At 36.4% G+C, this 72,089-nt stretch overlaps 1 protein-coding gene across 1 annotated transcript; it reads left to right on the plus strand.

Annotated features, from left to right (window-relative positions):
• Window positions 1–15,001: 15,001 nt before the first annotated feature.
• Window positions 15,002–23,715, plus strand: LOC127199004 (arylacetamide deacetylase-like 2). Its single transcript, XM_051156904.1, has 4 exons — window positions 15,002–15,050; window positions 17,270–17,339; window positions 18,942–19,113; window positions 23,113–23,715. Exons 1-4 carry the CDS (start codon window positions 15,002–15,004, stop codon window positions 23,713–23,715), a joined length of 894 nt encoding a protein of 297 aa, XP_051012861.1.
• The last annotated feature ends 48,374 nt before the right edge of the window (window positions 23,716–72,089 follow it).

The following is a 72,089-nucleotide window of genomic DNA, read 5'->3' on the forward strand; positions in this document are numbered from 1 at the left end:
CTGTAATCCATTTTTAATTGAGTAATTTGGCTTGGTGATGTTTAATTTTATTGTGTTCTTTATATATTTTAAATAGTAGCCTTTTGTAGAATGTAGAATTGGTGAAGATATTCTTCCAGTATTTAGGCTATTGTTTTGTTCTGTTGACAGTATTCTTTGCTTTGCAGAAGGTTTTCTGTTTCATGAGGTCCCATTTATTAATTGTTGATCTTAGAGCCTGAGCTATTAGTGTTCTGTTCAGGAAGTTGTCTCCTGTGCCAATCAGTTCAAGGCTCTTCTCTCTCTCTTTTTTTTTTCTAACAGATTTAGTGTGTCTTGTTTTATGTTGAGGTCTTTTACCCACTTGGACATTAGGGTTCTTTGAATGGTAATTTGCATTTTTCTACATGTAGACATTAAGATATTCCAGCACCATTTGCTGAAAATGCTGTCTTTTTTTTTCATTGTGTGGTTTTGGCTCCTTTGTCAAAAATCAAGTGTCCATGAATGTGTGGGGTTCTTTTCTGGGTCTTCAATTTGATTCCATTGATCAACCAACCTATTTCTATGCCAGTACCATGCAATTACCATTACTATTGCTCTATCATACAGCTTGAGATCAAGGATGGAGATTCCTCTAGAAGATATTTTATTGTACAGGATTGTTTTAGCTATTCTGGTTTTCTGTTTTTCCATATAAAGTTGAGAATTGATTTTTCAAAGCCTGTAAAGAATTGTGTAGGAATTTTGCTAGGGCTTGTATTGAATCTGAAAATTGTTTTCAGGAAGATGACCATTCATAATATGTTAATCATCCTGATCTATGAGCATAGAGATGTTTCCATCTTCTGATATCTTCTTCAAATTCTTTCTTAAGAGACATAAAGTTTTTTCATACAAGTCTTTCACTTGCTTGTTTAGGGTTAAACCAAGATACTTTATATTATTTGTGGCTGTTGTGAAGGGTGTAGTTTTCCTAATTTCTTTCACAGTCCATTTGTCATTAATAAACAGTGGGCTACTGATATTTTTGAATTAACCTTGTATCCAGACACTTTGCTGAAGGTGTTTATCATCTGTTGGATTTCTCTGGTGGAATTTTGATGGTCACTTATGTACACTATCATATCATCTGCAACAGAAATGCTTTGACTTCCTTTTTTCTGATGTGGACTCCCCTGATCTCATTTTGTTTCCTATTTCTTTAGATAGAACATCAAGTACTATATTGAAGAGATATAAAGAGAGTGGGCAGCCTTGTCTAGTCTCTGATTTTAGTGGAATTTCTTTGAGATTCTCGCCATTTAATTTGATGTTGGCTGTTAGATTGCTGTATATAGCCTTCATTAGGTTTAGGTATGTGCCCTATATCCCTGATTGCTCCATGATTTTAAACATAAATGAGTGTTGGATTTGGTCAAATATTTTTCTGGCATCTAAGGCTATGATCATGTGATATTTTTCTTTCAGTCTGTTTAAATGATGGGATGACATTGATGGGTTTCAGGATATTGAACCAGCCCTGCATTCCTGGGATAAGGACGACTCGGGCATGGTGAATGGTATTTTGAATGTGTTCTTAGATTCAGTTTTTGTGTATTTTTACATCAATATTTATAGGAGAAATTGGTCTGAAATTTTCTTTCTTTGTTGAGTCCTTGTGTGATTTAGGTATCAATGTGTCTGTGGCCTCGTAGAATGAGTTTAGCAATGTTCCTTCCATTTCTATTTTGTGGACTATTTCAGAGAATCGGTATTGCCTCTTCTTTGAATGTTTGGTAGAATTCTGCACTAAAACTATTCAGCCCTGTTCTTTTTATTGGCTGGGAGACTTTTGATCACTGCTTCTATTTTGCAGGAGATATAGTACTATTTTATTTGCTTATCTTGATTCAACTTTGGTAAGTATAATTATGAAGAAAATTGTCTATTTCATTTAGTTTTCAAATTTTGTGATATATTTTTAAGTAAGACCTAATGATTATTTGGATCTCCTCAGTGTCTGATGTTATGTCTCCCATTTCATTTCTGATTTTGTTGATTTGGATAGTGTCTCTCCACCTTTTAGTTAAATAGGCTAAGGGTGTGTCTACCTGGTTGATTTTCTAAAAGAACCGGCTCCTGCTTTCATTGATTCTTTGAATTGTTCTATTTGTTTCTAATTTATTGATTTCAGCCCTGAGATTGAATATTTTCAATCATCTACTCCCCTTGGGTATGTCTGCTACTTTTTGTTTTAGAGCTTCCAGATGTGCTGTTATGTTGCTTGTATGAGATGTTTGCAAACTCTTTATGAAGGCACTTAGTGTTATGAACTTCCCTCTTAGCAGTGCTTTCATTGTATCCCATGAATTTGGGTATGTTGTACCTTCATTTTCATTGAATTTTATGGAGTCTCATTTCTTTTTTCATTTCTTCTTTGATCCAATTATCCTTGAGTAGAGAGTTGCTCAGTTTCCATGTATGTGTAGGCTTTTTGTTATTTTTTTTTATTGAAGTCCAGCTTGAGTCCATGGTGGTCTGATAGAATACAACATGTTATTTCAATCTTTCTTGTATCTGCTGAGGCTTGCTTTGTGACTTACTATAGGATCAATGTTGGAGAAGGTTTCCTGCCATGCTGAGAAGAAAGCATACTCTTTTGTGTTTGTATGAAATATTCTGTATATATCTGTTAGACCCATGATTTCTGACATCTGTTAGTTTCATTACTTCTCCATTTAGTTTCTGCCTTGATGATCTATTGGTGAGAGTGTGGTGTTGAAGTCTCCCACTATTAATGTTTGGGGTTCAATGTGTGATTTAAGATGTAGTAATGCTTCTTTTACGAATGTGGGTGTTCTTGTATTCGGGGCATAGATTTTCCAGATTTGAGACACTCTCTTGGTGTATTTTTCCTTTGGTGAGTATAAAATGTCCTTTACCATCTTTTTTGATTAGTTTTGGGTGAAAGTCTGCTTTATTAAATACTAGAATGGCTACTCCAGCTTGTTTCTTGGGTCATTTTGTTTGGAGTACCATTTTCCAGCACTTTACTCTAAGATATTTTTTTATCTTTATTGCTGAAGTGTGTTTCTTGTATTCAGCAGAAAGATGAGTCTTTTTTCTCCATCCCATTCTGTTAACTTATGTCTCTTTATTGGGGAGTTGATACAATTGATGTTGTGAGATATTAAGGACCAGTGCTTATTACCTCCTATTTATTTGTAGGTAGAAGGTGTGTGTGCGTGCGTGTGTGTGTGTGTGTGTGTGTGTGTGTGTGTGTGTGTGTGTGTGTGTGTGTGTGAGCTTCCTTTCTCTGGTTTTGCAGATGTGAGGTTATATATTTCCCTTGTTTTCCTGAGCAACGGTACCCTCCTTGAGTTGGAGTTTTCTTTTTCTAGTATCTTCTGTAGGGCTGTGTTTTCTTTGCCTGTTATATTGATTTCCTCAGTCATATTTTCTACTCCTGAGATTATGTTTTCCATCTCTTCTACTTTGTTGGCAAGGTTTGTGTCTGTAGCTCCTTTCCTCTTCCCTATGTTTTACATTTCCAGTATTGTCTCATATTGTGTTTTCTTCATTGCTGTCTCCGCTTAAAGTCTTGAATCTTTGTATTCATTTCCTTCTGTTTGATAGTAGTTTCCCATCTTTCGCAAATTTCTTTAAGCAATTTGTTGAATTCTTTCATTTCTTTCTTTGTGTATTCCTGTTCTAGTTTAAGGTATTTATTTTCCTCCTCTAAGACCTTTATCATTTTTGTAACCTCAGATTTGAAATCCTTCTCCTGTGTATTGGGTATACTAGTGTCTCCAGGGCTTTTTGTAGTGGTGGGACTGATGGTTTGTCATGGTATAAAATGGTCCTGGGAATTGTTGCTTGTGGTCTTATACTGATCTCTTCCCACTGTGATGTCTCCTGTGTTAGAAGGGTTTGGTGGTCTCTGATGGTCAGAGGGCTTGGGCATAGGTATAGATGATGCACCTTTCTACTTTTAATATTTTTCTTTGTCCTGTGCATCTAGTGTTTTGATTGTAATGTGGTGGTGGATTTTCTTCTCTAGTCTACTCTATTTGATGTTCTATAGGCTTTTTGTATATTTATAGCCATCTCTTTCTTTAAAGTAGGTAAAATTATTCTATTATTTCATTGAAAATAGTTTTTGGGCAATGGAACCAGGCAACTTCTCTTACCTCAATTTATGTCATCCTTAGTTTCCATCTTTTCATGGTGTCCTTGATTTCTTGGACATTTTATGTCAGGAATTTTCTAGAACTAACATTTTTTTTTGATGGTTGCATCACATTCTTCCATTGTATCTTCTATACTTGACACTCTTTCCTTCATCTCTTTCATTCTGTTGGCAATGCTTACCTCTATAGTTGCTCTGTTTTTTGCTAAGTTCTGTCTTTCTAGGCTTTCCTTAATTTGTGCCTTTACTATTGCTTCCATTTTCATCTTCAGATCTTGAACAATTTTATTGATATACTTGACCCAGTGATTTGCATTTTCCTGAATTCCTTCCACTGACTTCTTCATTTCCTCTCTATAGGCTTCTGTCATGGCCTCTTTAAGGGCCTCAGTCTGTTTGGCTATATTTTCCTGTGTTCATTTATGGACTTTATTTGTTTCCTCCATTCTCATCTTCATAAGCAAATATTTGATATCATTTTCTTGTGTTTCAGTTGCGTTTGAATTTCCAGAGCTGACTGCTTTGGGATAACTGGGTTATGGAGATCCTATATTATTTTTTATTTTGCTGTTTGTATTTTCATTCTGGCCTTTAGCCATCTCGTTTTCTCTGGCATTTAGTGGTAGTTTCTTGTGTCCTTCATTGCTGTTGTGAGCAGCTTGTAGATGAGTGGGTACATGTTGAGACCCCTCACCTACATGGTCAGGGAACTCTTCAGATGGATCAGTTGGGTGCCATAAGGTCAGACCTGGCATATCTCCATGGACCAACTGAGTGAATCTGAGGTCAGACCTACCTGTGTTCCATACCTTGGTGTCTCCTCTCACTCTCAACAATGAGAACCAGAAACTTCTGTTTCTAGCCCACAGTTCCTTTTGCGACACAGAGTACAAGGCACTTCATACCTTTCCAGGCTGTAGATAGACATCAGAACCCATGCATGGGTGGACATGGGAACTTTCCATGGGTTGGCCAGGTGACATGAAGTTGGAATCACTTGTATTCCAGAACATGGAGTGTCCTCCGGGCTAGAAAACATAGAAACTATATATTTCCATATTATAGAGAGTTTTGGGTGACTATTCAGGTAGGAAACTGTCTCTGTCATCTTCTCATTTGGAAAGACACTAATCTGCACTCCCAGTACATTCAGGTAATAAATTTTATTCTTTCTTAAGTTTCTGATGGGTTTGAAGATCAGATAGTTTAGTTTTGCAATTAATCTTAGTTGTTTAGGGGTTAAAATTTTTTAGGTCTAGATAGATGTTTTAAGTTGGTAATGATGAGATATGATAGCTATCAATTTACATTCTGAATTTTAGATGCACCAAGATAGGAAAGATGTTTTCCTCAAGGCTGTCAAATACAAATAGCCAAAACACTAAGAATGTAACATATATCTAATTTCTGATTGTGTGATGGTTCTTCTTGCTATAGGTAGCTAATATATATATATGTATATATATGTATATATATGTGTGTGTGTGTGTAATAATGTTTAATAAAAACCCTAGATACTGGTGTTTTTTAGTCTCCTGTTCAGTCTGCACCAAAGTGTAGGTGCTGTGTTCATGCAGACAAGTGGGTAGACTTTGGAGACTTTGCACATGCCTGCAGGGACCTAGGAACTTTTCTCTGGTGGCTCAAGGCCAAACTGTCCTATGCTTCACACAATGTATACCCCTCTCACATGTGAATCACCATCACTGGTAGTTCTCAGACTGATCCTTAGTTTGCTGTGCAATCACTGCTGTCCTGTTGACCAGATAGGCTGTGTGGTGCCACCATCTTGGATCCCTTATATGTTCATCTTAACAGGGATACATTGGAATGTATGGGTCATAGATCAAGCATACACACATGCACATACACATATATATGTACATTTATACTCATACATACATATGTACATATACATACATATATATGTACACACATGTGTATATATATACACATATATGTACATACATATATGTGTGTATATACACACACACATACACAATTTGATAAGTAAAACAATCAAGTAGAAATAAGATGGTTATATTAGAAAAATATATAATTTTAAATAAACATATTGATATCCCAAACTTTAAAGCCCAAACAATAAACTTGCAATTAGGTTAAAATAATGTAATCACATGGATTAAATACACATAGAGGTAGACCATGTGTTTTAATTATTAGCTCCAAAATAGTATAATTGCTGCCATACAACATGTTTAATTTGTAGATTGTCATATAACAATATTATTCAGGCTTAGAATTCAAAGCATAACTTTCTTTTAAAAATGATGAAATTTAAGTAAAGAGTCATCAATTCTTGCCTGGAAATGAGTATAGTAGCTAAAACAAGAAGACAAAAAGACAAATAGAAGCACACACACACACACACACACACACACACACACACACACACACACACCACTTTAGATGTTTAACGACTTACAGATTTAATACATAGAAAAGGTTTGGGATATTGCAATGAGTACTTAGCAGATGTAACAGCTAATAGAACTCTTTTCCTCATTGAACCTGTAGCGCAATTATAATATTCATTATTTTGTCCTCATAGTGTGTGAATGTTTCAAGTTAAACACAAATGTTGCTGTATAAAGCTGGGCAGCCAACTGAGAAAGCGCTTTTCAGGTAGGTATTTCAGATCCTTCTGCAGAGTAAGCACCTTAAAGAGAAGTATCTTCATCATGTTTTAGTGGAGAAGAAACGTTTTCCAAATGTTTCCCACCATTAGAAAGGGGAGGAACACAGGCCTGTGATCAGACACCAGGGCACTAAGACTGCTGAGCACTCATCCATGCTTTCAGTGTTGCTGGAATATCCCACCTCTCAAAAGCAGTTAGTCCATCTGTTTTCCTTCAAAGCCATTTCTAAATTTTCATCCTGTTTCCAACCTTACCTGCTCCCTCTAGGACATAAATCCATATGTTTGACATCTCCCCGTCTACTTCTCTCCTTAACCACCTATACTGTCTGAAAGTTACTGGTTTCTTTCTTTTTATTTATTTATTTACTTATTTATTTATTCTATATATTTAACATAACTCCCTCCCTCCTCACCTCCCAGGCCCATCCTCTTCTTCTTTCTTCCTTCCCACATCCTCTATTCCTCAGAAAAAGGAAGGCACCTCCACAGCACATCAAGTCAAATTACAACTAAGTGATTCCTCTTCTCCTGTGGCCTGACAAAGGAGCCCTGTCAGGGGTAAGTGGTCAAAAATCAGGCAACAGAGTTCATATGAAGGACAGCTCCACATTCTCCTTACTATGGGAGCCTCACTAAGCCTGAGCTGCCCATTGGCTACATCTGCGTAGAGACCACGGTCCATTCCATGAATGATCATTGTTTCGTCTTTCAATCTCCACAAGTCCTTCAGGCCCTAGTTAGTTATCTCTGAAGAATCACTAAGACTGTCCAATGTTTGGCTGTCAGTTTCAGCAACCGTTTCAAACTGCTACTGGGTGTACCCCCTCAGAGGACAGCTATGCTAGGGTCTTGTCTGCAAGCAAAACAGAATATTATTCATGTCAGGGGTTGGCTCATTTCCATGGGGTGGGTTTAGCGTTGGGCCAGGCAATGGTTATATATTCCCTCAATCTCTGCTCTATCTTTATTCATGCAAATCTTGTAGGCAGGGTAAGTTTTGGGTCAGAGTTTTTGTGGGTGAGATGTTCTTCTTCTCCCTCCAGAAGAATTCCTGTCTAGTTAAATAGTGTTCTTTTCAATCTCCATGACCTTTGCTACTAGGAGTGTTAGCTAGAGTCAGGTACGTATCCTCCAAGAAGCCTACCCTGACTCACTCTCCAGCTTGTCTCAGAGATGCCCCTTTCCACAGTTTCTCTTTTCTCTGCATGCCTCCTATCCTTCTACTGCTCTCCTCCATAGATCTGAACTCCACTTTCATACTCTTTTTGCTCCTTTTCCTATCTAGTTTCCTTTCTTTAACACTTCCTCTGTCTACTGTATTTCTTGTTCTGACTGAGATTTGAGCATCCTACTTTGAGTCCTCCTTGTTATATAACTTCTTCCAGTCTGTAAATTGTAGCATGTTTATCTTCTATCATGTGGCTAATATCTGCATATAAGTGAGTATATATCATGCATGTCTTTCTGGGTCTGGGTTTCCTTGCACAGGATGATCTTTTCTGGGTCAATTCATTTACCTGAAAATTTTATAATTTCCTTGATTTGAATAGCTGAGTAGTGTTCCCTTGTGTAAATGTACCACAGTTTGTTTATTAATTCTTCAGTTGAGGGACATCTAGTTTGTTTTCTGTTGAACATAGTTGCTACAAATATAGTTGAGCAACTATCCTTGTTGTATAATAAAACATCTTTTGATTATATACCCAGGGGTTGCATAGCTAGGTCCTGATGTAGAGCTATTGCCAATTTTCTAAGAAAGTGCCAGATCAATTTCCAAAATAGCTGTATTAGTTTGCACTCCCAAACTTGTTCTCCTTTCTCCACAATCTCACCAGCATGTGCTGTCAGTTATATTTTTGGTCTTAGACATTTTGCCAGGAAACAAGATGGAATCTCAGAGTAATTTTGATTTGAATTTCTCTGAAGATTAGGGACTTTAAACATTTTTTTTAAGTGCTTCTCAGCCATTTGAGATTCTTTTGTTGAGATCTCTCTGTTTAGCTCTGTACCCCTTTTTAATTGGATTAAATAATTTGTTGGTGTTTAATTTCTTTTTTCTTAACAATTATATTTTATTATGAACTTATTAACTGAGAGTACCTCACTTATAACCCGACTAACCTAAACAATAGGAAAAGAAGGTTAAAGAATACAGTAATGAAATTGTAAGGATATCAGTTCCAAGGAACGATTCTCCTGGCATAATCAGCAGGATTTCTTCTGCTGGAACCTGGAGCAACCAGAACCCAGAACCTCAGCAGGAGCCGGGAGCCCTGAAGCCTTCCCTCCAGCAGCTCTCTCTAGGAGTGTCTTGAACTAGAGCAATGAACAGCCAAAACTATCCCAAGTTTCCAAAGACCCCGCCTCTTGTTTTTGGCTCACATTTATATCTCTTTTCAGAATTTGTTCAAGGATGGTTTTCAGCTGGTTAACAACCAATCTCCCCCACATGGTGAGTTATTTATATATTTTGGATATTAGCACCAGATATAGACCTGGTAGAGAACATTTTCCAATCCATAGACTGACATTTTGTTCTATGGACAGTGTCTTTTGCCTTACAGAAGCCTTTCAGTTTAAAGCAATCCAATTTATTCATTGTTGATATTAGTGCTGAGATGTTGGTGTTCTGTTCAGGAAGTTGTCATTGTGCCGATGAATCCAGGCTAAACTCTACCTTTTCTTCTAATTGTCTTAGTGTACCCAGTTTTATGCTGAGGGTTTTAATCTACTTTGATATGAGTTTTGAGCAGGGTGATAAATATGGATCTATTAGAATTTTCTATATGTAAACATGCTGTTATACTAGTACCATTTTTAGAAGATGCTTTCATTTTTCTATTGTATGGCTTTGGCTCCTTTGGTGTTTGTAGTTGTGTGGGTTTATTTCTGGGTTTTCAATTAAATTTCATTATTAACTGGTCTATTTCTATGCTATTACCATGCATATTATTTACTATTGTTCTGTAGAATAGTTTGAAATAAGGGATGGAGATACCTCCAGAAGTTGTTTTATTGTATAAGATTGTTTTTAGATATTCTTGGTTTTTAATTTTTCATATGAAATTTAAAATTGTTTTTCCCATGTCTATAAAGAATTATTTTGGTATTTTGATCGGAATAGCATAGAATCTGTAGATTGATTTTGGTAAGATGCTCATTTTTACTATATTTATCCTACTGACCCATTAACACGGGAGATCTTTCCATTTTTTGGTATCTTCTTCAAATTCCTTCTTTAGAGACTTGATGTTCTTGTCATACACAGATCCTTGACTTGTTTGGTTATGTTTATACCAAGATACTCTATATTATTTGTGGCTATTGTGAAGGGTGAATTTTTCCTAATTTCTCTTTCAGCCAGTTTGTCATCTGTATACAGGAGGTTTACTGATTTATTTTAATTTCTTTTGTATCAATCCACTTTGCTGATGGTGTTTACCAACTGTAGGAGTTTTCTGGTAGAAATTTTGGAATCACTTGTGTATACTACCATATCATCTGTGAATAGTGGTACTTTTATTTTTTCCTTTTTATTTTGTAGTCCCTAGATGTCCTTTGTCTTATTGCTCTGGTTAGGACTTCAAGTACTATATTAAAGAGCTACAGTGATAGTGGCTAGCCTTGTCTTGTTCCTGATTTCAGATTGCCTTAAATTTCTCTCCATTTAATTTCATGTTGGCTATTGGCTTGCTGTATATTTCCCTCATTGTGTTTAGATACGTATCTTATATCCTTGATAGTTCCAAAAATGTTAACAAGAAAATGAATTGGATTATGTTGAACGCTTTTTCGCCATGAGATGATTGTGTGTTTTGTTTGTTTGTTTGGTTTGGTAATTTTGTTTCTTTAATTTGTTTATTTTGTGGGTTACATCGTGGATTTTTACATGTTAAAACCACTTCGTCATGCCTGGGATGAATTCTACTCGGTAATGCTGGATGATATTTTTTAATGTATTCTTGGATTCAATTTACAAAGACTTTGTTAGATATTTTTGCATCAATGTTCATAAGGAAAATTGGTCTGAAATTTTCTGTCTTAATTGAGCCTTTGTTGGGTTTAGGAATCACACAGTGACTGTGGCTTCATAGAATGAGCTTGGCAAAGTTTCTTCCCTTTATATTTTGTGGAATAGTTTGAGAAGTACTGGTATTAGCTTTTCTTTGAAAGTCTGGTAGAATTCTATTCTGAAAAAATCTGGCACTGTACAATTTTGATTAGGGGACTGCTTCTCTTTCTTTGTGGGTTATAGCACAATTTAAAATTTTTATGTGATCTTGATTTAACTTTAGTATGTGGAAGCTGGAAATGGGAGGGTGGGAGGAATGGGAAGATACAGGGATGAATAACAATTGAGATGTAATATAAATAAATTGATAAAATATATTTTAAAAAAGAAGAAAAAAGAAAACCATCCCTTTCCTTTAGGTTTTTCCAACTAATTGAATACCAGATATTGAAGTAAGACCTAAAGATTCTTCGTATTTCCTTATAGCCTTTTGTTGTATCTCCCTTTTCATTTCTTATTATATTGATTTAGATATTGTCTCTTTCACTTTTAGTTAGTTTGGCTAATGGTTTTTCTATCTTCTTTTCTCATAGTCAGCTCTTGGTTTCGTTATTTTATTGTGTTCTTCAGTTCATTTCTAATTTTTGGATTTTAGCCCTTGTTTGATTATTTCCTGCTGTCTACTCCTCTTAGGTATGTTTGATATTTTTTCCTAAGGCTTTAAGGTGACCTGTCAAGTTCCTAGTATGAGACCTCTTCAGTTTCTTCATGAAGGCACTTATTGCTATCAACATTCCTCTTAGCACTGTTTACATTGTGTCCCATATCTTTGGTTATGATGTGCCTTCATTTTAATTAAACTGTTAGAAGTCTTTATTTCTTTCTTCATTTTTTATGTGAATCACTGGTTATTGAGTTGGCATTTGTTCAGTTTCCAAGAGTATAGGCTTTTTCATATTTCTGTTGTTGAAGTCCAGCTTTAATCCATAGTGATCTGATAAAGTACAATGGGTTCATTCAATTTGTTTGTGTTGGTCGACGTTTGATTTGTGACTGACTATATTTTTAGTTTTATTAAGTCTGTTAGATTAATAGCATCTGTTAGTTGCATTATTTCCCTAAATAGTTTCTGTCTTGATGATCTGTCCATTTGTGAGAGTAGGGTGTTGAAGTCTTCCACTAATAATGTATAGGGATTGATGTGTGATATAATTTTAGTATTGCTTCATTAATAAATGTAGGTGTCCTCATATTTGGCACATAGATGTTCAGGATTGAAATGTAGTTTTGGTATACTGTTTATTGATGAGTATGATGTGGCCTTCCCCATCTCTTTTGATTATATTTGGTTGAAAGTTTATTTTATTAATGCTTAGTATGGTTACTGTAGATTGTTTCCTAGGCATGTTTGCTTGTAAAATTTTTTACACTATTTGCTCTGAGGTCATGTCTATCTTTGTTTCTGAGGTGTGTTTCTTGTATACAGCAGAATGTTAGGTCCTTTTTATGCATCCATTCTGTTAGTCTGTGTCTTTTTATTGGAGAGTTGTGTCCATTGATATTGAGAGATATTAATGACCAATTACCATTTATTCCTATCAGTATGATGTTGGTATTGGTAGTGTGTTTGTGTGCTTGTCTCTTTTTGTTTTGCTATAGTGAAGTTATTTATATACTTTTTGGGGGGGTGTAATTAACCTCTTTGGGTTGGAGTTGTCCTCCTAATGCCTTCTGTAGCACTAAATTTGTACACAGATGTTTAAATTTGGTTTGGTTATGGAATATCTTGCTTTCTCTATCTATGGTGATTGAAATATTTGCTGGCTATAGTAATCTGGGCTGATATTTGTGGTCATTTGGGCACTAAAAGACATCCTCCCAGACCCTTCTGGCTTTTACATTCTCTGTTGAGAGGCAGTTGTGATTCTTGTAGGTCTGCTTCTATGTTTTACTTCACCCTTTCCCCCTGCTGCTTTTAATATTTTTTCTGTACATTCAGAGTTTTGATTATTATGTCACAGGACAACATTCTTTTTGGTCTACTCTATTTGGCATCTGTAAGCCTCTTTATGTTTATTGGCATCTCTTTCTTTAGGTTGGGGAAGATTTCTTCTATTTTCTACTATATTTTCTTGTTTTTAGAGCCAGGCACATTCTCTTTTATCCATTATTATTATTATCCTGAAATTCTGTCTTTTCAAGGTGCCTTTGATTTCTTGGATGTTTTGTGTCAGGAAATTTTTTTAATTTAATTTTTTTGTCAGATGTATTGATTTCTTCACTTATGTCTTCTATGGATGAGATTCTCTCCTCCATCTTTTGTATTCTGTTAGTGATGCTTACCTCTCTGGTTCCTTTTCTCTTTCCTAGGTTTTCTATTTCTATATTTCCTCAGTTAATGCTTTCTTTATTGAGTCTATTTTTAGGTTTTTAACCATTTTTTTAATTTATTTCACCTGTTTGATTGCATTTTCTTGTATTTCTTTAAATGATTTGTTCAGTTTCCCTTTAAATACCTCTATTTGTTTGATTGTTTTTTCCCCATATTTCATTGAGGGATTTATTTGTTTCTTTTTTACAGGCCTTTACCCTGTCCATAGCATAGATTTAAAGTTGTTTTTCTGTCTATCTAGTGCTATCTCAGAAAAATGGGAATAGGGCTTCCTCAAGAACCAGCTATTCCACTCCTTGGAATATACCCAGAAGATGCTCCTGCACACAACAAGAAAATTTGCTCAACCGTGTTCATAGCAGCCTTATTCATAATAGCCAGAACATGGAAACAGCCTAAGTGTCCATCAGTAGAAGAATGGATAAAGAAACTGTGGTACATATACACTATGGAATACTACTCAGCTATTAAAAACAAAGAATTCCCGAAATTTGTGGATAAATGGATTGAGCTAGAAATGATTATAATGAGTGAGTTAACCCAGAAGCAGAAAGAATCAAATGGTATATACTCACTTATATCTGCATACTAGCCCAAGGGGCATGTCCCACGAAAGCCTTCACTTACCAGGAAACTGGGACAGAGGGGAGGACATCCTATTGGGACTCTAGATGAGAGAAGCTTGGGAGAATAGCAAAGTAGAAGGACCCAGAGGGTCCTAGAAACCTACAAGTAGAACATAATGAAAGGCAGATTTGGGCCCAGGGGTCCTGCTCAAACTAAGGCATCAGCCAAGGACAATATAGGCGGTAAACCTTAAACCCCTACCCAGATCTAGCCAATGGTCAGAACATTCTCCACAGTTGAGTGGAGAGTGGGATATGACTTTCTCACATACTCTGGTGCCTCACATTTGACCATGTCCCCTGGAGGGGGAGACCTATTGGCACTCAGAGGAAGGACAGCGGGTTACCAAGAAGAGACTTGATACCCTATGAGCATATACAGGGGGAGGTAATCCCCCTCAGGAACAGTCATAGGGGAGGGAATTAAGGGGAAAATGGGAGGGAGGGAAGAATGGGAGGATACAAGGGATGGGATAACCATTGAGATGTCACAAGAATAAATTAATAAAAAAAAGTTGTTTTTCTGTGTTCAGTTGTGTTAGGATCTCCAGAGCTTGTTGTATTAGAATATTTTGTTTCTAGCATTGCCATAATGTCCTGGTTTTTATTGATTTTGTTTTTATACTGACCTTTAGCCATTTTGTTGACGCTGACATTGCCTGGTTGCTCTTGTGGCCTCCTGGACTTCTTAGGCATGTCTGGGGGTGGAGGAAGCCATTGGTCTAAGGCTAGGGGCTGGTTATCTTCAAACAGCCTATAGATCTTCTCTGCTGATTGTGTCCCATTTGGACTGATAGGTAGGGAATTAGGGTGTGGATGTCTAAAATGTGTGACCCTGTGGTCCTGTAGCTCTCTTCAGGATGACTAGTAGAGACAAAAATCTTAGGCTGGATCTGCCCATCTCTGGAATCCTCAGGATGACAGGAGAAGCTGGGATGTCTGAGTGTGATATCATGTATGTATTGCATCCCAGATCCTCTCCTCTCTCTGAGGAAAAAAACAACATATTGGCATTTCCAAGTCAGCAGGTTAGTAGCTTGCTAGCTCCACAGTCACTGTGCTTCTGGTACTCCGAATCTGCTATGTATTGCCATTTTGAAATGGGACCTTGTGTACTCCTTACTGTCTACCCAATCTCCACAACAGGATGGGTATAACCATGGACAAGAGGCTGAGATTATATCCTGGATATGTGGGAGCTGTCATCAGTGAGGTGAAGGCAGACAGGTTTCCAGAGTCTGGAGGCCTGCCAGACCCATGCATTTCTGGAACTCTTGAAGGATGAAAGCACCAGGTGCCAGGATCATAGAATACCGTGTGTCTCAGTGGCCTAGAACTATATGCATGTCTAGCTACCAGGATGCCTCTTCTTTTCCAGGAAACAAAGATGTTAGCATTTTTGAAGTTAGCATGCAGGATCCTAGCTTGACCCATAGTCTCTGATCTCAAGCTGATCTCTGATCTCACGTACTATACACTCTGAGTGCTGCCATCTTGTAGTCTCAACTAACTCATGGCTTAATGATCCTTTCTTCACTCCTCTCTACTTACATCCTGGGAAAGGACATGTTTATCTTTTGGTCAAGATGAGTCTTTTCTGTCCTACGAATTATATTTCCTTCCAAATCATCATTTGATTTGTGCTTCTTCTACCTGAAATTGTAGCCCTCTTGTTGACTCCCAAATATGCACTATCTTTTCTGCCTTGTCCTTTGTTGGACATGGATGTTCTTTGTAATTATTACCTTTTCATGCTTTCTTTTCTGAAACATGCCTCCATATACTGTAGGGTCTACCTCTTTCTCTCCTACCGATTCTCTTTGAAACTGTGTAATCTGAAACTGAGCACTGACCTTTGTTATACTATTAGTTTTTATGACAGAAATTTATTTGCATTTCCTTTTTTTCCTTAATCCTATCCTCTCACTTGCACTGCAACTTTAAAACAAAAGAAAAGCTAAAGCCATGCTGAAACAAGCTATTGTGTATACTTTATAAATAGTACCCAGATTTTAGTATTTAATTGTTTAGTTGTTGGTTACACATTTTCCTCTAATTTATTCTTCACTTGTTTCCACTCTAGCATCCATATCTATTGATGTGGACTTTGTTTCTCATCAGTTGTTGCTGAACTTCATTTCAATAACTCAACTGTGGACTGGGCTGCCTAGCTTGTCATTAGTGTAGCATATGAATTCCCTAACAGATACCATCATATTATTTTCTTAAAAGTAAAAGGGAAAATAAATAAAACTCTTAAAACACAAGGAAGACAAATGTTTCCCAGTAGCAACCACCATGCTCTTTGCTGTCTTTTATCTCCTACACTTTACAAGATGTTCTGGATACAAATTTGGAGCATCCTCTTGTTTCTGTCTACACTATGTAGATTATCATCTGAACTGCTTTCTATTCCTTCATCCCTGAGTGCTCCCTACAATTTCATCATTTCCATTACTGTATTTTTTAACCTTCCATGATATGAAAATACAATTTATCATTTATAAACATTTTAGAAATAATATTCATTTGTTAACAAATCATTTGTTGAACATTGAAGTATAGATGCCTACACTCCCCTTTGGTTATCTTGTCCACATTCTGCCCCTTCTCTCTCTAACTTTATATTTCAATCATATTTAAATATACATATTTCTCAAGCTGTGAATTCTTAGTAAATTATTGTACATTTTTACTAAAATAACATTTCATTTTTCTCTTATTAAGTTTCTGGCAATTATTTTTATTTTTAATATGATGAATGCCATTTTATCCTTTGTGCATGAATTACTATATGTTGCTAATTAAAGAAAATTATTGACAAATTTTCTGCTAAAATTTTTAAGAAAGTATTCTCCCTTTCTAATTCTTTTAAGTTCATTAACTATTTTGCATACAATTACCTCTGATAAGGAATTACAAATGCAAGCACACACTTATTTGATTTTAATGAAAATTAAATTTGTCACCTACATATAGAAAGGTAACCAAAGATTACTTGTCAATTTATTATACATGCATTCTGAAGAAATAAAAACTTGTCTGTTTTAATTACACTAAACAGTATACCTCTCTGTAAGCAAGTTGATGTGCTTCATTGAGAAATTCCTTAAATAAATAATAACTATGGTGAATCTCTGTATTTTTGAAATGTATAATGCTGATTACAGTGTTATCTTCAACTGAATTCCAGATTTTATAGTACTTCTAGCAAGAGTTTAATGGAGTATGGTGCTAATGAGTCATTGCTAATCTTTTTCCTGAGCTCTGACAGAGTGTTGCTCTATGTGACGAAATAAGTGGTTACTGAGTTTCCATCAACTAATCAACCAAAATTCACATTTCTATCACACTTGTGATTGTTTCTGGGTTTCTATTGTTTTCTATTTACCAGTGTACCATTTAATATTTATTCCTTTCTTTTCAGAGATATCAGCCTACGATGACCTGAACAGAGGGACAGCAAAGAAGCTTGGTGCTGTTGTTGTGGGAATAGAGTAAGAGAGTGATGATACTTCTTACCACAGCTCTTGTGCTGACATCATAGGCTTGGCTTTTCCAGAGTTTGTCATCTAGCCGTGAAAGACCCACAGCCTATGCATTTTTGCTATCTTAATTTTCTTATACTTTTAGTGTCAATGTGTTCTCTAGGACATCAGTATTTACGTTGATTTTTGCCATTTTAGATGTAAGCGTGAGGCCAGAGGAATAAGCATCTTTGTTAGTAATGTTATGTTGTCTCTGAGAACATGAATTACAGGATTCTCAAGCACATAATTTTATCTGTCAGTAACATGTCTTCAAAGTATACTCATTATATGCTTGAGACATTGGATTTTATTTGACCTGTTTATAAACAGTTCGGGATAGAGTGGTTCTTGGTTCTAGATCTATTAGGTGAAAATATTTGAATAATTTGAACATATCAAGACATTATCTAAATGATAAATTTTAATATTCACAACATGATTTTGGCAACATTTATAAAATACCAATATTATGTTAATAATATACCAAAATTATAAGCGAGTGCTTATTATTTTAGGTCCTTGTGTGTGTCCTCCATACTACTGTAATTATCAGCAGTAGTATGAAAAATGCTTAATAGCATATAAATTCCATAGTGCATATGTAGACTTACAGAATTGCACACCTCAGATAAAGTCACCATAAGGAATTTCATGGTTGAGTGTATAATTGGAGCCAGTAGCATGCACTACAGAGTTCTTGTCTTGTTCTTGAAAATGGAATCAGATAAATTGATTAAAATTTTAGAAATAGCTAAACTTTGACAATAATTATGCAGTGACTTTACTCATATAATTTTAAATGTGTCTAACACAGTACAATTTTAGTTAAGCCTTTTAAACAGTGAAATATGTTGATAGTTTAAGAATTTTATAGGCTACCTTTTAAAGTATTTGGTGATCTTTACCTTGAAAAATATTACTGGGTTTTTGGTACTATTTTGCTCAGATTGTTTTAATTTAAAATATTTTAGGCATAGATTAAAACACAAATATTTACAAGGACATTTGGATAAACATTGTTTCATATAATCATGTGAATAATTCACGAATTCTAATGGATCTGAAGGTGATAGAGTCAAAAAGTGAGATAGCTCGACTGAGATGTGGTTTCATAGAACATGGACACAGGCACAGGAAAGGATAAACAAATGCAAAAATAGTCTTATGAATCAAATAAAAAATTTAGTAAGATTCATTGGAATGCTTCAAAATATTCATATTTCAAATTATTCAAATATACTTATATTTACTCTCATGTTTTCTGCATTTAAATTTTATGAATAGTTCTATCAGAGATGGTGTATTGCTTTTGAGTCACCAAGTGCACCGAGGGCCACTGAAGAGTGCAGACTTAATGGTGTGACACTCCTTACAACCAATACTTGAAACCCCTAACCAGAATGTACTTCCCACTTTAAGAAGAAGTTACCAATGAACTCAAGGTTAATTGGTGAGACTTACAATTCAAACAGGGCCATATATCAGTGCATCTGTTGGCGTGAGGGAGATATTTACTTGCATAATTTTAACATTGGCTTTGTTGTGGTTCTGCTTGATTTACCTCTAAAGCTACAGACTTGCTCCTCAGTATCCATTCCCAGCTGCACTTGAAGATTGTATTCTTGTGGTCAAGTTCTTTCTCCAGGATAAAGTTCTTGCAAAATACAGAGTCGATCCTGCTCGCATCTGCATTATGGGAGACAGTTCCGGAGGTACCTTGGCAGCAACAGTGACTCAACAGGTATGTTGTTTATAATATATATGTTTTATTCCTTGCAAAAGAAGCTGTTTGAAGTATTCTTACCATCCAACTAATAACATGTTTTCCTTCCTAATTCATAATTACTATATGTTGATACAGATACTGACCTTCATTTGTGCTGGGCCTTTAAGAAATTGTCTACATTCCTTATAAAAAATATATTTCTATTTTCAAGAGCTTTTCAGTTTGTTATTTAAAAAATGTTTAACTCATGAAAGCTGTCATGGGTTTTACTTGCCAACATGATTGAAACACATGCCAGGATCTCTGCTCATTGGCACAGTCCATTACTTTATGAGACTGCCATCGCACAACCACAGATAACAGAGAAATGACCAAGACTACAGCAGCTGAACTTGTAACCAAGCCTGAGATCCCTCTGGAAGCTGAACTTGCAACAAGAACTTGGCTGCTCTTGGCTCACATGATATTCTCTAATGTGCAATAAGAAAAAAAAAAGGATGATATTCTAAGCTGTGTGATTGAAACTGATATAATGAGTTAGAGATTAAAGATGGGTCACTTCATTAGGGAGCAGCACTGTGAACCCTAAGTTCAAAAGGATCCACCAAGTCATTTAAAAAGACAGAAAGTATGATGAAGGGGTTAGTGAAATAAAGATAAAATAATAGTTACATATTATGATGCCTCAGAAAGTGTCAGAAGTAAAAAAAAATTAACAAGAAAACCCTAGAATTTTGAAGAAAAAGAGACCACTTTGCAATTAACTGAATAAGATTTTATGTATACAGTGTTTAGCCAGGTGGAAATGGCTCACTACTTTAATCCCAGCACTCAAGAAGCAGAGTCAGGCAGTCTTTGAGTTTAAGATCAGTCTGGTCTATAGAGTCAAGTCTAGGACAGCCAGTGCTACACAGAGAAACCCTGTCTCCAAAAGCTAAATATAAAAATATGGAGAGAAACCCTGTCTCAGAAACAAAATATAAGTAAATATATACACATATATACATTCATACATGTATATGTACATCCTGAATACATACATAGTATATATAATTTGTATAACATTAATATATATATATATATATATATATATATATATATATATATATATATTTGCTGTTTTGAGAGAGGTTTTCTCTGTGTAGGTATATATACACACACACACACATACACACACATGCACACACATAGTGTGTTTAACATGAAGTTAGTAATATCATTGGTCCATTTGGAGTGAGGCAAATTGCTCTTTGAGTTTAGGAAGTTATTTTCCTGAATAGGTATTAAAATATACAAACACAAATGTGTATGATTATGATTAAAAATTAAGCATACAATAAAATACATGGCATAGTTGTTGCCAGAATACTAATCTTGTGGTTACAGCTCATAAAATTCATTAACTTTTGACATTTTAATCCTTCAGCTAATTGACAAGAAGTAAATTTGGTTTATGACTTGGCTAAGATAAATAAGAGCACTGAATGCTAAATTAGGAAAGCATGATGGTAGCTTTAGGGATATTAGATTCAAAATATTTTTAACAAAATAAAGTTATTGAGGCCTTGAAAGTTGGCTCAGCAAGTAAGGTCCTGGACACACATGGAAACACACATACAATAAATATGTAATAAATAACATAGTAAAGTTTTGGAAAAATAAGATTATGAAAGAGACACATCAGCAAAGATGATAAGGAGATTAAGAACATGTACTGCAGGACTGAACAAAGAAACCACTTCATAGAGTTACCTCAAGACTAGTCTCTGTTGTGCTGAGATGCCGAAGCCCACACTGCTCCTACTGGCATCCTACCCTCCTACTTCACTCTGTGCACCCTGTTTCACCAGCCACATGAGGAGCCATTAGCATCCTTTGCTTTAGTGTACTGAAACTGCCTTTACATTTGGTTGATATGGTTATTGACATTCTGTTGGAATACTTGCAAGAAAAATCTAGAACAAAGTCAAAAGATTTCACTCACCACATTTATCATAATTTTTCTAGTTTAGGGATCCACCTTTTAGCAACACTGTTTTTGCTTCCAAAGTTCTGGCATCAGGATGATTGAACAGAAGGTCTCAAATGTACAGATTGTAAAGGTATCTTTTGGTCTTATTTTAAGGATGACACTCTTCTTACACAGTCCAAAATGCTTAAAAGGTGATTACTTAGTGATAAAGACAGATATTCCTACCATGAAGTTTTACTAGCTTTATGATAGTAACATTAGGGGGAAAAGAAAAGACTAAGTCACACAGGACAGCACAGAGTGGTGATATTTCATGCCTGGATACTATCCCTCATGGTTTTTCCCTTTATGCAATGTGCCATGGGTTTTAGTTCAGCTTCTTTTGATTTGAAGATTATAAAGTTTTCAACTACTACTGGGAACTACTGTTATTCATTTTTTCTCTTTAGGTTTCAGAATTTTATTTAGTGTCTTTGTATTGTGGTACACATGTTTCTGTAAGTATACATGTGTGTGTGTGCAAAAGCACATGCATGCTTATGTCTTTGAAAGAAATAGGAAGCCAGAAACTGGGTGTTTTTATCTTTATTTACATTATTTTTGCAGCTGAGTCTCTCATAGAGCCTGGAGAACAGAGTCAGCTAGACAGCAGTCCAGTTAACTTCAGGGATTCCCCTTGTGTCAACATTACCCAAACAATGCTGGGGTAACAGATACATGCTGCTATGCTCAGCTTTCTTTGTTCTGGCCACCTGTACTCAGGTCAGAACATACTTTACTGACTAATCCATCACCTCAGTCTCAGGTTTTACTAATTTCTCATTTTCATCCGTACTTCAGTATAAAATTAAAAAGTGAGTCTAAGGTTTAACCCTATTGTAACTCAAGGACAAGCAAGTGTGGTAACTCACTTGGGGGACAGCATTTCTTCTACACCTGAGTGAGATATCACAGAATTGCCTCACTTCTACAGTGTGCTTACCACTGTCTTTTCTGCTAATCCAAGAGACTATTTATTTGTAAAATTCCTACCAAAAGACATTGTGAAGAATAAAGACAACGGAATGAATCCCTTAGGGAATATTTTCGCCCTGAACTTGTAGAACCTCCCTTCAGATGGTTAGCCTTGTGATGGAGATTTCATGGAATTCTTTCATTTCATGTTAAGTTGTTTGCCTTTATGAGAGCACAAACTTGAGAAGGCTTTGCACAGTTTGGGGTTTCCCAAAGTGTTGCGCAGATCCAGTAACTGATGCAGAACTGTTGTAAAAGCTGGTGTTGTACAGCACTCAGGCTCACAGGTCAAGCCTAGGTCCACTGCTGTGGAGTGGACAAGTAGGGATTGTGGCTACAGACTTACAACATTTCTCATCTCTGACAAGAAACAGGAGCCGCACTGCAACATCCACATCCTTTTCCAATGTTCTGATGTTCGTAAATTATTCTATATATTGTCTATCACTTATACCACACTACTTATATAAACGTTAAGTGTTTTCTTTAGCTTGCCAAGTACCAGCAGCCTTTAGCTTATATATGAGCATTAGCAGTTTTATTCCATTATCTTTGTAGATTTAGCCCACTATATTGCTCAGGTTAAAGTTTCTTTTAGAAAAATGAGATGTGTTAATACATGTTTATTATTAGAGCTCTTGAGAGACTGAGAAGGACACTATGCTGGAGAACACCCTTGAGATGTGCACGAAGACATTATTACAAAAACTCCAAAATTACTAAAAACAAATAAATATGCCAAAGTCCAACATTATAGACAAAAAACTCATCGTCCTCACTAAGAGGGAACTGATTATCTTCTTGTTTGGTTGTCATATGTGAACCAATGTGTGAGCAACAGAATGTGTTTCTGCAGATGACAGTAGAATGACATTCTTGTGTCCCTAAACTAATGATTAATTGTTGTGAGAAAAATCCCTTGATAGAGTTTCAGATTGATAAATTTATTTATCTCTGGGCACTAAAAAGAAATTATAAATTATTTACTTTGAAAGCTATTGATTCGCTAATATTTATTATATTTCTAGCTACAGAATGATCACAATTTCAAAGACAGAATTAAGGCACAAGCATTGATGTACCCTTTCCTACAATGGCTTGATATTTCTCTACCATCTCATAAAGAGTATAAAGATGGTCCAATTCTGTTCAGAGAGATGACAATTAAGTTGGTGTCCCGGTATGTGACTGAAGACAAAGTTCTGACCCAGGCGGCACTGAGAAATGAGCACATGCCAACAGAGTCAAGACACCTGTTCAAGTTTGTTAACTGGAGTTATTTTCTTCCTGAGAAGTATAAAAAGAACCATGTTTACACTGAGCCCATTCTTGGCAAACTAAATGCTTCCTATCCAGCACTTATGGACAGCAGGCTGTCCCCTTTGTTAGCCAGTGACTCCCAGTTACAGAATTTGCCACCTACCTACATCCTCACATGTGAACATGATGCCTTAAGAGATGATGCTCTCATTTACATCTCACGGCTTAGAAATGTTGGGGTTCAAATTACTCATGACCACATAGAAAATGGAGTCCATGGAGCCATGTCGTTCACCAGGGCTCCAGTGTTTTTACATGTGGGATTAAAAATGAGAGATAAGTATATTGCTTGGTTAGAGGAAAATCTATAAATGTAGCTAGGTAGTCAGTAAAGCAATCTGATAGTTATATTTTGAACTATTATATGATGAGTGGGTACCAAATGAAGTGCCTGGTAGATAAAGCTACATGTAAACTGAATGAAGATTTCTGTATCTGTGGGAGGCCTGGTGGCACTCAGAGGAAGGACAGCAGGTTGCCAAGAAGAGACTTGATACCCTATGAGAATATACAGGGGGAGGTAATCCCCCTCAGGAACAGTCATAGTGGAGGGGAATAATGGGAAAATGGGGTAGGGGGAGGAATGGGAGGATACAAGGGATGGGATAAACATTGAGATGTAACAAGAATAAATTAATTTTAAAAAACAATTAAAAAAAAAGAAAGTTCCTTTACCCTTTCAATTTTAAAAATATTGCTAAAATGAGGATACTAACTTCATTATCAATATATATTACCATTTGTTGTGAAAGATTTATGCTGAGTATTCAAAAACGGCAGCAGTGAAAATGTGGGTTTGGATATATGCAAAAAAGTTGAGATTCAAGACAGCAATAAGCCAAATTCAGAATGTATTATATAAAAATATTGTTTTTCAATGAAAAGAAATGGAATCATTAGGACTGGATAGGCAGAGAGACAGTTGTATTTTTGTGATTTCAAACCCAGGATGGTCTATGTAGCTAATTCCAGGCCAGTCATTCTTGTATAGTGGGACACTGTCTCACAACAAAAATAAATAGAAAGAATAGTAAAGAAAGGAAGCCATTAATGAGAAGAAAGTGTGATAAAGTACAATTGTAATGACATTTGAATGGACCGAGCATTATTCTGACCTTCTGCAGTGTTTTTTCCTGCTCTGTCCTGTTCATGGATTGATGTAATCTACTCAATCTTAATTTATTTGTTCTTTTCACTCCCTTCCCACAAAGTTTATATACTGCTTGTCAAAAGAACACTTTGTATACTGAAGAAAAAGATCGAATTCACTGCATGTTGTTCCTAAACTTTAAACATTTGGGCCTTACTTAACTTAAACTTTTGTAAGATCAAACTTGAAGGAAACCTATGTGGATTGTATCTATTGCTAGACGATGCCTTTTAATATGTAATGGTACCTAGACAACTATTGATTGCAGTTAGAATTATTTATAGTTTTCCTTTTAATTTTATAGTGAAGAATTGTACACACAGAAACTGCATATCAAGGCTGTTATCTGAGCTGATGATATCCAGACATGCTTGCTCCCCTGTGATGATAGGACCCATACTCTTATCAGCACAAATTAACTCATAAATATCAATATTTCCACTAGGAAACGTTAAAAATCAATGTTTAATTTTCTGTTGTACTTGTGAGTCTCCTATCAGTGTATTGTTAATTTTCTGTTGTCCTGGTGATTCTCCTGTTAGTGTATCATTGCTTGACCTGTTTTGTCTTCTAGCTTTATGCTGAATAAACTTTGTGAAATGGACTTAAGTGTGTGTTGTGAATTTAGTTGGTAATCTACCCTGATCTCCAAACATATTTTCATTAGTGTTTTTCTGCAGCTTGAAACTTTTTGTTCATCTCAACTATGGATAGCTCATTAGTCTCTTAGACATCATCATGTGAGCCTCTTCTTGACATTCAAACACTAAACTATTGCAAAAACATCAGGAAACATTGTCTAAAATGTTTCTTTGTTATTGTTTGTGGAGCCATAACATCATTCTGTTTCCTTTGTAAAAAAGAAAGAATATTGGCAGTCTTAAACCAGACTGGATGAAATTGCTTCCCTTTGTTAACTATCAATGAGAAATTGAGTCAGAATTCAAAAGACATATGTAGACATGGATTATGAATGTGAGGTGACCACTTCTGCTTCCAGAAGTTATTTGAGGAATATACTTGGGAAAAGACAGGAATTGGGTATTTAAACATAACCGATAGAGGAAAGATGACAACTCAGGCACTCTAGAAAGTACCCAACCCAGAACTTGAATAGCAGACTCCTTGATTATGTTCCCTCCAATCCCAAAGGGAACTTTTTGTAATACATCTGTTATTTCTCTTTCTCTGTGGCTTGGTGTTACGTCATTCTCTGTTTTTCAATCCGTTGTTCTTTCCATGGAGTTAGTTTGTTAATTCCCTAGAAAACCACCTGCAATCCTGTTATAGTACTTGGATTTTCAATAAGAATTTGAGAAGATGTCTACTCTAGGTTGGTATGCCTAACTAAAAACTGCAGGGAAGGAATCAGAAGTGGCCGTCATATCTGGCACTCCCAGTGCTCCTTCTGAGTGAGGGCACCTCACTGACCCCAACCACTAGTACCATGGCCAGATACTCCATCCACACTAGGTGTAAGGAGAGTAGGAGACAGGAGATGGTCTCCTACAGTTAAGTAAAGATATCTCCTGAGAAATAAGAATTGGTCATGAGCAGATACTCCTCACCCATGTAACACTGGAGACTTGACCCTAAAGAACTGCTTGTCTTCTCAGGGATGAAGGGTGGGTGGGAAAGGAGAAAGATTCTCTACTCAGTATGCAGAGGAAAGGCCCGTTGAGACAGTCAATTCTGTGTTTGATCCCTAGCCTCATGCTTCTCACTTTGGCCTTCATGTTGTGACATATCTAAGTGTAGGCATCACAGAGTAGACTAGATGAGAGAAGTGAGTTTCTAAACTTCCTCAAGGAGTCAAAACCTGAAACAACCTTGATGTTTCCTGATGTGGAGAAATGAAACTCATATCAAACTGGTTTAGAGTTTAAGTAAAGTGCTTACAATTCAAAGTCAGGTGGCCATGAGTAAGACAGGTGGGAAGTTCGGTGTGGAGAAAAGTTCACTGAGGGCTGGCACCACTGGGGGCTTCAAGTGAATATTTGGAACCAAGATGGCTCCTATAATCTTGTCCTTGCGATCCCTACCAGCTCTTAAGAAGAATAGTATTAATGTCCTCCCTTAAAACTTTAACAACAAAGTACTCACACTTGGGAGCCTCCCCTGTTATTTTCTTGTGGACTGTGATGTCTGAGCTTTGAGAGAATGTTCTAGACTGGAAGAAGCAGCATCTCCCCTAGCTGACTCTCTGGCAGAAAATAACTCTCATCTTAAAAATGTCCTTCTATCAACATGTACCAATTCTTTAATCTATGTTTCACCATGTTCCTGTTGTGGGTACAATAATCTCTGCTGGCCTTAAAAAATCCTTCATCCATGGGAAGCACAATGCTGCTAGAGGAGTGTAGAATAAATAACATAAACACTAACTGTAGAACAGGGGTGGGGTATATAGGGAAAGAGCTTGCCTAACATTTAAGAGGCCCTAGGCTCCATGCCCTATTTAAAAAAATAAATCTTAGCTAAGGTTTCCACAGCTGTGAACAGATCCTGGTGTGGCTTGAGAGATAGCTGGACTGTTTTTTTTTGCTCCAGGAAAATTACCAGCCTGTTGCAGGCCTCTGTGTTTACCAAGACTTTGCAACTTCTTCCAAATGTTGTCAATGAAAAAAAAAAAAAAGGCAGTTGCTAGGAGGCCCCTAGATGTACAGAGGAACACATTTATGTGTAGTCAAAACTACCCACGCATGCACAGTTAGAAGAATAAAAGGGGTGTAAAGCACTGGAGCTCTGAGTCAGACAGCCATGGGTCATTTTTGTTTTCACTTCTCCTGGTTCATGCTTTGAATGACTAAGAGGCAGGTGTAGCATCTAGTTTCACTACATGTCTTAGTTTGGATTCTAATTTTCTGATTCAGACATTGCTTCCCTTAGCCTGAGCCTGATCTGTTCACTACTGAGAGAGGGTCTCAGAGGCCTGAGAGTATTGTTATCTTAATGGACAAAAACGTCCTTGCAGGTTTCCACCAGTGTGCCAGGGACCCTTCTATCTATCTGTAACCAGTGCATAGTGAGCTTATTTTAGATGAAGGTAGTGCCCAAAATTTAACCAACCCAACAAAATAAATAATTTGATTTTGAAAAGGAGTAAATTACTCAAATACACTTTTCTCATAGAAGAGGCACAAATGGCACACTGGCATAGGAAGAAATTTGTTGAATATCATAAATCATAGGAGAAATGCAATTGAAAGCATTGCTTCCCCTTATGTGAAAATTTAGATTATTGAAAATACCAAATATCAAAAAGTCCTAGTGAGGTTGTGATGCAAATAGAAACTGTTTCCTCTTTTGATGAGGTGGTGACAGGTAATTATAGAAAAAAATAGTTTGAAAGTAATCCAAAATACTTAGATTATTAGTATTAATTACTATATTATATATTGATGTTATTTCTTTGTCTATTGCTAAAAGACATAAAATCCGTGTGTTGAAGAGTTATTTGTGTTCATGTGCATTTTGTAATGCTGTTCATAATTTTAATGATATGGAATCACACCAAGTGTCTATCTTTGGACAAATGGATAAAGAAAACCTGGTACATATATGCAAAATATTAAAGTTATTTATCCAGAACAAAATTATAAAATCCTGTCATTTTCCAGGATATAGATGACATTGCCTTAACAAAAAGACAAGACTGAAAAAACAAGACATCCTCTTCTGTAAAAGTTTATCTAATAAGGTTCAGAGATGTAACTCAGTGCTGAGCACTTGTTTGCCATGAGCAGGGAAAAAAGTTAACCTCATAGAAAAAAATGATCTAGTAATTACATGAGATACGAGTGGCAGGGAATGTTAATTCAATCTTGGCCAATGGATATTATACTTCTGTAACATTGGAGGAATAACTTCACAGTGAGTTTTATTAATAGTCAAGTGTAATTCAAATATTCATAACAGTATATTTTATATTTTAATAAGCTTGAAATAAACATTAAGTAATGCATACATATTTCAAAACACAATCTTAAAAATCAGATCTATGGACAGTTATTGGGAAATATTAGTATAATAAAGCCATCAAACAAAATGAATGGGAACCTAGTATTTTAATGAGATAAGATAACATCAAATCTGATTAAGGAATTTGTTCTTTCTCAGGCTAGAGGACAGTATGGCACTCAGCTTGAAGTTAGAGGTCACATTTCAGAAAACAAAGATGCCGGTTATGTCATGTTCTTATCAACTAAATTTTAGGAGTCAACAATGATTACCTATTGTTGAATATTTATTAAGCCCTAGAGGGTTTAACAGTTAGCTGCCCCCTCCAATAATTGAGATATATTCCTATAGATTTATTCAAACAAGCTTTATCACAATAACTGGAAGGTATGATTCAAACTAGTTTCTAAGCTAGTCTGACTACCTTCCACCTGCATGCCCCAAGTTACTTGCCAATATGTCATCCTGTCTGGGCTGCATCTGCTCCATCAGTCCTTTCTTTATCTTCTTCCTTCTCTCTCCCTCTCCTTTCTCCTACCTGCTGGTCCTTACCTGAGACCTCTAGGCCCAGAGCTGAAGCTCTGCCTACCTCTATGCTCTAACACGTAAAATGAAATTATGAAACAATCTATCATTAAGACAAAAGTAAGCCCAGGGAGCTTTGGGTTTTCAGTGGGAGTGTGGGACTTTCCATTGGTCTACTTTGTTTGGATACTTCCATTTTCCTGGAATAAGTATCTACAAATTTCTCAGGTTTTTTTTTTTTTTTTTTTTTTTTTTTTAATTAATTTTTTTTTTTTATTAATTTATTCTTGTTACATCTCAATGTTTATCCCATCCCTTGTATCCTCCCATTCCTCCCCCCCCATTTTCCCATTATTCCCCTCCCCTATGACTGTTCCTGAGGGGGATTACGTCCCCCTATATATTCTCATAGGGTATCAAGTCTCTTCTTGGCTACTTGCTGTCCTTCCTCTGAGTGCCACCAGGTCTCCCCCTCCAGGGGACATGGTCAAATGTGAGGCACCAGAGTATGTGAGAAAGTCGTATCACACTCTCCACTCAACTGTGGAGAATATTCTGACCATTGGCTAGATCTGGGAAGGGGTTTAAAGTTTACCTCCTGTATTGTCCTTGGCTGGTGCCTTAGTTTGAGCAGGTTTTTTTTTTTAGCACAAAGAATATACAGACTCTGACTGTGTGATTGTGTAAACCAATGCAATAAATTCTCTTTTAGATTTGTTTTGTTTCCCTAGAAACCCTGATTATGCACACATACCATTCAAAACAAGAATGGTAATCATTTCGTAGTAAATTGTGTTTGTCTGGTTCTCTTGGTTACTTTAATCATTGTTCTCACTCAATAACAAGGCAAATTACACTCACATTGGTGTGCCTAAGCCAACCAAACAGATACTGGCTCAGGGTATGTCAGCAAAGCTTTTCAAAAATTTTGTGACTCTTTCTATATAGCATGTTACAGGTATTCCTCAAGGAAAAGGTATGGTGGAATGAGCTCATTCTACCATAAAAAACTATTTACAAAAAGTAAAGAAGGGAGAACTTTATCCCCAATCACCTAAAAATGCTTTGAGTCATGTTCTCATTATATTAAGTTTTTTTACTACTTGATGCCAAAGGAAATTCTGCAGCTGATCGATTCTGGCACGCTAATACTCAGTCATCCTTCACTAGAGTGAAATGGAAGGATCCTTTAAGTGGACAGTGGAATGGACCTGACCATGTATTAATATGGGATGGAGGCTCTGTTTCTGTTTTCTCACAGGAACGTGATGCTGCATGCTGGCTACCTGAGAGGCTTGTGCATTAAGTAGATGCTCGCATGGATGAGTTTGCTGATGATTCCAAGGTCGGAGGTGAGGCTTCATTGGACACTTATTCCTGATGCTTCTCTTCTTCAACCTTGGGATCCCAACCTTATTCTTGGGATAACATATGTTCAACAACACTCACTGCCTGATTTCCCTGTGTTTGAGGAGGAAAGGAGAACTCAAGAATTCCAGTACCTATAAGGCATCCTCCTTTTGGACCTGACTGAACTTTGGAGATGGTGCTTTACAGAGACTCTTTGAATATTTTCCTTCTGGAAGCTCAGATGTTAAGCTTCATAAGTACTTTTCCACCATAATTGTTAGGGTCAGTTTTATCTGAAGGACTATGGAGAACTGAAAAGGGATTTGTAGTGTGCTGTTGAGTGGTAAAAATCTCTGTTAATATTCTTGTATTTGCTATTGTTTTTGACATTGCTTAACTAATATTGTTTATGCCTTAACTAGAGACTAGTGATTTGAGATGACTGAGCAAGTTACAGTGTCATGCTAGACTTCCCTAGACTCCTTGTGAGTAGGATGCAGCTAGATTCACATTCTATATAATCTCTTTAGAATTGACAGTATTCTACAGCATGGATTATCCTTGGCGGGGATGGCAGGGCTCGAAATCATAGCCTGTGCCTTCCTTCCTTTCCAATATAACTCATGTCTCAGCAATTGCAGCTGATACAAGCACAAGCACATGGCATAGAGCTCAAAGCCACTTCCCTTCTTCATGTCTTGATATGGAGACAAGCCAGAGACCGGTAAGAGTGAGTCTGAGCCTTATCGGAACCAAGACAGGGTATGAATGATGGAAATCATATGCCAAAGAAGAGTAAAGATAAGTGCCTACTTGCTGACCTAAGACAGACTCTCCACAGAAGGGCATATGTGGGAAGCCATGCCAAATTCTGCCATGTCAGAAATCCCATGCTTAGGCTGCATGCTGTGACCTTTGAGTTGCTGACCTTTGCCTCATGAGGTCTTGTGTTGTAGGCTATCATTGGACTATTTACCTTTGAAAGAAGTAGGGAAGTCCCAACTTGGAACCACTCAGAGGATCAAGGAAGTTCTTGGGAACTACTCAGAGAAATAGGAAGTTCTTACAGGGAATTACCCAGAGAACTAGGAAGCTCTACAGGTAGTGATTTAGGCTATTGTATTATTGCCTGGGGGCTAGGGTGAGTGGGATTAGAATAGATCCTATTGACCTTGCTCTTTCTATATTCTTACTAGTCAGCATTAAAGTGAATCTTGATCAGAAATTTCCTGACTTGATTCATTATTTCTCGTGTCTCTGTACCCTACTTTCAATCCTCACTCCCTTTTTCAGGTGAACCCTGGTTTAACGTGTGCCGCGGGCTGGGACATATCATTTAGGTTGTGTATTTTTTTCAGTAAACTCAGAAATGCCACCACAGATACACTGTAAAATGTGTCTCTAGGTATTTTAAATCCAGTCAACTTAGCCATGACCAACAACCATCATTTTTGGTGCTAATACGGTAATTAAATAATGAATTTTTCAAATTATGTCTGATTTATTTTATAACACAGTAACAATCAAGTGTATATTGTTTTAGCTTTGATAAAATTATTTTATCAAAGGAGTTAGATGGGATGGTGAATCAAAATCTCAGTGTACATGATAATTGTGATAATTGTGTGTATGAGTTAAAGATAAGAGTTTAAAAAGGCCTTAATTGATACTCACAAATAAGGTTATTTTTATTTCATTGGGATAGAATTTTGTATATTAATGCAAAGTAAATTTAATTTTGATACATTGGTATAGGATTCAAATTTAAGATTATTTTTCACACATGTTATATATTCTTACTCTAATATGAGGTATTGTACCCATACAACTCAATTATAATACAAAGTTTACTTCCAAAACCTTGAAAGTGCTATTGTAGGCTGTTTAGGATAAATACAAGCTAATTGTTAGTTGATCAAATCATGTTCATGTCAATTACTAGTCTAGTTTTATCACAAGAATATATATCCTAGGTCTAACAGATAGATGTTTATATATATACGTATATATATATATATACATATATATATACATATATATATATCTCAAAAGCCTCTGAGACTCATAGAATAAGGCATTTAAAGATGTTTTTATTATTTTAAAGATTCTTTGAAACAAGACAGTTAATTTCTGGCAACATTGAGCCTACCTCAAAGAAGATGATGAGTATCAAAGAGCCTCCATATGGAGATGGCTTCAGAGGTAGCAAACCAGCCACAGGGTAAAATATCCTCACTTTTGTCACAGAGAGAATTCTGCCTAAAAATGGGCAAGCTTGGATGCAGGCAGAGTTGACAGCCAAACAGGGTTAGCAAGTCATCAATAGTTCCTGACTCACAAATATGTCTGGCAGAGATATTGGTCCAGAAGGCTGAAGATGATGCACCATTGTTATAGAGAGTTTTGGATGACTGTTCAGGCAGCAAACTGTCTCTGCCATTTTCTCATTTTGGAGGCTGCTAATCTGCAATTCTTGTTTAGCAAGGTAATTAAGAGTTATTCCTTCTCAAGACTCTGATGGGGTTGAAGACCAGATAGTTTAGTCCTACAATTAAGCTTAGTTGCTTAGGTGTTAAGATATTCTTAGGTCTAGATTGATGTTTTAAGTTGATAGAAATGAGATATGATATATATTGGTTTTCATTCAGAATTTTAGACTCACCAAGATAGGAATGATGTCTTCAAGGTTGACAAATACAAATATCCAAAACACTATGAATGTAACATTTATATAATTCCTGATTGTTTTGTGGTTATCCTTGTTATATGTACTTTATTTTATTTATAATTCACATATAATATAAGTGTATATGTAAAAAAGAAATATAATAAAATTTCTAAAAAACGATGCTGGATTTCCTACGGGGCTTCAAGGAAATTTTAAAACACTGTTAGAATGTTTATAATTTCTGAACTTTAAAGTCTCATGTTGGCATTTGCATATGAAATAAGAGAACAATTCCATCCGTTTGTCTGTGTAGATGTAAGAGTTTCCTTGGCATTATTAATCAAGGATTGTTCCTTCTGCACTGCATGTTCTTAGCATTTTTGTTGAAGATTACTTCATCAAAATATGTAAATATATGTATGAGTCTTTATTCTGCTGTTATATTTTATTCTTCTGTTTTATTTTTATCTTTTCTTCCACTGAAAATAGATTCTTTTCTCATATAATATATCCTGATTAAAACTGCCCCCTCAGTATAGTCCAATCAGTTCATCCCTACATCTACTCTCTTCTTGGTCCACTCCCTTTCTTTTCCTTACCATGAAAGAACAGGTTTCTAAGAAATAACAAGAAAACATGGCAAAAATATATTTTATATGCTTATTATATTATTATGTTATACGCACACACACACATTAAGCTAAATCAAAATGCATCACATTAAGTCTGCACAAAAAGCAACCTTGAGGGAAAGGGGCCCAGGAGCTGGCATAAGAATCAGAGACTTACTTATTATTTATACATTCCACTCAGAAGCCCCATAGAGTACTGAGCTGAAAGCTGTAGAATACATGCAAAGGACCAGGTACAGACCCATGTAGGTGCCGTGCTTCCTGCTTTGGTCTATGTGGACTCATATGAGTTTTGCCTAGTTGAGTCAGAGGGCCTTGTTCTCCATTCCCTCTGCCTCTTACACTCTTTCTGCCTCCTCTTCACTGAGCTCTAAGGGAAATAATTTTATCTTATTAAGACATCTAGGTGGAGCATGCGTTTAATCCCAGCACTCGGGAGGCAGAGGCAGGTGGATCGATGTGAGTTCGAGGCCAGCCTGGTCTACAAAGCGAGTCCAGGACAGCCAAGGCTACACAGAGAAACCCTGTCTGGAAAAAAAGACATCTACATAATGTCTGACTATCAGTCTCTGCATTTGTTCCCTTTTGGTGTTGGAAGAACCTTTACAGATGATGACAGAATAGGTTACTTGTCTAGGAGTATAGCAGAGTGTCACTAGAAGCCACTTTGTTGATACTTTTTAAAGACCCGTAGAGTTTGGCTTCACCTCAGTTCTATCTGCTCTCTGTTCTCTGGTTCTTATTTACCCAGTCAGTGTCAGAAATGGATTCCATCTCATAGAGTGGCCTTAAGTCAATTCAAACACTGGTTACCTGCACCTAAAAGTACTGTGTTGCCATTGCCCAAGCACAATTGCAGACATGACAGATCAGATTGTAGGTAAAAAGTTTTGTATCTTGGTGGGGGAGGAGGTCCCCTTCTGTCAGAGGTCTAGGGGAGGGGAATAGGGAAAACAAGGGAGGGAGGAATGGGAAGACACAAGTGAAGGGATAACAATTGGGATGTATTCTGAATAAATTATAGTTTTAAGGAAAAATTTTGTGGCTAATCTGGTTTTTGCTTTTTCTTTGGTAACCTTCAGAATACTTTCTCTCACCAAAGTCACTAGAATATACGGAAGAAGACTTAAACTTGGTACTTCTCCATGAGCAATGCCTGAATAATGTGTGTGGAGGAATGTCCTCCACAAAATGCACTACTGTCAGTCTATGGAGTGCTATCCTTTGTCTTCCTAACATCCTGGATTGTTTGGGGATTTCTTTGGGATGCCCTTGGCTAAGAACTCAATTGAACGCAAGCAATTCTTCTTACTAGATGCTTTGTTGAGTAACAAGAGATGGCCTATTCAGATTCAGTATTCCTTATTATTAGGAGTTTTCATCAGGAAAATCTTCATATACTTTAGGAAGATTCCACTACAATGGGTTTCTGTAAATACCTCAAATGCCCCTCTATTCCGACTGTCTCTACCCAAATTTTCTTCCTCAAGCCTATCTCTTCTCCCCCTCCCCACCTGACCACACCATTCAAGTTCCCAAATTCTCTCAGACCACTCATAAAAATCTATTTTTATTTCCCCATGCCAGAGAGATCCATGTGCCTCCCTCAACCTTTAACCCTACCACCTTCCTTATGTGTGATCTCTTTGGGTCTGTGGACTGTACCTCGGTGATCACTTATTTAATGGATAATTATATGTCTATCTATCTATCCATTTGTCTACAATTGTTATGATGTCCTTTTTTGGCTGCTGAGTAATAATACATTGTGTAAATGTACCATATTTTCTTTGTTTATTCTTCTGTTAAAGGAAATCTAGGTTGTTTGCAGTTTCTAGGTATTATGAGTAGAGCACAAATAAACATGGTTGAACAAGTGTCCCTGTGGTAGGATGGAGCGGCCTTTGAGTATATGCCCAAGAATAGTATACCTGGATCTTGATGTAGATGATTCCCACTTTATGAAGAACCACCCTATTGATTTCCACAGTGATTATAAAAGCTGTACTCTCCCCATCAATGGAGCAGTGTTCCTATTGTTCCCCATCCAATCCTGCATGAGCTGTCATTTGTGTTATTGAACTTAGATTCTTCCAGGTGTAACATGAAATCTCAAAGTAATTTTGATTTGTGTTGCCCTGTTGGCTAAAATTTTTGAACATTTCTTTAAGTGTTTCTCACCCATTTGATTTTCCTCTGTTGAAAATTTTCTGTTTAAATTTGTACCCCATTTTAAAAATGTATTATTTGATTGTGGGATTTTTAGTTATCCTGTTGAATTTTATTGTTTGTTTTTCATATATTAAGTTCAGAATTATCCTTTTAAGTTATGTGAAAAATTGTGGAATGTTGATGAGGATTGCATGCAATCTGTAGATTGACTGTATTAGGAGGGGCAATTTTACTAAGTTTATCCTAACTATCCATGAGCATAGAAGATCTTTATGGCCTCTGACATATTCTTCAAGGACTTGAGGTTTTTAATCATACATGTCTTCCACTTCCTTAATAGAGTAGTCCCATTATATTTATATTATTTGATGTTATAGTGAAAGATGTTCTTTACTGATTTCCTCCTCAGTCCAGCTACCTTTCTGAAAGTGTTTATCATCTGTAGGAGCTCTTCAGTGGAATCTTTAAGGTATTTATGTATATTATCATATCATCTGCAAGTAATGATACTTTGACTTCTTCCTTTCAATGTTATGTCCCTTTGATTGCCCTCAGTTGTTTTACATCTCTCACTAAGACTTCAAGGACAATATTGCATAGATATGGAGAGAGTGGGGAAGCTTGTCTGTTCCAGATTTTAATGTGCAATACTTCTCAAATTATTTCACAAAATAGAAACAGAAGGAATGTTGACTAACTTATTTTATGAGGACACAGTTCCACTAATACTAAACCACTTAAAGACCCAGAGAGAGAGAGAGAGAGAGAGAGAGAGAGAGAGAGAGAGAGAGAGAGAGAGAGGGAGAGAGAGAGAGAGAGAGAGACAGAGAGAGAGACAGAGACAGAGAGAGAGAGACAGAGACAGAGAGAGAGACAGAGAGAGAGAGAGAATTATAGACCAATTTCTTTATAAAGACAGATGGAAAAATTGTCAATGAACAATCTAAAACATATCACAAAGGTCATCCACCACAATCAAGTAAGATTTATCACATAGATTAAAGGACTTTTTAACATATGTAAATTGATAATCTAAGTACATACTATTAACAGAGTGAAAGAGTAAACCCTTATTAGCTGCATAAAAAGATTTTTTAGAAAATCCACAAACTTTTACAATAAAAGTTCATGAAAGATTAGGAATGGGAAAATATATACCTCAACATGACAGAAACACTTTTCAGCAAACTCATAGCCAATATCAACTTAAATTGAACCGAACTCAGATATATCTCAATAAAATTGGGAACAAGACATGGTGGTTCACTCTATCCATACCTACTTTATAGCACTTGAAATCTTAGCCAAAGAATAAAGACAATTAAAAGCAGCCAAAGGTGTATGTCTGGATCTTGTCCCAGCATGAGTGAAGGGCTTGAAGAAGGGTAGCAGCAAGAAAGGGAGGAAGGAGTCAGGCATGGGGATTGGGAGTTGTTTTTACAGCCTGACTGACTGGCAGTCAGAGTGCTTCTTTATTTACACAGAAATCAGTAGACAGGTATAGATGCATGTTGCTGCAAAACATAGATCACATCATTTTTTTTTGTGTCCAAATATGTGTTTTAACTTCTGCTTGGCCATAAGTTTACTCATTGTTGATGAAATGTGATGGAACAAGATTATCTTTCACAACCATTTTTCCAAATCAATGCTGTAACCCAACTTTTAACAATATTAAAGTTTCAAGGGCATATTTTGTCAAAACATGACAGCCTGTTCTCAGGCTGGTAACTCTTACAGTTTCAAGGACACTAGACAGAAAGAAAAACTCCAAGCCAGTCTGAGCAGATTTTTAGGTCCCAATAAGTGTATTATCAACTTTTAAAAGTCAGAGTGCAAATTGTCACTTGACCCAATAAAAATCTTCTGGCTATAGTTGCTGCAGATATTATACCATTTCTGCCATAATACAATATTTCTATTATGTATTTGTAGAATTTATTTATATGTCTAACTTTGATTTTTTGTTCCTTGGTAATACAACACCACAGTGGCCCTGTACGAGTTAACATTTTCTAAGAAAAAGAGGTCTTAATAATTCTTTCTTTTATCATTTATCCACACCATCTTTTGTCCATCATTATATTGTAGAGGCTATTAATTTGATCTGCCTCTAACTTTTATCGATTACTACTGAATATTGGTTACATTTATAAGTTTCCTTCGTTTTGATTATCTTGTTCCTGAATAAGGAACATCTAGGGGCAGATGTGCCAAAGAGTATCTTTGAGTCAGAGTATCATAAGCAGATCTCTGTCATAATTATTTGAGTCATGTCCTCCAGCACATAAGGAAGACCTTCAAGTAGAGCCAGATAAGGATATCTCCCTAGAAGCAGGAGGGGTAAAAGGGTCAGAGGATGCTTAGAAACAACGCTTCATAACAATGATTCATAAAAAAATTTCAACCCAATATTCCCAAGTTATACAAATAATAAAAGTCTCCCAAGCATGTGACACTTAGAGATCAAGACCAAAAAGTTGGGGACCATACCACAGTGATTGCATCACTCAGCTCAGCTCTCCTGGAGCTTTGGCAAACAGCTGTGCTGGCCTTACGACTTTCACTATTCCCATTAGATATGCTGTAGCAGGGATACAAATCAGAAAGGGAGAAGTCACAGTATCTTTACTTGAAGGTGATATGATAATATACGTGTATGGCTTTAAAAAATTCCACCAGAATCCAGGTGCTGGTGGCACATGCCTTTAATCCCAGCACTTGGTAGGCAGAGGCAGGCAGATCTTTGTGAGTTCAAGACCAGCCTGGTCTACAGAGTTCCAGGCCAGCCAAGGCTATACAGCAAAACTCTGACTTGAAAAACAAAACAAATTTTCTTGTTGTGTGCTGGAGCATCTTCTGGGTATATTCCAAGGAGTGGAATAGCTGGGTCTTGAGGAAGCCCTATTCCCATTTTTCTGAGATAGCACCAGATAGATTTCCAAAGTGGCTGTACTAGTTTGCATTCCCACCAGCAATGAAGAAGTGTTCCTCTCTCCCCACATCCTCGCCAGCATGTGGTGTCGCTTGAATTTTTGATCTTAGCCATTCTGATGGGTGTTGGAATATACCCAGAAGATGCTCCAGCACACAACAAGAAAATTTGCTCAACCATGTTCATAGCAGCCTTATTCATAATAGCCAGAACATGGAAAACAGCCTAAGTGTCCCTCAGTAGAAGAGTGGATAAAGAAACTGTGGTACATATACACTATGGAATACTACTCAGCTATTAAAAAACAAGGAATTCCCGAAATTTGTGGATAATGGATTGAGCTAGAAATGATCATAATGAGTGAGTTAACCCAGAAGCAGAAAGAATCAAATGGTATATACTCACTTATATCTGCATACTAGCCCAAGGGCATGTCCCACGAAAGCCTTCACTTACCAGGAAACTGGGACAGAGGGGAAGGCATCCTATTGGGACCCTAAATGAGAGACGCATGAGAGAACAGCAAAATAAAAGGATCCAGAGGGTCCTAGAAATCTACAAGTAGAACAATATGATAGGCAGATTTGGGCCCAGGGGTCCCGCTCAAACTAAGGCACCAGCCAAGGACAATACAGGAGGTAAACTTTAAACCCCTTCCCAGATCTAGCCAATGGTCAGAATATTCTCCACAGTTGAGTGGAGAGTGTGATACGACTTTCTCACGTACTCTGGTGCCTCACATTTGAACCATGTCCCCTGGAGGGGGAGACCTGGTGGCACTCAGAGGAAGGACCGCAAGTAGCCAAGAAGAGACTTGATACCCTATGAGAATATATAGGGGGACGTAATCCCCCTCAGGAACAGTCATAGGGGAGGGGAATAATGGGAAAATGGGGGGGGGAGGAATGGGAGGATACAAGGGATGGGATAAACATTGAGATGTAACAAGAATAAATTAATAAAAAAAAAAAAAGAAAAACAAAACAAAACAAAAACAAAATAAAACACTCCCCCAAATTTTACAGTGATAATGTTGGTATCTTATTCATGCCAGCTAATTACTTTATATTCCAGGCATCCACCACCAATTATCTAAATACAGGAAAGCTTTCATTTCCACAGATTTGTTAATAAAAATATAGCAAAAAATGACTCTGATAAAGTATTTGCTTCTCTATGAAACTTCATAAGTCAGGTTTATTTATTGACACTCATATCTCCCAAGAATCCATAATTAATGAACAAGCCTTGAGCCATCAATGCATTTTTTTATCTTATAGCTCCAAATTTTCCCCCTGCAAATACACCATGGCAATATTCCACACACAGGTAGAAATTTCTGTTGTTGTTTGCTTTCTGTTGCTCTGAAGAAATTGGCCAAATTAAATGTGAATCTATGCCAGGTTGGTTGTTATTTTAATGTATAAGTTACAGTTTTTCACTAAGGAAAGTTATAACTAGAGCACAAGACTGAAATCTGGAACAGGAACTACTTGAGAACTCGGAGGAATGATGCTTACTGGCATGCTTTTCATGATTTGGTCATGTTGCTTTTTCATGCAACTCAAGACTTCCTGCCCAGAGATGGCATGACCCACAGTAGTCTGGCCTCCCACAATCCTTAATCAAGATAATTTCTCCTTGACATAGGTACAGGCTAATGTGATAGAGACATTTTCTCAACTTAGGTTTTCTCATTCCAGATGTCTCTAGTTTGTGTCAAGTTGGCAAAAACTATTACCTTACTGATATTGTCTTGATTTCAGAACCAATAAAGTTTCCATGAAAAAAGAAAAAGAAAAACTGATATCCACAATGAAATATTACCAAAATTCATGTAAACAAAATTCAAAAACCCATCAAAAAGTTCCCTCAACATAAATGGCATCATTGTAGATGTGCAGGAATGGTTCAATCTACACAAACAAATAAATATTCTAAGTCACATAAATTAATTAAAGAAGAAAATTCATATAATTGTCTAGATACTTGTGGGAAAAACATATGACAAAAAACAGTCTTCACAGGATTATTCAAATGGGAAGGAACATATCTCAACATAATAAAAGGTATATGTACAAAAACTATGGTTAACTTCATTTGAGTTAAATTGACAAATGTGTTAAATTCCTCTATTTTATTTGATTTAGTTCTCAACGTCTCTGAAACAAAAATAAGACAGATAAGCAAATAAAACAGGTGTGAATAGCAGTGGGAAATCAGATTTCTTTATTTGCAGGTGACATGAGTAAGCTTAACACTTTATCAAAAGACACTGATAAGTACATATAAGAGAATATAGAAAACAAAACTACAACATAGACATCAGTAGCCCCCTCTCTAAAATGGAAACATAAATTGAGAAATAAATTAGGGAAATCATCAACAACTTGAAAAGATACTACTGTGTAAGTCACATAAAAGTGAAAGTAAGAGAATGTTACAAAGAAAGTATTAAAATCTTAAGGAAAACTAAACTATCTGGTTGTTTTTAGGTCTAGATAGATGTTTAATGTTGATAATGATGAGGTATGAGAGATATTGATTTACATTCAGAATTTTTAGATGCACCAAGATAGGAAAGATGTTTTCTTAAAAGCTACTAAATATAAGTAGCCAAAACATTAAGAATATAATATTTATATAATTCCTAATTGTGTCATGGTTCTTTTTGCTATACGTAGTTTATTGTATATATGTGTAATAATATAAATGTATATGTAAAAAGTAAAAAAATATTTAATTAAAAATCTTAAAGAAATTGAATAAGATATTAGAAAATGGAGAAAAGACTATGCCTATGGATACCAATAATTAATATTAAGAAATTAATTGCTAGACAACATCTTACTATAGATTCAATAAAAATTCCAGTGTGATTTCTCACTAAAGTGCTAAAAACAAACTTAAATTCCTTGAGAATCACAGAAGACCCTGCAGAGCCAAAACAATTCTAGAGAAAAGAGTACTGCTTGATGAATCATAATAGAGTTCTTACAGTGCTGAGCCGTGGCAATGAAGTAAACCTGATACTGAATTAAAAACAGATATACTCCCTCCTTTACAGGCTGCCATTTGACCCTCTCAACTTCAAAAAGTAATTGACAGATTCTTACATGCCTTCAATTTTCCCCTCTCGGGTGTGTCTTTTGTGTCTAAGGGGAGCTAAGTTAAATCCTTCATGACTAACCTTGTCACTTTGTGTGAAGGACCCTGCTTTAAAAACTTAATTCCATCGACAGAATTTCCTCACAGACTCCTAAGATTATTCTTGGAATGACTTGTGTCTCCCAGTGACTGGGAATCTTCAGGGCTACTTCAGAATTCTACTTACCGTAAGGCTTTCGAGGTTGTTTTGCCAGCAGTTGTGAGTCTGTTGTGGAATCTTCTGTATTTATGCTGCCTGCAGTTCACTGAGATAGTGGAGTGTGAGTTTGTGTCTTCTGTCAGTTTGGACCTAACTCATATGGATTTTTTTCCCAGCACAGCTTGCCCCCCATCCCCTTGTGCTTGTCAGAGTCAACCAGCCATACATTAGATCAGTAAGCAAAAACATCTCTTAGCATTTTTCTTACTTTTTTTCCCTTTGATTCTGTGGAGGTAAATTTTATTGGCCTGCCCTTCATGCCTTCATATTTATGTTTTTACTAAAACCATCAAACAAATAAATTTTATAGTTTCTTCAATTCTTTCCTATTAATATAAAGTGTGATTTAATAAGCTAAATAGTTAAAAGCTTTTTAAAATTTATTTTTCCTAATTCTAATTCTGCTTTTGAAAACTTAAAGGTAAACAGAGCGAAGCTGACTGGATGAGAGGGAGGATAAGGTTCGTCAAGTTCTATGTGAATTGTATGCAGTTCATAGGAGGGAGAGGGGAAAAAATGCAAAAGTAACCAAATGTTTTAAATAGTGGGTTGGTGTTTCCAGGATGCACATGGTGGTTTCTCCACTCATCATGTCTGCAGCCTCCTCCACCTTCTTCCATCCATGACCCATGTAGTTCTGGTTCCCTGAATTGGAGAATGACTTTTTATCCTGATATTCTGGTTTTAAAATAGATATCAAACCATGATTGGGTTAAGATTACAACATGAAACAAGTAAGAGTGCCAAGAACAGCTTCTTCCCACAGGTCTGTGAGGAAGTTGGGAGAGCCTCATCTGCAGAATACGTTCCATGTCAGAACTGGTAAAACATGAATAAGAGAAAGAGAAGAATTTTCAAAAAGGAACAGACAAATGCCAAATTATACTCAATGTTAAAAATCTTTTGTCTAATATGAATACATGGAATACCAGGATGCAGCAAATGTTTGTTTAATCAGCACGGAGTTTTTCCATGATTATACAAGTAACTATGTGAATCTACACATTTTAAGTTTAATATACAGTGATCTGCATACAAATTTAAGCATTAGATGAATTGGTTCATAATTTGGGAAAGAATATCAATTTCATTTCTACTTGCCTCTAATGGTAACTGACAGTGTAGATTAGAGATTTCTAAATGTGGCTGTTAGCCTTAAGGTTGATTGAATGTTACCTAACATTTTATCTTGCTTTTAAACTGTTGCCACTACTCTTTGCAAAAATGGCAATAGAACAAAGGGATTTCCTGGCCTTTTGTGTGTGTGTGTGTGTGTGTGTGTGTGTGTGTGTGTGTGTGTTCTAATTAGGGTCCAAAATGCTGCTGCTCTTCTGTGTTATGTAGTAAAAGAGGAACTCACTCCTCTCATGAGGTTTTTGTCATTGCTGTACATTTTATTAGATGTTCTGTACTAACTTCTCTTCTATAAAGCAGTACAGTTGCATAACCAGTTTCAACTACGGCTTCATCTTAAAACTGAATGCCAAGTCACTGTTGCTAAAACCATCCTTTTAACTCAGACACCTACCTTTGTCTTACTGCTCCGTAGTCTATATATTGGGTGCTGTTTCCTATCACACACATAAATTTACAAGAGACCAATCATGGGATACAGAAGTTTGTGTTTAGGATTCTCTTGTATTCTATTTGCATATTGTGTTTATTCACCCATTCCAGAAATCATTGAAGAACCCTGGAAAGTGAGATTCATCAATGCTCTCCTAAAAAATGACTTCATTTGTGGTAATATATTTTTAAGGGCAAATTGTGGTGGCATGCTATAAGTGTATCTGAAACTTCCTTTATTTTAAAGTTTTTGCAAGATATATAAGGCTTCTTTATGATATGTAAACCAGATATTGTTGAAGGGTATTTAATTACTAACATGCTTGACTCATTCTCTACAGCAGAAGGACACAGTGTTTGCCCAAACCCCAAGGGTTGTGATGTGACATTAGAATAAAAGACACAGTATTGTGTAAAAGGAATATTTGGGAACTGTTACAAAGGCTCTATATTTTTCATGTTTTGACAATACTTAGACTCATGCATTCTCTGGTATCTCATATATTATGTCCATCAAGTTGAAAACCTTGGTGAATTTTAATTACTTATTGTTCTGGTTTGTTTTCTTTTTAATTTAATTCTCAAATTTTCTATACACAGAAAATTTGTGTGTTCTTTGCATCTTTGTGTTACTGAGTTCTAAGTGTAAATCATGATCTGGGTCCATTTGTCAATACTAACTACTTGCTCAGGATGGCGTTCTCATTATAAGTTAATATTATGAATATATTTCAAATTAGACAATTTTTTTATTTACCTGCAGAAGTGATTGTGACATTTTAAAATTTTCTCTCAGATCTCTTTAGTACATTTATTTGTGGAAAATAGTTGATTGTCCTGTTTGGCTTTGTAATAGTAAGTTGTGATATCCCATCTATAAAGTCTGTTGTAAATCTGTACTGTGTACTCACAAGCAGAAGAGATTTATTTGTAAACTGAAGTGCATAGTTTGACATACTTCCTGACATATACCAGAGACACAGAGTGGCTCAATAGTCACTTCTTGAGGTGCCCTGCTGTTACTATCTTTCTTGGTTCTAAGTTGCTGCAACTCAGGCGTTTTTTTTTTTTTTTTTAATGAAAATGATAAGATTTGAATATAAGTCTGCCACAGAGAACACTTCCGAGTACCTTTTTTTTTTTTTTTTTTTTTTTTTTTTTTTTTTTTTTTTTTTTTTTTTGGTGAGGAGGGAAGCTTAGGGATACAGAGCTAATAGAAATTGTAAGTAGAGGATGGGAGAAAACAATGAATGTCAGAGACACAAAGTGTGGCAGCTGAGGAAAATGCTAATGCACTGCTGCAGAAGAGCCTCCCGCTTTCCCATGTGGACATCTAACACTGCTTATTCTCAGAGCTTGTCATTCACTGGATCATTCTGGAACCTTTTCTTTCTCTACTAAATCATGTTTAACTTTGTTTACTGGACAAGAGGAGAAGAGGAGTATGAACCAGTGCCTTTCAGTAGAGAAACTGCTATGTCTTTGAATTTCTCATGAATCTAACTTACATAATAACTAACACATCTTCACCAATAGCAATGTATTCTGAAAACACACAATTGTTGTAATTGATTTTTGATTTCTCATGATTCAAAACAAAATAACACATGTAAATGTATATGTCTTTTCTTATTTATTCATAAATAGGAAAATATGAGTTCTTCAACTGGTCATTCTAGTGACTGAGATACTTCCATTGGATTTCAGTCAATATATACATTTTGTCATTGCCAAAACTAAATTATAATAGTTCAGATACATTCCATAAAACATAGATTTTAAAACACATTACATGAGATAACAATTAAAATATTTGACAGAAAAAAATAGAAAAATTAAATACTCAGCAATAATCCTTCCAAATTACATACAGCGTGTGGTAGACAAAAACTCACTAATTTTTTAACCTTTTTATTTTTGAGATGATATTATAATAATTTTCCCTTCCTTTTACTGTCTACATGGCCTCCCATATACCCATGAATGTTTTTAATACTTATACTAACGTTAATTATTACTGCATGCATATATAAACATATATATTCTTAAATATATATTTATATTTATTATATTTGTAAATATATTCTTTCCCATCTATATAATGTTACCTTTATGTTTGCTTTGAAGATGACCATTTGGTATGGGATACCTGATTCTTTCCCAGGGAATACCACCTCTACTACTCTCAGCCTTCCTTGGTTGCTGGGAGTTGCTTCTGTGCAGCTGAGGCCTGTGAGCTTTACCCTGTTTACATTGGCATGTCTGTTGGTACTATCCTGGTTGGGTAGATAGGCTGAAGAGACAGTTTATTGGCAAACATTCTGCCATTGCTAGTATAGACAATATCATAGCAAACTTTCTGATCTGCCTCTTAACATCTTTCTACCTCCTCTTCCCCAATGTTCCCTGAGCCTTAAGTGCTGGGCTTTTTGAAGATATACCTTTTGAGACTGGGATCCACAATTCTTCATTTGGATTCACTGTGTTTTTTTTCTGTAGTTGTCTTCATATGCAGAAAAGTGAAATTTTCTTATTATTCAGTACTTATGGAATTTCATATCTGCACTGTGAGGTGGCTAGGATACTGCGGGATTCAAAACTCTCTGTTTGGGGATGTTTTGTGTTAAGATTTTATCTTATATTTATATACTCAAACCTGACAACATTGAAGAAACCTGGAAATTAAAGGCCTTAGATACAGTATCTAAAAACTGCACAGTTATTTTAAGAATATTAAAACATTTTCAGTGACTAAGGATGAATACTTGTGAAGATTTTGATAATATTTATATTATAATTTTGAAAAAACATTGCTATTTAAAGAATATTTTTAAATTCATTTTCACTCAAGTTTTAAGAAAAAATTGTTTCCATATTTATCTCTCTTGTTTTGTTGGTTTTTCAAGACAGAGTTTCTCTATGTTATCTTGGCTGTCCTGGACTCACTTTGTACTTCAGACTGGCCACGAACTCACAGTGATCTACCAGCTTCTGCCTCCCAAGTGCTGGGATATTTATCTTATAGTATAAAGACACGAATTATTGAACAGTACTTCTTTGATATTAAATCAGGGCTTTTACTATTTCAGTACGTTCTGCTGTCTGTTCCAATTCTAAAGTACTGAAATGCTGAAGTTATCCTAGAATATATGAAGAATAGATATAATTGATACAATTGCTCAATAATAGTCAGAAAGCGGCATGTTTGATGCCATAATGTATATGCCTTCAGTGCATGTCCATAGAATTCCATTCATTTTCCACTGTCTTCTAACTATGTCAGTTCTTAGAAGAGGAAAGTGATGTTCAGAAAAGTGCATACAGCGAAAGTGACAGCATTAATTTGAATCTCAAACTTTCATGACTCAATTGTGCTTTCTATGTGCAATGTTGGAACCTTCCAGAATTGCCCTTTGCCATTCTGATAGTTGAAGGCTGAAAACCTAAGGCAGGAGAATTAGCAGATAATAAGCAGTTACAGCAGCCCAGGGGGACGAGAAGGAGGAATAGTTCCATGACACAGCCTTCTCTAGCTACTAATCTGTGTCTTTATGTCTTTCTCCAACTTTCTCCACAGTTGACTCTTTTTCAAATGTTCTGATTCCTTGATTGAAGATAGAATAGAGAAGCAAGCCCCTATTAGTTCTCATTTCACATGTTTTTAAACCTCAGGATGGCAAATATCCACGTTTTCCTCAAAATTCCATTATCAGAACATACCACTCTAAAGTGATGCTGTTACTTTCTCAGTTTCAAATGTTTCCAACCATTACATACCTATAGAGAAAATACAGACTTTATGTATTTGGTATTATGAATTATTATCCTGTACTCTAAAAATGATAGTAGACAAAATAAATATGTAATTAAATTTTGTCTTAGCAAATTTAAAAATCTGGTAAATTTTTAACTGATTTCTGTAATTCAGATTGTAAAGACAATAAAACCTATTGACTTTTAACATATGAAAGTAAAAATTAATGTTCTTTATAGTATAGCCTTGAAATGAGTGTACTTTTGTGCAATCAAGAGTTGTTTTGAAAAAGTTTGAATGGAACTAGAAATGATCATACTGAGTGAGTTAGCCCAGAAACAGAAAGAGTCACATGGTATATATTCACTTATAATTGGACACTAGCCCAAAAGGCATGTCCCATGAAAGTCTTCACTTACCAGAAGATTGGAATAGATGTGAGGACATTCTACTGGTACTCTTGGTTAGAGAAAAATAGAAGAATGGGGAAACAGAAGGATCCAGAGAGTCCTAGAAACCTACAAGAAGAACATCATGATGGGTGCATCTGGGTCCAGAGGAGTTTGATCAAACTACTATACAAACCAAGGACAATACAAGCAGTAAATATTGAACCCCTACTCAGATCTAGCCAATAGACAAGACATTCTCCACAGTTGTGTGGAGAATGGGGACTGACTCAGACATGAACTCTGGTGCCCCATATTTGACCACCTTCCTTTCGTGGGGAGGCCTGGTGGCACTCAGAGAAAGAATAAACAGGCTATGAAGATGAGACTTGATAGATTACAACCATATAGTGGGAGAGGAGGTCCCCCTCAGTCATAGACCTAGGGAAGAGGAATATGGTGAAAGCAGGAAGGAGGGAGGAACGGGAGGATACAAATGATGGGACAACAATTGAGTTGTAATCTGAATAAATTAATTAAATTATAAAAAAGATAAAGTTTGGAAAATATCCACACATACCCTTTAGAAAGTTCTTTGACTCAATATTTTACCAATTAATCTAAAAGTGAGGATCCTAGTTTTAAGCATTTGTCTAGGCTGTTCTGTATGTTAAAGATCAGTTATGTTAGAAGAACATGTGATGATCTCTACACTCGTAGTTCTTGTTACAGTATTAAAATGCTTGAATATCAATTTACTTGCAGAAAGTGTTGACATAAGAGAAATAGAGCCATTTGCTATAAATATAATTTTCAAGAGCAAATTCACTGAATTCCAAAAATGATCTGTATATATTGATATCTCAAGCGTTGATTTTAACAGGTCATCTATTCATTTATCCAAGTAACATCAAGAACTCTTTTATTTGAATTCAGTTAATTAAATAACCAATAAATTAGTGCATGAGGATTGGAGGGAAACGTCATGCTAAGGCATGTGTGGAGGTCACAGGACATTATGTAAGGGTCAGTTCTTCTCTTCTACTCAGTGCGTCTCTCAGGGGTTCATGGCTGGAGTAAAGGGGCGGCTGCCCCAGGTGTTCATTTGCAGAGCTGTGGATGACACAGGGGGGTCTGGTTTGAGGGAAGAAGAGAGTTGAACATCGGCATTCTGCCCACATGCTTTCTGGTGTCGGAAATATTATTTTATACGTCATAATTGAGCTAACTTTTTTGTGTGTGATTAAGGTGCCTTATTCTATTTTAACTATTTAAACTCCACTTTTGAAATGAATGACAAGGAGACAGTATTTGAAATTGACCCATACTTTTAATTCAGTCTAGTTTAAAATGTCTTACTCATTGTGTTTAATTTTAAATCTGCATACAGTAAAGCCAATGCTTTAAAAATATATTTCTATACCTCTTAATACAGTTCTACATTTTTTAATCCAAAGTGCCTCATAAGTAACTGTTCTTCAAGGTTAAGAGTCTAGCCCATTTTGCTCTTTGGATGTGGTAGATTATAAACATGTCCACATTTACATCCTGTCCTTTAAAAAAGGCCCTTTTCATAAGAAGAAGCTGTTGGAGCAAAGAAAAACATTTACTTGTAAAGCCAGCAAAGAAAGAAGTAGAAACTGTCACTACAAAGATGGTCTTGTCTCAGATTTCAATTTGTGGACTAGCAGAATGGGGACCAAGCTAGTCACAGGCTATGTGTGGTGCTCTTCTGACAGATGGAATTCTTGTCCATGAAGGTCACTGGGCTCTACAGTTCTGAATAAAAACTGTGTCTTAGTTAGCATTTCTATTGCTGTGAAAAGATACCATGACCATGGCAACTCTTATAAAGGATATCTTTTAATTGGGCTGGTTTACAGTTCAGAGGTTTAGTCCGTTATCATCAAGGCAAGGATCTTGGCAGCACACAGGCACACATGGTCCTGGAGAGGTTGATGTGCTCTGCATCTGGAGAGGCAGAGAAGAGGAAGAGTGCCACACTGGGCCTGGCTTAAGCATCTGAGAACTCAAACCTGCCACTAGTGACACACTTCCTTTAACGAGACCACACCTACTCAGTCAAGGCCAAACTTCCTAATAGTACCACTCACTATAAACTAATGATATCCAGAATGCAGAAATCCAGCTTTACAAGTCCCCATAATCTATCACATCTCAACAAATGTGATATGTCCAAATGTCCAAAGTTTTTTTCTGAGATTCCTGGAACTCTCTTAACTATAACATTCTATGAAATCAGAATCAGAGAACAGATCACATACTTCCAACATATAATGGTACAGAACATACATTACCACTCCAACAGGAAAAAAGAGACTACAATGCAGAAATGCCTGTCCAAAGCAAGACTGAAAATTAGCTGGGCAAACTCCAAACTATGTATCTCCATGTCTCATTTCAAAGTTCTCTTCAGATTTCAAACTCCTATCAGCTTTGTTGACTGACATACAATTCTTTCCCTTGGACTGTTCTACTCTGAATTGGCAGCACTCCTCAGTAGGTAGTGATAGTTTCGGCATCTCCAAAATTTGGGGGGTCTCTCAGGTAATCCAGGCTTCATTTTTACAGCTTCATACAATGGCTTCTCTAGACCTCCATATAGGAATACCCGTGACATATGCGTGGCCTCAGAGGCTTTCCTTAGACATGGAAGGATAGTCCATAACCCATTTCTTCTGTTCTTGACTCTAAAGCCAGAACCACATACCTGAAGTTGCCAAGTTCTGCTGCTTGCTGGAGTTGGAACGTGGCCCTTGCTACGCTTTCACCGGTTTTCTGTTTTCAATTGTTTCCTTCACTGCTTAAGTTTGCCTGTCCTGGATTTTCTCTGTAGACCAGACTTGCCTTAAACTCAGAGATTTGCCAGCCTCCACCTTCTTAGTACTGTGATTAAAGGTGTGCACCACCATACCTGACCCCAAGCTTTTCTTTAGTTTCTTTTCACAACTTGGAAGCTCAGGTGAACTATATCTTGCTCTAAGGTCACCGCCCCCTTTATTCTACTTAGCGCCAGGCTTTTCTTTAATTTGTTTACACTTCCTCCTGCCCCTTCCCTCCCCAGCTGTACACCTTTTGTAGTTTTCCTTACTCAGATTGCTACTTTTCATTATGTATCTGCATAAGCATGGCCACTAATAAACGTACGATATTCAACACTATGTTATTTGGAGATGTCCTTTGCCATGAGCTGTTAATCCATAACTCTTCAATTTAACATCTGGCAGACTTTTTAGACAATAGCAGAAAGCGGTCACATTTTCACCAAAGTATTACAAGAACAGTCCTTAGGCCAAATATTAAAATTCTTCTCTGAAATCTTCTGAGCTGGGCCCACACAGTTCAAATCACCCTCATGACCAAGGTCTCCAATGGTCCTAGTAGTATGGCCCACTAAGTCTGGCTTAAAATGTTCAATCACTTTTCTATTCCAAAGTCCCAAAGTATTCATTGTTCCTCTAAACAAAGTCATGGTCCAGTTTATCACAGCAATAACCCAAGTTACTGGTTTAACTTGTATGTCTTGTATGTTTTTTCCATCAGAGGTGTTCACTAGAGCAAAGCCCCTAAGAACAAGCGGATTTTTCAGCTATGTGGACACAAACATCAGCTAAAACAAGTAGCAAGCCCATCCAAAATATTCTCTTGTTTTGAAGTGCCCTAATTCAAATTCTCATAATATAGACAAAATACCATGAACGGCTTCTATCCCGGTTCCTTAGAGTCCTTATTTACAATCTGAAGCCTCATGAGCTACACCTCTACTGTCTTCATTTCTGTCAGTATTCTTGTCTGCCAGATCTCACCTGTGTACTCCCTTAAACTCTATTTGCTGCATTCTAAGGCTTTTCTAAGCCCAAAGTAAACGTCCTTTCCACGTTCCAGCTGCAAATGAGTTTCAAAAGTCTTGTGGACAATGATGGCCCATTTCTATTATCATTTTTTTGTAAGTTACTTTTCCTATTTCTGTGATAAAGTATTTTTTTTTAATGTGCTTAAGGGAGAAAGCATTTATTTTGTCTCACAGTTTGAGGGTATAATCTATCACGTCAGGTACGTAAAATGTGGCAGCAGATTCAAGAAGGAGGTCACATTGCATAGGATCTTCAGTTAGTGTCTTATTTTCTTAGCAGTTTAGGATCAAGCACATACAATAAGACCACCCACATTTATTGTACATGTAAAAAATCCCTCAAAAAACATGCCAGTGTGTTAATATGGCCTAGATAGTGACCAGAGTCTTCTTTTCTAGGTTGTATTAAATATTATCAAATTGACAATATAAGAAATCACAGCTGGTTACCCGCATCTTCCCTCTGTAATAGAACCTTTAAGATGTGGACCCCAGGGAAAAGACTGTAGGTCATTGGGAGCACACTTTTTTCACCATAGAGGTCATGTTAGGACCTCTACATATGTCCCTTTTCTTTTGGCCACCACGTGGTAAATGTGCCTCTGCCGTTGGGCACGCACTCCATGATGTGGCCTGCCACTCTACAGGCAACAAGGTCCTAAGACCATGTTCTGAAACCTCTGTGAATGACATAGCCAAACTACTGTCCATTTAAGTAGGTTTTCTGATGTGTTGCCATGATGTCTGTGAACTGACTAACGTAAATACGTATCAATTATGTAGAAACACTGCAAGTAGGATATGGAAACAGTTCCTCAAAACAATACCTTGTAGTAAGCAGCTCACTGTTAACTCCTGATAACCCTAAACCTTTATGTGCACTCATAGGCAGGATGCTCTACAACATCATGTAATAGAGTCATCAGAATTGACCTGCGTGAAGTCTATGAGTTCATCTACTTGGGCTTTTTAATTAGCATAGAATGTAATATTTTCCTTATACTTTTAAAAGTACTTTTTCACCACTCTCCTCTCTTTTCCCTTCATCCCCTGCTCCTCTGTTTCTCAACCAAGTAGTCTCTATTATACATTCAGCTCACATATATTCTATTACTCTTTTCTTCCCTATTCCTTAAGTCTTTCTCCCCATTTTATGATTTCTTTGCTAGTGTCATGAGGTGTACCTGTGCTCTCCACCTTTTCTCATATAAAAACATTAAAAACTAGTGTGTGCATATGAAAGATGATTTCTGCATTTGATTTTCTGTTCCTGGAATAAAGAATACTTAAAGAATATAAAAATATATTCTAGAAGACTGGTGGATTAAAAATAAGTAATAAATAACACACTCCGATGTTACTGGGGTGATAGTTCATTTCCAGATCTCATTACTTTTGTCTAAAGGCTTAAGATACAATTTCCACGCAGGTAAAAATAAAGAAACCTGAGGATTCCTTTTGATGTTAAAACTAGTAAGTGGCTATCACTTTGAGAAATTACTCTATTGCAAATAAAATGATGATATGATCACTTTCTGAAATGATCTAAGACATTGTTGCCGTAAAAGAGATTTAATCCGCTAAACATGTAATGACATTAAGTATATACAAAATTTTCTTTCCAAGACACAAAGACCCAAATATTTTAAGAACTAAAGAAAAATAGCTACTTTAAAAAATTTTAATATATTTTTATGTAAAAGCATGTTTCTATATATGCAAGTATAGTTTTCAGGTGAAACTTTATAGTATTTTAAAAAACCTCTTGAATGTAACAAAAAATAGTTCTCATACCATCAACAGCACCTGTCACTTCACAAACATTATCCTTATACAACTGCCATATTGATCATCTACTTTTCACATTCTTCTAGAATTTAGGATTTTAATTCTTGTTCCAATAAGTGTGTGATTTATCAACTATAGAGAAGACCATATGTACCAGTGACCTATACAAATCCTATTTCATATTGTTCCTACAATTTTTATCTGTGTAATGTTGATCAGGCAGTGAAGTATCTGGAGTCAGTACTTGCAGCATTAACACATGTGGATATAGCATGTATACGGCTTTTTAACCTTGATATCAAGAGATGTACACTCTTGTACACTATGGAGTAACCTAGTCACATAAAATTATATGATGCTTTAACTGAAATTCATCAGTAATGTCTTAGATAACTTATCAGAAATACTGGAGAGACTGACTTCAATTTTACAAAGTGATTTTTAAGAGAGAAGAAACTGATTTTTAACTGAAAATACGGAATATAAATTATTATTATTATAATAACATGGTATTTTGAAACATTTGAATGAAACTAGAAAAAATGGAGCTGTGTGAGCAAGATATTCTGTGTTCATGACTTCGGAACATACAGACAACTGAATATGATAGCATGCATCTCCTGCAGTAATCTCTGACCATATTTACCTCTACTGAAACTCTTTCCAGCTTCACTCATATTTTCATACAGAAATTTGTGTTCTTCTTTCTCCCCATTAATCTAATCTAACTTGCTCTTCCTACATACTCATTTTTTTTGGCCTCCACTGGATGTAGCAAGAGACACACCCTTAAACAAACCTGACCCTTGCTCTCCCACTAGCTATAAATTGTCAACAGATCCTTGGCTAGGGGTAGCATTTTTGTGACCATCTTCTTTTTCCATGCTAGACATTGGTCTTGTTTGTGCTTGGACAGTTCTTGTCCATGCTGTCACAATTATTGCATTTATAGGTGCAGCAGTCACATGTCTAGAGGACACTTTTAAAAATTCTATTCAGTGCCTCTGCTTTATGTAAATTTTCAGTTTCCTTTTCTGAAATTATCTCTGAACTTTGGCAGGAGAGAAGGCAGTAGAGGTGTTCCATTTAGAGTTGAGTATTCACTGGTCTCTTATTCTTCTCACCTTGGTCCACTTGGCACCCATGTGCTAATCATGGTATACCATGAACTGAAGCTTCTCTGGTGAGGATTGAGAGATGCCTTAATCTATGGCTATACCAATAAGTCAATAGGAGTCAGTTAAATACTTTGTACACTGAATAGATCATCAGTGGTAAGTGTTCCCTTTATGGCCTATGCTTTACAAAGGTTTGTGACCCAAAAGTGATGCTAGGTGTGAGTTTTATTTTGTAGAATGGGACTTAAATCCAATAAAATGTGGTTGTTTCTTCCCATAATATTCAAATCTCTATTACAACAATGGGCAAGTCTTGCCAGTCTCATCGTTATTGTTCTTAGGGTTCACAGTTAGGCAAGATTAGTGCTTACTTTCCTCCTCTGGTAACATGCATACCAATGTCCAACTCTATAAGTGTGAGCAAATAGTGATGATGGTTCCAGGACAATGACATTAATATCTCCAAGCATGTATTTATTATTTTACAGTATTATGTATTTGCCCAATGATTTCCCTAGTCCTACCTCTTCCTGTGCCTGCTGTAATCCTTTTTTCAACAATTAGGTTTTCATGTGTTCATTCTTTTGTGTGATCCAATGACTTTGTGAGTTTCTTGCTTGAATATTAGAAGGAAATTATTTTCTCTAGCAATGGTACCACTTTAACAGCTATGGAAAAAACGACTACTCCTGAATGGATGGGATTTTATTGATCCATCCCTTATCCATGATGAGTTGTTGATAGATTCAATTTCATTCATATCTGATATAGATATCCATATTGAGATTTTCATGCCACCAAAATAATGTTAAGATATAAAAATCTGTAATATTATCAGATTGTTTATTTAATATCAATCCATAGTTTACATTTCTCATTATTAATACAAAAACACAGAATGTTTAAAAATTTCTCTTGTTTTTATAGGCCACATTATTTGAAAACATAGGTCTTATGAAATATGAAGAATTTTTTTTAACTTTATCATCAGTTCACCTTACAAAACCAGTTTCAGATGAAAATATTACAGTGATTGGCACAAACTTTAATGACATTCCTGTTCGCCTGTACTGGCCAAAGAAGAAGTCGGAAGTACGGAGACCAGCAATAATTTATATTCATGGTGGTGCCTTTGCTTTGGGAAGTTGCAGTAAGTTATTTTTATATGCATGTTATTTATATTTATTATTATTTTTGTTATTCATATGTTCATACTAAAGTAATTACAGTGTACTGATGGGTTGACAGAGCATTTGTCAGTACAGTGTTGACTTGGGTAGTATATGCATCTTAACAGAGATACATTAGAATGTATGAGTCATAGCTCATACATATTTTTATGTATAATTTGGTAAATAAAACAATCAAGTGTTAGAAAAATATAGTTTTAAATAAATATACTGATACCCAAATCTTAAGACTGCAAACAATAAACTTGGGATTAAAATAACCTATTCTCATAACTTAAACATCGAGGTAGAACAGGTGTTTTAATTGTTAGGTCTAAAACAGCATGTTGCTACCATAGTGCACCTTACATTTGTTCAAGTAATAGGTTGTGATACAACAATAATATTGAGGTTTAGAATTCAAAGCATAACTTTGTATTAAAATGATGAAAACAAAATAAAGCCGATTAATTAGTTCATGCCTGGAAATGAGAGTAGCAAACAGAAAGACACAGACACAAACATACAAACACACACACACACACACACACACACACACGCTATTTCAGTCTTTTGATAAAATATTGATTCATACACAGAAATCTGAAATCTTTTGGTATGTTGCATCATGTACTTAACAGATGTAACAAACCAGGGATGGAATTATTTTCCTCAACAAACCTGTAGCTTAGATATAATATCCAGTATTTTGTCTTCATAATCTGTGAATATTACAAGATAAGCCAAAATACAACTGTGTAATGCAGAGAAGTCTACTGAGGAAACATTTTTCATGTAAGTATTTCAGAAACTTCTGCTGAATAAGACCTTTTTACATAGGGACCATCATCTTGTTTTAGTGGTGAAAAAAAAAAAAGTAGATTAAGAAATGTTTTCCTAGTCCCACAGTTAGAAAGGGGAACAAACAAAAGGCCTGTGGGTAAAAAACAGGAATTAAGGCTCCTCCTCTTGCTGAGCAATCATCCATGCTCTCAGTGTTGCTGGAAAATGCCACCTCTCAAAAGCAGTTAGTCCATCTGTTTTGCTCCAAAGACATTTCTAAATTTTCATCTTGTTTCCAGCCATAGCACTTCTTCCAGGATATGAGTCCCTGTGTTTGGTATCTCCGAGTCTATTTCTTTCTTTAACCACCTACACTGTAAGAAACGTACTAGCTTCTTATCATTATATTATTTATTTATTTTTAGCCCCCTCCTTCCTCCACTCCCAGTCCCACTCTCCCTCCATAATCGTCCTTCCTAACCTCCCCTATCCACTAGAAAAGGGCAGCTCCCCTCCTCAGCACACCCATTCTACACTGTCTGAAACTTGGTGACTTCTTATTGACCTCTTCTTCACTGTTTTCTGCTTACATCAAGGGAAGACCATTTCTTTTGCCAAGATGAGTCTTTGCGATGTTTAATTTCTTGAGTTCTTTATATATTTTGGATATTAAACCTTTGTCAGATGAAGGGTTGGTGAAGATCTTTTCCCAGTCTGTAGGCTGTCGCTTTGTTCTCTTGACAGTGTCTCCTGCCTTACGGAAGCTTCTCAGTCTCATGAGGTCCCATTTATTAATTGTTGACATTAAGGCCTGGGCTGTTGGTGTACTGTTCAGGAAGTTGTTTCCTGTGCCATGTGTCCCAGGCTCTTCCCCACTTTTTCCTCTAAGTGACTTAGTGTCTCTGGTTTTATGTTGAGGTCTTTAATCCACTTGGACTTGAGTTTTGTGCATGGTGACCACAAAACCAAACAACCCAATTGCGAAATGGGGCTTGGAACTGAACAGAGAATTCTCAGCAGAGGAATATCAAATGGCTGAGAAACACTTAAAGAAATGCTCGTCCTCGTTAGTCATCAGGGAAATGCAAATCAAAACGACACTGAGATTCCATCTTACACCTATCAGAATGGCTAAGATCAAAAACTCAAACGACACCACATGTTGGTGAGGATGTGGAGAGAGAGGAACACTCCTTCATTGCTGGTGGGAATGCAAACTAGTACAACCACTTTGGAAAGCTGTCTGGCGCTTTCTCAGAAAAATGGGAATAGGGCTTCCTCAAGACCCAGCTATCCCACTCCTTGGAATATACCCAGAAAATGCCCTATCACACAACAGGGACATATGCTCAACCATGTTCATAGCTGCTTTATACATAATAGCCAGAACATGGAAACAGCCTAAGTGTCCCTCAGTAGAAGAATGGACTAAGAAACTGTGGTACATTTACACTATGGAATACTACTCAGCTATTTAAAACAAGGAATTCCCAAAATTTGTGGACAAATGGATTGATCTAGAAATTATTATAATGAGTGAGTTCACCCAGAAGCAAAAAGAGGCAAATGGTATATACTCACTTATATCAAAACACTAGTCCAAGGGATACGTACCATGAAAAACTTTACTTACCAAGAAAGTGGGTCAGAGGAGAGGAAACCTACAAGAAGAACTTTATGACAGGCAGATCTGGATCCTGGGGTCCCTCCTCAAACTAAGGCACCAGCCAAGGAGAATATAGGCATTAAACTTTGAACCCCTACCAAGACCTAGCGGACGAACATGATATTCTCCACCGTTGAGTGAAGAGTGAGATCTGACTCTCACATGAACTCTGGTGCCCCTTTTCTGACCACGTCCCCTGGATGAGGAGGCCTGGTGGCACTCAGAGGAAGGATAGCAAGTTACCAAGAAAAGACTCCATATTCTAAGAGCATATATAGGGGTAGGAGGTCTCCCTCAATCACAGACATAGGGGAGGGGAGAAGAGGGGAAGTGGGAGGAAGGGAAGAATGGGAGGAAACAGGGGAAGGGCTAACAATCGAGATGTAATATGAATAAAATAATAAAATGGAAAAAAAAAGATGAGTCTTTGCTTTCTTAGGAATTACACTTCCTTCCAAATCATCTTCTGATTTGTGTTTCTTCCAGCTGCAGTTGTAGCACTTTTTGTGACTCCTAAATATGTACTGGCTTTTCCGCCTTGACTTCTGTTGATCTCTATTGCTCTTTCTAGTCATGCTTTATTTTCTGAGACATATGTCTATATGTCTCTTTCTTTCCTTCTCGTTCTATCTAAAATGATGTAATCTGAAACTGAGCACTGCCTTTTCATGCATGGTTAGCTTTTATGAAGCAAATGTCTTTGTCCTTCCTTTTCTCCTTAATCTGAACCCTTCCTTGTCAACTACAACTTTAAAACAAAAGTTAAAACAAGCTATTGTATATAATGTAAAACACTAATATTCCCACTTTTTAGTATTTCATTAGTTATTGGTTCTATGTTTTTCTCTACTTTATTCTTCACTTGACTCCACTGTAGCCCCCATGCCCATCCTGTTAATATATGCTCTTTTTTATCTCTAACATTTTTGCCGATATTAAGTTTAATAAAATCAACTGTGGATGGAGCTGCATACCTGTCATCCGTGTCATGTGAATTCCTAAATCTTAAAGAGTAAATGGGGAAAAAAACCCTCCTAAGAACACAAGAAAGGCAAATGTTTCCCAGTAGTGACCACCATGTTCTTCTTTACAATCTTTTAGCTCTCACAATTTAAGACAGGTTTTGGCCACAAATTCTGAGCAAGTGCTTGTTTCTACCCACATTACATAGATTATCATTTGCATTGGTTCTTGGTCCTTTAACCCTGCTGTCTCACAACCCTTTCATCATTTCTTTTGCCTTCTTTTTAAACCTTCCAGGATGTGAAAATACGGCCACATTACTAATAAGCATTTTATAAATAGTATTCATTTGTTGACCAATCTTTTGTGACACATTGAAGTATAAATGATTATGTCTGCTTTTGTTATCTTGTCCACTTTCTGCTTCTGCTGTATCTAACTTTATATTTCAAGAATATTTAGCTATATATGTTTCACCAAGTTCTATAAATTCCCAATATGTTGTTGGACATTTTACTAAAATAATATTTCACTGGACCATTGTTCATTTTCTGGCAATTATTATTTTTATGTTGAACTGCGTGGATGCCAATTAATGCTTTGTAGGTGAATTAATATGTATTGTTATTTAAAGAGAATTGTTGACATTACTTTCTCTCAAATTTTTAGGAAAGTATTCTCCCTTTATAATCTTTTAAGTTTATTAACTATTTTATATGCAATTAACTCCTATAAGGAATTACAAATGCAAGAGCACATTCTTATTTGATTTTAATGAAAATTACAACTGTCACTCATATACAGAAAGGTAACCTAAAGTTTACCTGTAAATATACTAAATATACATGGCCTTATGTAAATATACAAGCCCCTAAAAAAGAAAGAAAAAGAAAAACTTGTTTGTTTTAACTGCACTAAACAGTACACTTTGCTTTAAGTAAGTTGAAACCCTTCATTGAAAAGTTCCTTAAATAAATCATAACTATGGTGAATCTCTGAGTTTTTGAAAAGTATAATCCTGGTATAATGTTATATTCAACTCAATTCCAGATTTCCTAATACTTCTACCAAGACGTCTATGGAATATGGTGGTAATGAGTTGTAGCCAATCTTTTTTCTTGAGCTCCGATGTGTGTTGCTCTATGTGATAATAAAAATGGTTACTGAATTTCCATCAATTAATAAATCAAAATTCACATTTATATCACGCTCAGGATTGTTTTTGAATTTCCGTAAGTTCCTACTTACAATACACCATTTTATATGTATTCCTTTCATTTCAGAGGCATCAGCCTATGATGGCCTGAACATATAGACAGCAAACAAGCTTCCTCCTACTGTTGTGGGAATAGAAAAAGAGGATGACCGTACTTCCTGCCCTCACAACGTAACTTGGCTTTCTCAGAGCTTGTCATCTAGCCAACAAATACCCATACACTATGGATTTTTACTCATACTAATTTTTCTTATATTTTTAATTTCAATGTGTCCTTAAAGGCATTTACTCACATAACTTTAACAAGGGCCTTCTAGTGTGCTCTTCACTTGTCTTCTTGAGGATATCTCATTGAACCCAGAGTTTCCTGAAGTGAATTTCCTTGCAGAGGCCTGGTTTGCCTTTTGAGTGCTGTGCCACAGCTTGTTTCTCACACCCTTCAGATGTTTGCACGGCAGCTGAGCATTTTCACTCAAGTCCTCATGCTAATAAGTGCGTTCCCCACAAAGCTACCCCCATGCCGGAGTTTTTTCTTTCTCATTTGTTTTCCTTTTTCTTCTTTCTCTTGTTGCTCTATTTTTGTCTTCTAACTATATTGAAAAATTGAAGAAAAAAAAAAAACCAGCATCTCTGCATCATGCCGGACTTTATAGGAAGCACATCCACCTTTTAATCAGGTGACCACGGCTTCGTTCTCTGTAGCCGCTGTTGACTTGTGATACCATCCAATTTCATCTCTTTCTAGTTTTTCCATAAACTTTACCAATAAGTTAGGGAACCTACTGAATGCCTTTTCGTCACCTATTTGCAATATGATATTTTTGTTCTTTAGTTCATTTATATGGAATGTGGCATTTATCAATTTTCAAATATTGAACTAACCTTGTAGTCCATAATTAGGATAAATTCAAATTGAAAATTATGAACTTCTAATTGTGGATTTGATCTTGGTGTACATTTATTTAATTCAAAAATATTAAATCTATTTTCTACAGGGAAATTTTGTTTGTATTTGTGTGCTCGGATGTTTGTATGCTTGTGTGTTCTTATCCATGTATGTCTGCATGTATGTGCTTATACTTGTATGTGTGCTTGAACATGTGTGTTTGCATGTGCAGATATGTGTCTGTAAGAGTGTGTGACTTGTGTGTGTAAATGTGAGCATGTGACTTTGCATGTGTGTGTGTCCCTGTATGTGTTTGTCCATGTGTGTGCTTGTGTGTGAGTGTTTATGTGTATAGAGATATTTGTATGTATGGAGGTATGTGTATGCATGTATATGTGTACATTTTGTGTGTGTTTGTGTGCACATGTGCATGTTTGTGTGTATGTGTACACGTGTGTGCATGTGTATGGAAACATGTGTGTTGGTATGTGTGTGCATGCATGTGCATGCATGTGTTTATACACATGTGTATGCATGTGTATATGTATATGCATTCATGTGTGTACATGTGTGCATGTGTATGGAAATATGTGTGTATGGAGGTATGTGTGTATATGAGTGTTTGTGTATATATGTGTTTGTATGACTGTGTGAATATGTATGCATGTGTGTGATTGTTTTTGTGTATGTGTGTCTGTATGTATGAGTCTCTCTGTGTGTGTGCTAGGTTTAGGGAGTTAGAATGGGGAAACTGCTTCCCGTTCTCCTATGGAGACTATGTTGAAGTTTGCTATGCTGAGCTTTCCTTATAGGCTTAGTATCAGGTTACACCAGTATTTACAGATTGAGTTTTGTATTGTTTCTTCTCTTTCCATTTTTGAAAGTTACTGGTTATCAGTCAATGACCAGTACTGAATACAAGTAACACTATGCAGAATGAACAGGTTATATTTAGGAATATATGTAGCAATATACACATAATATATGCATGTAACAAGAATTAGTGAAAAAGGAACCATGCATTTAAAGAGATAAAAGAAAGGCATTTGGGAGACTTTGGAGAGAGGACGGGAAAGGAATATGATGTGTTTGTATTATAATATCGATGATAAAACAAAAAGGTAAAAAAGCAAACAATCATAACTAAGAAGGCTTAAAACACTAATTATGGCAAACCTCTGAACTTACAAAAATTAAAATGTTGGTTAAGTTCAACTTATCCTAACCAGACTTCTAAGAAATATGTTATTGAGGTGTCATATACTTTTCCATCTCTCGAGAAAAACAAATTCAAACAAAAAACATTGAAAACAATGTGTTTATTGGTGATCAAGCTTTTTTACTATGACCACTGTTCATGATAATGGGTTATCATAATTCCAATATTTCCTGATACAATGTCTCTCAATGCTGCTTAGCCACAGGCCTCCTCCTCATGGCACTAACAACAAGGAGCAGCAGAGCGTGATGCTTGGGGACCTATCTGCACTAACTGCATCTCAGGAATTAGACAGTTCCATGAAACTGGAGAAATTCTTCTGATTAGCCCAACATAGGCTAGTGAGATTTGGCAAGCTTCTCCCATTGTGATCAACCAGATTTTGGCTCAGTGCATTGGAAAAAAAAATTAATGGGTGGAAAATAAACAATTCCTAGTCAGATGGAAATTTCCTCTTTGTAGTAACAGAAGTGGCGATACAGGGTTTTCTTGAATCAATCATAATTCACATTTCTATCACTATTCTTAGATGTGGCTTTGTGTCTATAACTTGATAATCCACCAAGAACAGTTTTGTTTTTAATCTCTTTCATTTCAGAGTTGAGTCCTTATGATGACCTGAACCGATGGACGGCAAACAAGCTTGATGCTGTCATTGTGGGACTAGAGTAAGAAAATCATAATTTTTGTGCTGTTGTCATAGCCCTCCCAGACTAGCCTTGATTTAGAAAGCAAGTCATCTAAACCCCCAAATGGCTGGTTCCTTGTTCTGAACTTTACGTTTAAATTATCTTTATCTTACCTAAAAATTACATTTTCTAACACTACAAATTAACTTACTTTTTCTTGCTTGAAAAACACTTTCTTTACAGTCTTAGGATGTGTTTTATTTGAGCAACTAATAAAAACAATATCGGTTATAGACCTACTCATGGATTTAATAATATTAGATGACCAATGTTGGGACTATATGAACATTTCAAGTGTTCCTCCAAATAATAATTCTTCTTATATCATGACTTTGGCCTAAATTTCCAACCATACACAAGATAATGAAATGCCTATTGTGTTAATCCTTATTGGTATAGTGTATATTTATGAAACCTTAATTGTGAAGGTAAATGCCTCCTGACAACTCTATAGTGCAAAAATGGATTTGCAGACTTATGGATATATCTGAGTACACTGGAAGGAATCTCTTCACTGCAAGTACAATAGAACAAAGAGAAGAAATTGGAGAGGTCAGTGCTGTCCTCATAACCATTCCTTGAAGCAATCAGATTAATTATAATTTTAGAAATGTCTGATTTATAATCTTAAGGATGGTCTGCCTTTCCTGCTGTAATTTTAACCAAAGCTATCACATTATTATTTTATAGAAGCTTTCACAATTGTGTGTTATGCTGCATTTACTTTAATAGTTCTATATTTCTTGAGGTACTTGTAATTATTTACCTTAGCATGTTTTTTTGTTTCATTTTTTATTTTATTTTTACTTTTGTCTTTTATTGCTTTCTAGAGGCAGGGTTTCTCTGTGTAGACTTGGCTGTCCTGGACTCAGTTTGTAGAGCAGACTGGCCTCAAATTCGCAGAAATCCATCTATCACTGCTTCCTTGAATGCTCATATGTTCATATTTTAAAACTGACCTTATTTATATTTTTCTATTTTTAAAACATTTAGGTACTATTTAGAATACCAAAACTCACAGGGACCATCTGAATAACACTGTTTATATTGGTGTATAAAGAGCTGAAGAGTTCTAATGTTTTAAAATAATAGAGATAAATAATAAGACAGCTCAATTAAGGTGTGCTCCTATAACAGAACACACACACACACACAAACTGACTCATACTAACAGAATAAAAGATAAAATACCATTATGTCTTAATTATTAACTTAACGTGTTTTGGTAAGACCCACTAATACGCATAAAGAGTATTAGATGTATAAATATTTAAGTAGGATCATTAAATGATTAAATATTACTCCAACATTGATTCAAATTATCAATTTTGTGATAAGAAAGTCTAAATTTTTATAGACTTCTGACTTAAATAAATTCCTATATGAAGGTAGTAGATGTGTATAATTGGATGTAATCTTCTCAGATTTTACATTTTCCTGGGAAATTGTATCAATAATCATGGATTGTTTTTGAGTCACCAACTTCCCTGAGGGCCTGGTAACTCCTACAGATATAATTAGGGTGAGGACTCATCTTCTCACTCACCATCTTGTTCATTCTACCATGCGGTCAGTACATGAGACCCTTTAAACCAGCAACTATTTCTTGGTTTAGTTCAGAAGATATTAGTAATCCCAGGTATAATTGATGGAATTAAAGGTTCAAAGTAGGGACACATTTTATTGATATACCTGTTGGATAAAATTGAGAGATCATTGTATTCTTTATTGTTGAGGTGATCGTCTTTTTTTTTTTTTTTTTTTTTTTTTTAGCTACAGGCTTGTTCCTCAGTATCCATTTCCAGCTGCCCTTGAAGACTGTGTTCTTGTGGTCAAGTTTTTTCTCCAGGACCCAATCCTTGAAAAGTATGGAGTAGATCCTGCTCACATTTGTATTGCTGGAGTCAGTTCTGGGTGTACACTGGCAGCAACAACAACTCGGTTGGTATGTTGCATTGTTATAGCGGTGTGGTTGTTCTGCCCTGGTGCTGACATGCTGAGGCCAGTTGTTTTTAAAACAAAATTCCAACAGTTGGATTTCACCAATGAAGACTCAGGAGCCAGATGCATGTCAGCACCATGTACCACAAGCCATCTTTGCTTTTCACTCTTTTCCTACACGACTCTACATTTCTTTGAAATAGCTAATGAGATTCTATGAGGTGGTCTATAAGAGGAATGTAAAAATAACTCAAGCATTTTAAGATACTGTGATGGATAGCCAGACCACAGCTTTTCTGGTTGAGGAGACATGACTTAATCATCCTACTTTAGGGCTTTCCTTCCAAGGTTCTAGTGGTCGGAAAATTAGACAAAGGGTCTCAGTATCGGCAGCTTTTAATACTTCATATGCATTCCATGGTGATAGCTACATCTTGCCACAAAGTGCCAGTTTGATCCCACAGAGGCTGTTGGAGAAGGTGAGAAGCGAAGGCTTACTATAGATCGACTTCTGTTTCCTGCAATTTCAGATGCTTTTGGTTAGGTGAGAGCTGTTGTCCAGCTAAGTGGCTGAGATTGAGACTTCTGTAGCTGTTCCCAAGACAGTTTCACAGTACTAGACTAATTCAGGCAGCAAGAAGTTTCCATAATTGCTATTTTACAAAGGTAATAAGCTGGAGTTCTTGATCACCAGAGTTTCTCTTAGAGATTTGACATGTGATAGCCTGAAAGTGTTTCAGTGCCTTGGGACACAGTATTTTGCCCTTCTAATAATAAAGAATAGTTATTTTGCCACACAGCATGAGGTACAGGCAGGTATTCTATCATGAAAATGTAGTAGCTTTAGTACAGTGGGTAATGAAAGAAGAGACCCAGTACCTCATGACTACAAAAGATTACTAAAATTTAATCACAGATACTGCACTTCCCCTTAGGTATTTCCTTTACGGCTTAAAGTTTCAGCTAACATGTCAAAGTGCTGGCATTTCTGCTTCTTCTTATTTAAAGATTGTGGAAGTTTGAACTACTTCAAAGAAAGCCATTATCCTTGCCAAGTTCCTTAAACTATGATGAATTTCACATAATATGTTTTCTTTTTTTTTTCTTTTCACAATCACTCCCTTTTTTTTTTCTTTCTTTTTTTTTTTTTATTAATTTATTCTTGTTACAACTCAATGTTTATCCCATCCCTTGTATCCTCCCATTCCTCCCCCCCCCCCATTTTCCCATTATTCCCCTCCCCTATGACTGTTCCTGAGGGGGATTACGTCCCCCTATATATTCTCATAGGGTATCAAGTCTCTTCTTGGCTACTTGCTGTCCTTCCTCTGAGTGCCACCAGGCCTCCCCCTCCAGGGGACATGGTCAAATGTGAGGCACCAGAGTATGTGAGAAAGTCGTATCACACTCTCCACTCAACTGTGGAGAATATTCTGACCATTGGCTAGATCTGGGAAGGGGTTTAAAGTTTACCTCCTGTATTGTCCTTGGCTGGTGCCTTAGTTTGAGCGGGACCCCTGGGCCCAAATCTGCCTATCATATTTTTCTACTTGTAGATTTCTAGGACCCTCTGGATCCTTTTATTTTGCTGTTCTCCCATGCGTCTCTCATTTAGAGTCCCAATAGGATGCCTTCCCCTCTGTCCCAGTTTCCTGGTAAGTGAAGGCTTTCGTGGGACATGCCCCTTGGGCTAGTATGCAGATATAAGTGAGTATATACCATTTGATTCTTTCTGCTTCTGGGTTAACGCACTCATTATGATCATTTCTAGCTCAATCCATTTATCCACAAATTTCGGGAATTCCTTGTTTTTAATAGCTGAGTAGTATTCCATAGTGTATATGTACCACAGTTTCTTTATCCACTCTTCTACTGAGGGACACTTAGGCTGTTTCCATGTTCTGGCTATTATGAATAAGGCTGCTATGAACATGGTTGAGCAAATTTTCTTGTTGTGTGCTGGAGCATCTTCTGGGTATATTCCAAGGAGTGGAATAGCTGGGTCTTGAGGAAGCCCTATTCCCATTTTTCTGAGATAGCACCAGATAGATTTCCAAAGTGGCTGTACTAGTTTGCATTCCCACCAGCAATGAAGGAGTGTTCCTCTCTCCCCACATCCTCGCCAGCATGTGGTGTCGCTTGAATTTTTGATCTTAGCCATTCTGATGGGTGTAAGATGGAATCTCAGAGTTGTTTTGATTTGCATTTCCCTGATGACTAAGGAGGTTGAGCATTTCTTTAAGTGTTTCTCAGCCATTTGATACTCCTCTGTTGAGAATTCTCTGTTTAGTTCCAAGCCCCATTTCTCAATTGGGTTATTCGGTTTGGTGGTGTTTAATTTCTTGAGTTCTTTATATATTTTGGATATTAGACCTTTGTCAGATGTAGGGTTGGTGAAGATTTTTTCCCAGTCTGTAGGCTGTCGCTTTGTTCTCTTGACAGTGTCTCCTGCCTTACAGAAGCTTCTCAGCCTCATGAGGTCCCATTTATTAATGGTTGACATTAAGGCCTGGGCCGTTGGTGTTCTGTTCAGGAAGTTGTCTCCTGTGCCAATATGTTCCAGGCTCTTTCCCACTTTTTCTTCTAAGTGAGTTAGTGTCTCTGGTTTTATGTTGAGATCTTTAATCCACTTGGATTTGAGTTTTGTGCAAGTTGACAAATATGGGTCCAGTTGCATTTTTTTACACATAGACCTCCAGTTAGACCAGCACCATTTGTTGAAGATGCTATCCTTTTTCCATTGAATGGATTTGGCTTCTTTGTCAAAAATCAAGTGACCATATGTGTGTGGATTCATATCTGGGTCTTCGATTCGATTCCACTGATCAACCAGCCTGTTGCTGTGCCAGTACCATGCTGTTTTAAGTACTATTGCTTTATAGTACAGTTTGAGATCAGGTATGGAGATTCCTCCGGAGCATCTTTTATTGTACAAGATTGTTTTAGCTATTCTGGGTTTTTTGTTTTTCCATATGAAGTTCAGAATTGAACTTTCAATGTCTTTAAAAAATTGTGTAGTTATTTTGATAGGGATTGCATTGAATCTGTAGATTGCTTTTGGTAGGATGGCCATTTTTACTATGTTAATTCTCCCGATCCATGAGCAAGGAAGATCACGCCATCTTCTCAGGTCATCTTCAATCTCTTTCTTCAGAGTTTTGAAATTTTTTTCATACAAGTCCTTCACTTGTTTAGTTAGGGTAACTCCTAGATATTTTATATTGCTTGTGGCTAATGTGAAGGGTGTGGTTTTCCTAATTTCTTCCTCTGTAAGCTTGTCATTTGTGTATAGGAAGGCTACAGACTTTTTTGAGTTAATTTTGTATCCAGCCAATTTGCTGAAGGTGTTTATCAGCTTTAGGAGTTCTCTGGTGGAGTTTTGAGGGTCACTTATGTACACTATCATATCATCTGCAAAGAGGGATAATTTGACTTCCTCCTTTCCCATTTGGATACCCTTGATCTCCTTTTGTTGTCTTATTGCTCTGGCTAGAACTTCGAGTACTATATTGAAGAGATATGGAGAGAGTGGGCAGCCTTGCCTTGTTCCCGATTTGAGAGGAATTTCCTTGAGTATCTCACCATTTACTTTGATTTTGGCTATTGGCTTGCTGTATATAGCCTTTATTATGTTGAGGAAAGTGCCTTGTATCCCCGATCTCTCTAAAACTTTAAACATGAATGGGTGTTGAATTTTATCAAATGCTTTCTCTGCATCCAAGGAGATAATCATGTGGTTTTTTATTTTCAGTTTGTTTATATGATGGATTACATTGATGGATTTCCGTATATTAAACCATCCCTGCATGCCTGGAATGAAGCCTACTTGGTCATGATGAATGATATCTTTGATGTGCTCCTGTATTCGTTTTGCAAGTATTTTATTTAGTATTTTTGCATCTATGTTCATAAGAGAAATTGGTCTGAAATTCTCTTTCTTTGTTGAGTCTTTGTGAGGTTTAGGTATCAATGAGACTATGGCCTCATAGAATGAATTTGGTAATTTTCCATCCATTTCTATCTTTTGGAGTAGCTTGAAGAGTATCGGTATTAGCTCGCCCTTAAAGGTCTGGTAGAATTCTGCACTGAAACCATCTGGCCCTGGGCTTTTTTTGGTTGGGAGACCATCGATGATTGCTTCTATTTCTGTAGGGGAAATGGGACTATTTAACTTGTTTATCTGTTCTTCACTCAACTTTGGCAAGTGAACTTGATCAAGAAAATCGTCCATTTCCCTTAGATTTTCAAATTTTGTGGTGTATATGCCTTCAAAGTAGGATCTTATGATTCTTTGAATTTCTTCAGTGTCTGTTGTTATGTCTCCCTTTTCATTTCTGATTTTGTTCATTTCAATACTGTCTCTCTGCCTTTTAGTTAGTTTGGCTAATGGTCTGTCTATCTTGTTGATTTTCTCAAAGAACCAACTTTTGGTTTTGTTGATTCTTTGGACTGTTTTCTTAGTTTCTAATTTGTTAATTTCAGCCCTGAGTTTGATAATTTCCAGGCGTCTACTCCTCTTGGGTGTTTCTGCTTCTTTTTTTTCTAGGGCTTCCAGTTGTGTTGTTAAGATGCTTATGTGCGATGTTTCCAATTTCTTTTTAAAGGCACTTAGTGCTATGAATTTTCCTCTTAGCACTGCTTTCAATGTATCCCACAAATTTGGGTATGTTGTTTCTTCATTTTCATTGAATTTCAGAAACTCCTTGATTTCTTTCTTTATTTCTTCCCTGACCCAGGTGTCATTTAGCAGAGAGTTGTTTAGTTTCCACAAACGTGTAGGCTTTTTGTTATTTCTGTTGTTGTTTAATTGCAGCCTAAGAGCATGGTGATCTGATAGGATACAAGGTATTATTTCAATCCTCTTGTATCTGTTGAGGCTTGCTTTGTGACCTACGATGTGATCAATTTTGGAGAAGGTTCCATGGGGTGCAGAGAAGAAGGTGTATTCTTTCTTGTTTGGGTGAAAGGTTCTATAGATATCTGTTAGATCCATTTGACCCATGGCATTGGTTAATGATGTTATTTCTCGGCTTAGTTTCTGTTTCAATGACTTATCCTTCAGTGAGAGTGGGGTGTTGAAGTCTCCCACTATTATTGTGTGGGGATCGATGTGTGGTTTAAGCTTTTTTAGGAGATCTTTTACATATGTGGGTGCCCTTGTATTGGGAGCATAGATGTTCAGAATTGTGATGTCATCTTGGTTGACTTTACCTTTGATGAGTATGAAGTGTCCTTCCTCATCCCTTTTGATTAATTTTGGTTGAAAGTCTATTTTGTTCGATACTAAAATGGCTACACCTGCTTGCTTCTTGTGACCATTTGCTTGGAATATTTTTTTCCAACCTTTTACCCTGAGGTAATGCCTTTCATTATGGGTGAGATGTGTTTCTTGGATGCAGAAGAATGTTGGGTCTTGTTTATGTACCCATTCGGTTAGTCTGTGTCTTTTTATTGGAGAATTGAGGCCATTGATGTTGAGAGATATTAATGACCAGTGACTGTTAAGAGTCTTAATTTTGATGTTGTTTCCAGTCGAGCGTTTGTGTAGTTGTGTTTTTGCCATGGGGTAGTTATCTATTTCCTGGGTAGTTTTAGTTGTAGCTTGACCCTTTGGGATGGAGTTTTCCTTCTAGTACCTTCTGTAAAGCTGGGTTTGTGGATAGGTACTGTTTGAATTTGTTTTTGTCATGGAATATTTTGTTTTCTCCATCAATGGTTATTGATAATTTTGCTGGGTAAAGTAGTCTGGCCTGGCATCTGTGTTCTCTTAGGGTTTGCAGGATCTCTGTCCAGGCCCTTCTGGCTTTTATGGTCTCTGCTGAGAAGTCAGGTGTAATTCTGATAGGTTTACCATTAAATGTTATTTGGCCCTTTTCCCTTGCAGCTTTTAATATTTTTTCTTTGTTCTGCATGTTTTGTGTTTTGATTATTATGTGGCGGGCAGTTTTTCTTTTCTGGTCAATTCTATTTGGTGTTCTGTAGGCCTCTTGTATGTTTATAGGCATCTCTTTCTTTAGATTGGGGAAATTTTCTTCTATGATTTTGTTGAGAATAGTTTCTGGGCCCTGGAGTCTGATGTCTTCTCTTTCTTCAATGCCTATTATCCGCAAATTTCTTCTTTTCATGGTGTCCTTAATTTCTTGGATGTTTTGTGTCAGGAGTTTTCCAGATTTGGCATTTTCTTTAATGGTTGATTCAATATCTGTGATTGTATCTTCTAGCCCTGAGATTCGTTCTTCCATCTCTTGGATTCTGTTAGAAAAGCTCACCTCTGTGTTGCTCGCCTTCTTCTCTGAGGTCTCACGTTCTCGTTTTTCTTCTGTCTGTGTGTTTATCATTGAATCCATTTTCATTTTCAGATCTTGAACTGATTTTTTGATTTCTTTCATCTGATTTTTTGTATATTCCTGAGTTTCTTCCATTGCCTCTTTATAGGTCTTCAGAGCTTGAACCGTTTTAGTTATTTCTTCCATCTGGTTGTTTGCATTTTCCTGCAATTTTTCCAGTTCCACTCTATGTGCTTCTTTTATGTCTCTCACCTGTTTGTCTGCGTCTTCCTGCATTTGATTACGAATTTTATTTGTTTCCTCCATTATCATCCTCATTACTAAGGATTTGAGGTCATTTTCTTGTATTTCCGTTGTATTTGAGTTCTCTGGGTGGTTTTCTTTGGGATAGCTGGAAACTGGCGACGCCATGTTGTTTTGGGGTTTTTTGCGTATGCTTTTTCGTTGTCCTTTAGACATCTTGCCGTCTTTGTTTTTGTTGGGTAGCTTCCAGAGTTGAATGGAGGGTGTCTGATGATAGATTCACTTGTTTTCTTACGATTTCCCTAGGCTGCGAGCTCAAAGCTTCACTGGTGTGGATGTTAGGAGGTTAGCCCTGTTGTTCTGGTCTCTCACAGC

This window comes from Acomys russatus, chromosome 15 (assembly GCF_903995435.1).
Source record: "Acomys russatus chromosome 15, mAcoRus1.1, whole genome shotgun sequence".
Classification (NCBI taxonomy): domain Eukaryota; kingdom Metazoa; phylum Chordata; class Mammalia; order Rodentia; family Muridae; genus Acomys; species Acomys russatus.

Coding starts and splice junctions, on each gene's coding strand:
- LOC127199004 (XM_051156904.1), top strand. CDS start 15,002: ATGGACAAGAGGCTGAGATTATATCCTGGATATGTGGGAGCTGTCATC. Junction 17,340..18,941: donor GCTGTTGTTGTGGGAATAGA/GTAAGAGAGTGA, acceptor TTACCTCTAAAG/CTACAGACTTGCTCCTCAGT. Junction 19,114..23,112: donor CAGCAACAGTGACTCAACAG/GTATGTTGTTTA, acceptor TTATATTTCTAG/CTACAGAATGATCACAATTT.